The sequence below is a fragment of the Leucopleurus acutus genome (assembly GCF_964270905.1).
Source record: "Leucopleurus acutus genome assembly, chromosome: X".
In the NCBI taxonomy this organism is placed as follows: domain Eukaryota; kingdom Metazoa; phylum Chordata; class Mammalia; order Artiodactyla; family Delphinidae; genus Leucopleurus; species Leucopleurus acutus.
The window spans coordinates 36,185,425-36,257,513 of NC_139148.1; the positions used below are offsets into that span (position 1 = coordinate 36,185,425).

General features: G+C 43.5%; 1 protein-coding gene across 1 annotated transcript; it reads left to right on the top strand.

Moving 5' to 3' along the window:
* Window positions 1-18,340: 18,340 nt before the first annotated feature.
* NYX (nyctalopin) lies at window positions 18,341-36,691 on the top strand (the record flags this gene model as incomplete). The annotated part of the gene is made up of 2 exons (XM_082865088.1): window positions 18,341-18,407; window positions 35,280-36,691. 2 exons carry the CDS (start codon window positions 18,341-18,343, stop codon window positions 36,689-36,691), a joined length of 1,479 nt encoding a protein of 492 aa, XP_082721214.1.
* Window positions 36,692-72,089: the final 35,398 nt, after the last annotated feature.

The window sequence follows — 72,089 nt, forward strand, 5'->3', positions numbered from 1 at the left end:
CCTGGGTCTCTGAGCGACTATGATGAACATGAATATCTTATCTACCCAGCTTAGACAGGTAGCAGGAGGGGGAAATAAACATTTCAACCACTGAGACTGTGAATACTTTTCATTACTTCAGCATATTCCAGCCCATCATGACTAATACAATCTCCATGATAATTAAGTGAAAAAAACCCAAGTGCCAAAAGAGTGATCTCATTCATTTATATTCGTGAGTGTTTAGATGCTTAAGAAATTTCTGAAAGGAGAAATTTAATAGGGCTTACAAAAAAGAGGCAGAAATGAGAAAGGCAATTTCTGCTTTTCACATTATAACCTGTACTGTTGTGTTTAAAAAAATAAAAACATGGTAAGTTTAAATTTAAAACTAGCTAATGTTTCCACAAAAAGATTCCTACAAGAATGTTCATGGCTGCCTTATTCATAGTAGCCCCAAACTTGAAATGGCCCAGATGTCCACGGAGGATGGATAAACAATTGCAGTATAGTCATGCAATGGAATACTTACTATCCTGTAGTGGAAATGAATGAACTACACTTAAGGTCATAAGACAGATACTCATACAGATAAGACCTTGAGCAAAAGAAGCTACACACAGAAGAACAGGTACAGTTGATTCCATTTATGTATAGAAACTGGCAAAACGAATTTATGGTGGTGGAAGTTAGGAGAGTGGCTATCCAGCAAGGTGCTTGAGTTTTGTCTGGGGATGGGCTGGGGGAGGGGCGGGCTTCTGGGGTAAGGGCTGCACAGCTGTGCTGTTTGTGGAAATTCATGAAACTCTATCTTATCATAGGCGTACTTTTCCATATCCAGGCTGTACTTCAATTAAAAAGTGCAAAATCACATCTACTTGATATAAAGAATAAACAAACAGAAAGAAGGCAGCGCTGGGCCAGGACGGTGCTGGCCAGCGGTGCCCTGTTGGCAGCCGTTCCAGGTGGTGTGCAAGGCCGGGCACGTTCATGCACTGCAGCCCTGAGAGGCTAGGTCCCTGGTGTGAGCCCCCGAATAAATCCCGAGCAGGCTGCACCTCCCCTCTCATGCGTGACCTCGGTACCAGCCGCTTAGCAGGGCATTAAAAAACCCTCTATGGACATCTGCTGGAGCCTCCGTGGTGAGCAGGGCTTTCCAGCGGGGACAGTGCGTCCTTGGCAACCCGGGCAGGAGCCTCATTCTGTTGCAGGAAAGATGCAGAAACACAGGCTCAGACAGGAGCTGCTGGCCTCTTGGCAGCGATGCTTAATTAGCTTCCTGCAGGAGACTTTGTTTTTAGCATCAAAAAAATTATCTAGTTGAAGCAATTTTACTGAACAAGGAATCAAATGAAAAACAATCTTATTGTTTAATCCATTCCTATATAGTGTAGTACAGGGGTCCTGCCTATTTAAAACTACTTTCATAATAATACTAAGGCAGTGTTTGCATTTGTCACTGTCATTCTCTCCCTCATGTACTGTAGTGTTTTATGTTTGCTAACACAAAAGATTGAGGGGAGAAGCACTTGGAGAATCCAGCTGTCTTCTTTAAGCATAAAAGCTGAGAGATTTGCAAACATGTAAAACAATGCCACTCTTCTGGCTAATTTATTTTTTGTTTTGGCAAATATAGTTATTTTTCATAAAAGAATATGATTTATGTTCATATGTAATGGGTTTCTTATTCTTATTTTAAATTAATTAATGAATACATATTTTAAAATTTTCTGTTTTAATTCCTAATACAGTAAATATTGATAGATGTAACCCACACAAACAACAACTCTTTGAGGTCTTCAGTAAATTTTAAGAGTGTAGAGGGGTCCTGAGACCAAAACATTTGTGAACTGCTGCTAGCTCTATAGTTTTTTCAAAAACTACTTTTTCTTTTTTTTTTTTAACATCTTTATTGGAGTATAATTGCTTTACAATGGTGTGTTAGTTTCTGCTTTATAACAAAGTGAATCAGCTATACATACACATATATCCCCATATTTCTTCCCTTTTGCGTCTCCCTCCCTTCCACCCTCCCTATCCCACCCCTCTAGGTGGTCACAACGCACCGAGCTGATCTCCCTGTGCTTCTTTTGAAATAACTTTAGATTTACAGAAAAGTTGTAAAGCTGGTACCGAGTTCCTATGCACCCCTCACCAAGCTTGCCCTAATGTTAGCATCTTACATAATGTACATGGTACGTTAGCCAGAATGAAGGAACCAACACTGGTACATTACTATTAACTAAACTACAGACTTTGCTTGGATTTCCCCAGTTTTTCCACTAATGTTATTTTGTTGTTCCAGGATTCAATCTGAGATAGTACATTTAGTGCATGTAGTTTTTCCTAATTTTTAAAATTTCAGTAATGGTCTTTTTATACTTTTAAAATGTATGCATTATGGTGAATGCATAATATACACCCAGCTCTGTACTTACAATAGGTTATGAAAAGCTCATAAATCGTAAGTGCAGAGCTGGATGAATATTCACAAACAGCATCCAGAACGAGAAACAGAATGTGACCATAGCTTCAGAACCCCCTTTCATGCCCTATTTCAGACACTACCTCCCCAAAGATAACCACCATCCTGATTGCTAACAGCGTAGAAGAGTTTTGCCTGGTTTTGTACTTTATGTAAATGGAATCATACAACGTGTGCTCTTTGGGTCTGGTGTTGTTTTTGCTCAACAGTCTGTTTGTGAGATTCATTCATTTGTCACGTGTACTGGCGGTTCATTCCTGTTGCTATAGAGCCAACTTTTTCTGTGCTGGACCAGAGAGTAAAGATTTTAAGTTTGTGAGCCATATAGTTTCTGTTGCAACTACTATAGTTTCTGATGCTGGTGAAAAGAGCCTTAGACAGAATGTAAACAAATGAGTGCGACTGTGTCCCAGTAAAACTTTCAAAAACAGGCAGCAAGCTGGATTTGGCCTGCAGGTTATAGGTTGCAGACCACTATATATAGTATCCCATTGTGTGAATATCCACAATTTACGGATCCATTCTATTGCTGAGGTGTGTTCTAGTAGTTTTTCGTTTGGGGCTATTAGGAATGGTGCTGCTCTGAACATTCTAGTACATGAATTTCTCTTGGGTATACACCCAGGAGCGGAATAGATACTGCCTAATGGTTTTCCAATTTGATGGTACCAATTTACACTCCCAGCAACAGTGTATGAGAGTTCACTTATTCTGTATCCTTACCAACACTTGGTATTGTCTTTTGAGCCATTCTGGTAGATGTGAAGTGGTATCACATTATGGTTTTCATTTGTAATTTCCTGGTAATTAATGAAGTTGAGCAACTTTACATGGGCTTTTGGGAAGTGTGTATTCAAGTCTTTCATTCCTTTACACTTACCATCAATGCATGCTTGCTATTTTAATTGCTTTTTCCACTTTAGATTATTTTATATGAACATTTTCATGTTTTTACATGGTCCACATATGTCATTAAAATTTTGCATAGTTGTCACCCATACTGCTGTATATCGTGTTGTTTTCATAATTCACTATTATCAATAGCCTGAATGCTTTTTGTTCAATATCGGTTTTGAGTGTGTGTGTGTGGCGGAGGGTTCTTTGGGTTATACTTCCCAGAATAAGATTACTGTGTCAAGAGTTTGAATAATTTTATAGTTCTTGTTATATGTAATAATTGTATATTTTGTATTATGTTTTCATTGCTTAAAAATATTCTCTTACAGAGTTGCATTAATCGACTCTTTTAATTAAAAGGTACAGAAATTGAACTAGAAACAGTTTAAGCCTCATAGGGAATTTCTTGGGAGGAGGGGGAAAGGGGAGTTGTTATTTAATGGGTACAGAATTTCAGCTTGGGATGATGGAAAAGTTCTGGAGAAGGATAGTGCTGATGGTTGTACAACAATGTGAGTATACTTAACGCCACTCCTCTTAAAAAGGTTTAAAATGTTAAATTTTATGTTCTATATATTTTACCACAATTTTTTTTAAAAAGAGGGGGAGCAACTGGACGTGCTTCTGGCACGGCTGGATCCAGGGATCAAAGTAATATCATTAGGATTCTGGCCCTCTCACTCCCATATCTTCCTTCTTTTCTTTGTGTAGGTTTCAGTCTCAGGTAGACTCTCTCCACAAGGCAACTGAGATGGTCACGAGCGTCACAAGGTTTATGTTCTCCTTAACCCTCAGAATCTTGGAGAATTTACCATGACTCTCTCTCCCCCAGTGTTCATATCAGACTTTGAAAAGGGCTCTTGATTCACCCGTGTGGATCACATGCCCATTAGGACAATCACTATCTTCAGAAGAATGAGTTACTCTGGCCACTTGGGTCACCTCCTCCTCACAGAATCAGGGGTTGACAGTTCCACCAAAGTCATGCAGAGTTGGGGAGGGGAAGCTCCCCAGAGAAAGAGACGACCTCTGTTAGCAGAAGGGAGAATTGGGGCAGGACAAAAACAACAGATGTCCCCTACATATGTTCTGGATTTCCTGTGTAACTCAAGCACTTCCAAAGAGAGCATTTAAATGTGTCACATAGCATTCCTATGTGATCGGCATTTTGTTTTTGTTATTTTTAAAAATTTTAATGCCTTGTGGTTTGACTATTTGGTGGACCGTATTTCTGCCTTTCTGCAAATACCAAACCTAGTAAGTTGAATAAACTCGTTAATGTGCGCTAAATCAATGAAAGAATGAGTCTTTGTGGTCCAATATAGAATCATAGTTTTTCGTATGTTTGTTTGCGAATGGTATGATTTAAGTACATTTGAGAAAAGACCATATGAACCTGTCCCATCTTTAGTTTCCCCACATGTCTGTTAAACTCATATTGTTTATGGAATTGTCTTCTAGCATGGATTACAGAGGCCCTGGAACGTAGTGAACACCCCACCAAGATTTTTACTGAATGAATTATTCAATCATATAGTATTTTCCAATATATTCTTTGTCTATTACTTCCTGAAATGGAATGTTGAGGGTTCCAATTAAAATAATATTTGTTTTTTATTTCTTCTTGCCTTTTTGTCCTTTTTTGTCCATTTTCTTTCCCTGACTTTGTTGCAATGGTTTCTGTAACACATACCTTCGTTATTTTTCAATTTTCATAATTTAATGTACATTTGGCCATTATGTAATGACCTTACTTATTGTACTGCCTTTTGCTATTACATCTGCTTTATCTGCTACCAAAACAGTAATCCCAGCTTTTCTTCTGTTCACATAAGAATATCCTCTTACACCGGGGCTCTGTTGATTTTTTTTTGGTTTGTGTGTCTCCTGTAAGCAACAAATTGTTAGATTTTGCTCTTTTAACAGTCAATGAACTGCCTTTTTTTTTTAACTGCCTTTTTTAAGAGCAGAGTTCAGCTTCTTTACATTTAATGCTTTAATTGGTGAAATTTTACCATATCCCATTTCCTTTTAAATTTATTTAAATTTTCATTTGTTCTCTCCCTTTCGATTTATGGATTTTATGTGAGGTTCTTTCAACTTTTTGTTTCCTTTTGAATTCTATTAGAAGGTAACCTTAACTAATCTGTTTTTCTAAAGTTTTTGATTTATCAGGCTTTTACACAACTGTTTACTTCTAGTATTTACTTCTATTATTAACCTGGGATGCTTTGAATTCTCATGTAGGAATGTTAAAAGTCTAGTCTTAAAAACTTTATTCTCAGGCTTCCCTGTTGGCTCAGTGGTTAAGAATGTGCCTGCTAATGCAGGGGGCACGGGGTTCGAGCCCTGATCTGGGAAGATCCCACATGCCACGGAGCAACTAAGCCTGTGCGCCACAACTACTGAGCCTGCGCTCTAGAGCCTGTGCTCTGCAACAAGAGAAGCCACCGCAATGAGAAGCCCGCGCACCGCAATGAAGAGTAGCCCCCGCTCGCCCGCAACTAGAGAAAGCCTGCGTGCAGCAACGAACACCTAAAGCAGCAAAAAAATAAATATAAATAAATAAATTTAAAAAAACCTTTATTCTCTGCCCTCCTACCCTCAACCATCTATGGTTGTGAGATATTCTTATTAAAATTCAGGGAATTCCTTGGCGGTCCAGTGGTGAGGACTCTGTGCTTTCACTGCCGAGGACTCGGGTTCAATCCCTGGTTGGGGAACTAAGATCCCGCAAGCCGAGTGTCGTGGCAAAAAAAAAAAGAAAAAAAAGAAATCACTCTGTACCAATTATTTCCCAAAATATTTACAGATTTGGGACTTCCCTGGCGGTCCAGTGGTTAAGAGTCTGCACTTCCACTTGCAGAGGGCACGGGTTTGATCCCTGGTCAGGGAACTAAGATCCCGTATGCACAGTGTGGCAAAAAAAGAGAGAAAAAAAAGAAAAAAATGTAAGATTTATTTTACTTTTTCTCGTCAAACTTGTCCTTTGGTGATATTAGAATGTACTAATTTATATATATATATATACACACATATATATGTATATACATATATAACTGAATCACTGTACACCTCTCTTTCTCTCTCTATATGTGTGTGTGTGTGTGTGTGTGTGTGTACTTTGCTGTACACCTGAAACTAACACAACATTGTAAATCAACTATACTTCAATTAAAAAATAATTTGTAGCAGTTAAAGAAAATGTACTAATCTCTCATTTGCTTCTTGCTGATTGCAGACCTCCATCGTCTCTAAATTTTATTTTTGTGTTAAACCAGATCCTCAAAGAGCTATGTACCTGTGCCCCATCTTGTAGGCATTTGTAGCATGATGTTTATGGAAATGTGCTTTGACATATGTTGAAGACTGTAATGAGAAGTAGCCCTATTTAACTATTTATTGTGGAGATGGTTTTGAAAGCTTGTTTTGTTTGTTTGTTTGTTTAGATATCTCAATGCCTATATGTGTGTGTGTACCTATGTATATATGTGAGCCTGAGGAGAATATTTTCCTTAGTAACAGTGGCATTGTGTAAATTCATCGTATTCTATCTGTGATGGGGCTGTTGGCAGTTGTGTTAAATTTGAAAGTCAGCTCTAAAAACAGTATGTAACCTTATATCATGAATTTTAGGCATTAACCTTAGCTTCATCTTATTTTTTCCTTCCTGTCCAATTTCTTCACTTTGGTTAGAAAAAATTGGGGGAGAAAAATTCTTATTATAGAGACAATTTATTTTATTTTATATTTTGTGTTGTATGCTACTAGAATCCCTTTTGGAACGAGATAAGTTTCAAAGAAAAACAAATAATAATATTCTTATTTGTACGTTCCAAGTCTGCTCAATGGATATTTCCCAAAAGATTGGCTGAGCACCTCCAAATTTGTGGCTCATCAACTGTGGACACACACCCATTAGAATTATGTGAGGCCGTAGCTTTGCTTGATAATCCACTTAAGTGAAGAATACTCTTCAATCTTTATGATAATCTTTAGTGTGGAGTTCTGTTGTCTCCACAAAGATCTTACATCCAAGGAAACCACAAGAGATCTCATTTCTGATATGATATTCACAAAATGACCTTAGAGATGGCCTTGGGGATTTATATGATGAAGGATTTTCATGTCCAATTTAACATTCAACTTAATGTTTGAAAAATAACAATGCCTTTCTGCACTTTCACCCACTTTGGTGGCTCAAGTTAACTAGAGATTCCCATGAGACCATCTTTACTAGAAATCCAATCCTTGTAGTTGAGTCTCTGCCAATAGTATTGGGTCAATTACACATTTTGCTTCCTTGTTATGGATAAAGATGTAGTAGGAGAAATATTTATTAGTTTAAGAGTGGGGGGTAGCACTGTTTGTTGCTTATCATGTAGCCAATCCACCATCTACATTGCTAACAGAAGCCTGATTTTGTTTGGGCAACCATGTGCTTAGCTTCAGGGGACAAGGAGTCTTGAGTTTAGCTTATCATAGCCCTCTTGTTCCCCATCTCAAGAGACTTCCTTTCCTGTCTTCCTCTGCAGTTAAGAGTAGCCATGTGACCCATCAAGGCCAATAAGGTTGGAGGAGAAGTCTGCTGGGGGCTTTCTGGAAAAAACTTACTCTTGGTTAGAAACAGAGATGGGGAGAAGGTGGTGGTTTCCCTAGGTACACCTCCCTGCTTGCTTCCTTTGAATGTGTGTGAAGTTAATGTCTGGAGCTGTGGCTGCCATCTTGCAACAAGTCTGAAGGTGAGAAGCCAACATGCAATGGTGGGGGGAATGGAAGGTAGGAAAGCACCAGGTCTTTGGTGGTGTTACCTGCCGAACCAACCCTGAGCCCACCTACCTCAGATCTCTAATTAAGTAAACAATAAATGTCTTTAGGTTGTAAGATAGTGGTTCTCAAAGTGTATTCTGGGGATCCCTGAGACCCTTTAAGAGGTCCCACGAGAACAAAATTTATAATAGTGTAACTGAGCAGGACCCTATAAGGCCTTCCTGGGACAGGACCACCCCTCCCCCATGTCCTCCACCTGTCTCTTGTTTGTAGAAAACCTTTAGCCTCCTAGGCCTTCCCTGAGTTCCAAAGAATATATTTAATATATTTAATCAGAGAAGTGAGAAAATGCAGAAACAAAGGAAAACAGTCAAACAAGACAAAATAATAGTTTGGCCATTAAACAAAGTCAGGACCTTTAGTTCCTCCTCAAGGGCTATAGATAATCTTCGGAGCCAAATCCTTTGAGCTGTTTTGCAGACACTGAAGCCCCCACCAGGTGGAAGAAGTTAACTGTCTGCTGCCCACAGGCACGCAGACCCCAGACCAGCTGGAACCAGAAGGTTGATGTTGACTCCTGATTACCTCACCCCCAACCAATCAGAAGAATGTCCACCAGCTGATCACATACCACACAACCCCCACCCCTCCCTCACCCTGTCTTTAAAAACCTTCCCCTGAAAGCCATCAGGAGTTCGGGCCTTTTGAGCATTAGGTGCGTGGACTCCTTGCTTGGGGCCCTGCAGTACACGCTGCACTTCCCTTCACCACGACCCAGTGTCAGTAGATTGGCTTTACTGCGCCGGTGAGGCGAGCCGGACCCAAGTTTGGTTCAGTAACAACAGTATTAAGATGTTATTAGTCCTTTTCACCCTCATACTCTCATGAGCATACAGTGGGGTTTTCCAGAGGCTCCATGTTGTTTAATATCACAACAGATTGAAGGCAGAAGCTGCTAGAAAATCCAGCTGTCTTCTATTAAGTCAGACATGAAAGATTTGCAAAAATGTAACACAGTGTCATTCTCACTCATTTTTTTGTTTTGTTTTGGAGAATAGTTATTTTTCATAAAAATGTATTATTTATGTTGACATGCAATGGGCTTATTACTGTTATTTTTAAATGAACACAACTTTATTTTTTTTGGCCACACCATGTGGGATCTTAGTTCCCTGACCAGGGCTGTCCCCTGCATTGGGAGCGTGGGAGTCTTAACCACTGGACCGCCAGGGAAGTCCAAATGAATACAGATTTTAAAAGTTTCTCGGTTAACTGGGAAATACAGTATTAACTTCTAATACAGTAAATATTGATAGATATAACCCATATAAACAAAGGCTTTTGGGGATCCTCAATAATTTTGAATGAAGCGTGTAAAGGAGTCCTGAAAGCCAAAAAAGTTTGAGAGCTTCTGACCAAAGGCGTTATTAGGTGGATTTTTCTGTTAACTGCTGCAGAAATTGTACATTTCTGAAAAGCATTCCTGAATGACTTGGAACAGAATTCTTCTTGGGTGAGAACTGTCTTTGTTTAGAAAAGCAAACTAATGGGCCATTGTGGTTTTAGAAAGATAGCAGGGCTGGGGCCACCTGGGAATGAGACAGAGAGGAAGCCAGACTGCTCAGCATAAGAAAAGAATGAGAATCTGGGGTGAGTTTGCTCCGGAGAGGAACAAAGGAGAGGGAAAGTGTCCTCGGTGGGGAAAGGGGAGTGGAGTGAGGGGTAGATGAATGGCTGAGGCTACCTACAATATGTCTTAAACTCTCCAAGTCCTCTGCTGAAGTCTGCTACACGTTCACGACAGCCTTGGTGAGTGGCGTTTTGGGGAGATCAAGGACAAGGGGCTTTATTACATGTTAGGGTTGACAGGGAGTGGAGAGAAAACAAGAGGTGAAGTGTGGGTGATAGAATTCTGAGCAAACCCCGGAAATCAGAACCGGAAGTCACTAGGTAAAATGTACCCTTCACCACCCCACTATCCCATGATTCCCTGTAGATATTGGAAAAGGACACAGGGTTTCCCATCACAGGGGAGTTTGAGAACAGTATATTAGAATTTCAAAGAGCTGCATCACTGTAGCTGGTGTCTGCATTAGCAAAGCGCTTGTCAGCTGTTTCCCAGAGGGTTTGGCATTTAACAGCTGAAAAGCTGCCCTCATCCCTTTCTAGGTGCCAGGAGACAGGACTCTTGTAACTCCTCCCCTCCTGGTGAAGACTTAAAAAGCAGGTACAGGTCTCTGGAGATCTTTTTGGATGTAGTCAAGTTGATTTTTCCAAACATGCAATCTCAGCATTCGATTTTATTACTGCTGCCCTCTGGGTTTTGGCAGGCTTACCTAAAAGTTGGCTACTTTTAAATGTTCATTTACTCTGTTTACAAAGAAAAAGGTTTCTCTTGCCAGCATGCTTTCGCTCAGATTTGGGGACTCTGTACTTATTTAATATGTTTTAAAAGTCTAATGAGGAGTTAGTGAGCATTTGGAAACTTTGCAGCTTTCAAGATGAAAGCAGCCATCTGTGGTTATGACATCATCTCTGTTAATTACCCCTTTGCAAAAATCTGCCTGAATGGAGAAGAGGTGGGTGTGTCTATGTGGGTATTTAACGTGATGATTAAAATATATTAATGATAGTTTTCACTTCTCAAGCACCCTACATCTTAGGATATTCTTTAAAAGTGCTTCCACAGGCTTTAATTAGCCCTTATAACTCTACTAGGAAGAAGTAAAACAGCTCCATTTTACAAAAGAGGAAAGTGAAACACAAAGAAGGGTCCTGTTTGGAGGTAGAATAAAGCTGCCTCCTCACAGCTCGGCACTGAGCTCAATCTTTCTCCTCTGCTTGACCAAGAACTGACATTCACAAGCTTTAAATGAGAAGCACAAATTGGTTCCCATCTTGACACACTAGACACCTGAGCCAAAACAGAACATTTTAGGGTTCATGAGAAATCATTACTTATTATAAGCCACTTCCTAAAGTTATCTAAACAAACAAAAAACAAGAAAACCAAAACAAATCAAAGGGACTATACAGCTCAGAAGTTCTGATTCTCAGTTTCCTCTGTAGTTTAACCATTTTGAGTTCTGGGTTATGTATGAAAATGTTCTAGATCAGAAAAGGAAAGCACGATTGCCAATTATTCCACTTTTTATAGGTTGTTTTCATTTTCAATGAAGGAAATATAGGAAAGTTGATAGGAATGCATGGAAGGAAATGCAGAGAAAAATATAAAATTTTCTTCCCACCAAATATATTTAGCTATGTATCTGAAAGGGGCCAAATGAGGAGCATACTTTTAAAAAGCTATTATGAAAAAATTTCAAACACACAAAAGTAGCGGCACCCCCATGTATTTATTCATCACCCAGTTTCCACATTTATCAACTTTCTGCTATTTTTGTTTCAATTCTCCCTGCCCCTTGTTTTGTGGGAGTATTTCAAAGCAAATCCCAGATATCATATTTCACCATAATTACTTCTGTATTTTTCCTAATGCATAGAATTTAAAAAATAGAACCATAATACCATTATCACACCCAACAGAAAACCAATTCTTTAATATTATCTAATAATCAATCTGTATTTAGTTTCTACTGATGGTTTCAAAATTGTCTGAAAATTGCATTGAATACTATCTCTTTTTTTTTTGGCCGTGCCACGTGGCTTAGCAGGATCTCAGTTCCCCCACTAGGGATTGAACCCAGGCCAAGGCAGTGAAAGACCGGAATCCTAACCATTAAGGCACCAGGGAACTCCCAGTGACTCCCTCTTTAGTCTCTTTTACTTAACAGGTCTTCCTTCTTCCCCTTCGTCCCCCATTCCATTCATTTGTTGGGAAAACTGGATCATTTGCTCTGTAGAACTTTCCACAGTGTGTATTTAGCTTATTGTATCTTTGGAGTCTTTTAACATATTTCTCCATCCTTCACATTTCTTTAAATGGTAGCTAGATCTGGAGGCTTGATTAGCTTCAGGTTCTTTTTTTTTTTTTTCCCTGCCCCAAACACTTCAATGGTAGTGCTCTGTGCTTTCTATTATGTCAGATCAAGAGGTACCTAATGTCTGGTTGTGCCACCTGGGGGGTATGTTTAAGAACAATCCGTAGGATGCATGCTTTCATTGCAATACAGTGATTTCCTCATTCTATCACTTCTGCATTTATTATGTGTGATTCTTTTATAAAGAAAAACTTTCCCTTATCAACTAGTGTATTTGGTTACCCTGAAATACAACCCATAAAGGAAAGGCAAGATAAATGCTTGATTCTTTCCCTTTAGTTATCACCTTTCAGAATAACACCCTAGTAACCTCAAAAGTCTACTGAGGAGTTTTTCAAATATCATTATAAACTCATGCATTTAACAAATATATTTATTTCATTTTACAGTCAATATTCTTATTGGTCCATCTTTGGCCAGTGGAACCACTCAACGTTCCTTCTACTCAAATATCTTTGATGGCTTATCTTCTGAAATAATAAGACGTTCCAGGATCACGTTGTACTTTGCCTGCCCCAGACCTGGAAACAGACTTTTCTTCAAGGAGCTCTGGTTCCTTTTACTTGGAAATGAAGACACCTACTTTTGATGCAATGTAAAGAGCGATGATTTCAAAAGAGACTCCAAGGAGGTGTACCTTTGGGCAATGGGCAGCGTTTGTTGAGTGATACGCCAGGAAGGGACCCTGAGCCAGCTCTTCATTTACAGATGAGCAAACAGAGTTATCAGCCACAATCGGAGCTACGTGGCCGGGTCAGGAGGGCAAGGCTCTGGGACACCTTCCCCAGGGTGTGACCTTTGACAAGTCAGGCCCTCGCCCTGGCATCCCTTCCAGCCGGATATTCTGCGGCTCCAGGTACGTGACTAACGTTTCAGGCACAGATGCACCCTGGGACTTTCCCGGGCCTCCGTCCCGCCCCGCCGAGCTGGTGAGAGTGGCCCGCGAAGGAGGGGACGGGCGGGGGTTGAGGGCTGGGAGCCGCCCTGGCCCGGCTCCGGAGCCTCAGCGCCCTCTGGCGGCCGCGCCTGGTGGGGTGGGGCTTGGCGGGGGTGGGGCTTAGCGCCCAGCGGCTCCGCCTCTTCGCCCCCGGAGGGGTTGGGGCTGGGCCGGCGGATGCGGGCAGGAGCTGTAGAGGCTTCACAAGGACGTGACCTCAAGGGGAAAGAAACCACTGTGTCACGAGTAGTTGCTAACCGGGGTTAGCGAGCTGAACTAGTTCTCCGAAGCCCGGGGAGGGAGGGATGGAAGGAGGGGCTGGGCCGAAATGTCCAGACCGCTGACTCGCTGCCTACTCGCCCCTCCATTAGCGCTGTGGTGCGTCCTGCGCCCCGGGGAGGATGCAAGGGGGTGCGAGCCCGCACCCCGACTGTGTCTGGGCCTGCAGTTGGGGCGACGTCACTTCACGGGGAGTCCGCGGAATGAAGGCACAGTTTTCTCTGCCCCTCCCTTCCCCTCCCCCCAATTCCAGAAATGAGGCCCCTGAGCAGATCTAACTAGACCGTCGGAGCTGGTTTTCTATTGGAAGGTTGGAAGTGAACGGAAGTAGGATGGTTTGCTCATAGAGAACAAAGGAGTTAGATGCTGTAGCCACAGAATGGGTTCAGCCAAGGTAGTTTAGGGGTGCCTGGCAAGAAGGGGAGTGACTCCCCTCCCCTTCCCCCTTTCCGCTTCTCCTACTGCCGGCAGCGGGAGTGGCCACGGGGATGCGGAGAGATTGTGTCCCTGTCTTACTAGGGTCTCGGAATAACCCAGGGACTGGGAGACAGGAGGACTGGGTCCTAGCTTCACTTCCACTCAACTGTCACCCTGGGGAGCTGGTCACTTAACCTTTGTGGGCCTCAGTTTCCTGACTTGAAGAATGATGGTCTGGACTAGATTATGGAATAGTTTCAAGTACTGTAAGGCACGGGAAGTGAGGGTATCTGTCCTGAGACCACCGAGTAAGTCAGAGAAGACCACCGAGTAAGTCAGAGAAGTGGCGCTGGGGGCCAAGGCTGTCATGTGCCCCAGTCCTCCTTCCATAGTCCCCCCCAACCTCTGCCCACCAATTCTCACGTGGGCTTCGTTAGCAAACATTTGTGCACCACTGCCTGAATGCCAAACATAGGCTCAGCCCTGATGTTTGTGGGACCTGGGACAAGAGTACACACAGAGGACCATATACCATATGTCTAAATATTTAAAAGTTATAAATCAAGCCAACAAACTCTTAAGTAAAATGTGTTCTACCCTTCTACCTTGACACATATACCTCCATGAATAACAATCTGGAAGGCCAGGTTCAAGTTTGGAATTCTTGTATTCCCCAGCGTTCTGAGCAGGAATGTGGTGGCACAGAGAGTGGCCCCAGCTCAAGGGCTGTGGCGTGGCTTCCCTCTTCCCTGCCTGCGTCCATCCCACACCACAAGGGCCCTTTCCCACACACGTCCTCAAGTGCAAACAGATGCCCTTTAAGGGGCCACTTCTCCAGTGGGCACAGTGGTGGTACAGTCTACCCTTGGAGGATGGACTAAGAAAAGCGGGTTCAGAATCTGTTGGGCAGGGAGTCCTGAGGTGCGGTGGCCCAATTCCTGGAAATCCCCGCCCCTTCCCCCAAATAGTTGGAATAATCCTCCCACTTATTGGCCTATGAAATTACCCAGCCCATAAAAACTAACCACCCCATATTTCAAGGCTCTCTCACCTTCTGAGATGGCCCACGCTCTATCTGTGGAGCGTGTTACTGTCTAAATAAATCCACTTTTTACCTATCACTTCGTCTCCGAATTCTTTCGGTGACAAAGAAGGAATCTCAAATTCGCCAGGAACAGTCCCAGGTACCCAGAATCCGGTGGACAGCTCCTTGGCACTTTGACTGCTCGTCCTCCATCTCGCCCAGTCTGAGGGTGGTACCTGCCAGGCGTTATGGGGGTGCAGACTTGGACCAAGCACAGCCCTGGACCATCTAGACACTCCAAAGGGCAGGGCTGATGCCTGTGGGCGAGGAGGGAGGATGCCAAGAGGGGCTCATTTCTTAGAGGAGGTAGTACTTGGGCTAAGCCTGCGGGAAGGTTGGGGTTTCAGCAGGTGGAAAAGTGGGGAAAGAAAGGAGCAAAGGCCTTGAGGATCAGCCATCCAGAGTCGGAATGTCTGTGAATTGTGACCATGGTGTAGAAAGGCTGGAGGCAAATCTGTGTCCTCGGAATATCGCCGTACCACGTAGGGTGCAGCCGCCAGCTGTGCAGCCCCTGAGGGGCAGCCTCACCCATCAGAGCAGGATGAGACCCTGCAGCCCATCCCAGGGCAACTCTGCATAGGGCAAGAGTCCCGACACCCCTCCCCGCACCATGCCTCCTTGGTAATCAGCATTTCCTTACCAATTCCAAGTTGGGGAAGCTTAGCTACTCCCCCAGCCGCCCTGATTTGCTGTAAGAGATGAGCCTGGAAAGAAGTTTTCTTTAGGAATTGGTGCGTCGGCCTCATTTTGCCTGCCAGCCAGAGGCTGCTGGAGAAGGAACGACCCCTCATCTCCTCTGGAGCAGCCTCTACCAAGGGCGGGAGTTGGTGGATAAGTGCCCCAGCTCCCTGCCCTGCAGGAGAGAGAATTCTGAGACGTGTGCTCTGTCTCGAAGAGCTTGCCAAGGGATTAGGCTCCACTTGGTCACAGCACCAACTTGTTCGATAACACCATTGATTTCTACCTTCCTCGCTCTCCTGCTGGTGCTTCCGCAATTGCTTCACAAATCAAGTACTTCCATTCGTATCATTGTCCCAGGACCTGCCTCTGGGGGAATCTGAACTAAGCATAAGTACATTTCATGTTGCAGTTGGGTTGGGGCTTCGTCATCAGTAAATAAAAGCGTGGAATGACGCGATCGCTGACTTCCTTCCCAGGCTCTGCTGGAGTTTACCTCATCCTCCTGCCTCGTATCAAATGGAAACAGGGCACTTTGCTTTATTTAACTCGGTGCCAGGCTGAACATGCCCTCGAGCGCTGGCCCCGCGGAATGGTCATGTTTCCCTGTGGTGTGTGTGTACATGTGTGCCAGCAGGAGTCGGGAGCAGAGGAATGCAAAGAATCTGGTTTAGTATCCAAGTCCTTCCTGAGGGTGCCCATCGGAGGCCGCCGAAGTCTGAACCCCTGAACCCGAGGAGGAATTTTGTCTTTTCCTATCATTAGAGGCCCCGTGCTCAGTGCTCAGTCCCTGCTTGCTGCCTCCAAACCAGTGCAGCAGGAATTACAAAGAAACACTAGGGGTCCCTCCCTCCCCGCCCCCCACACTGCTGATGGAAGCTTTTCTAGAAGGCCACCTGCAAAGGCAAAGCCTGGCGTCCTGGGCTGCCTCTATATCACGGGCTCACGTAGCTTACCCCTCCTCCCTTTTCCTGCCCCTCTAATCAGCCACCAGCTACATGGAGACAGAGAGCCAGCACTGGTGCTAACTGCCCCGGCAGCCCCCGAGTGGCTGGGGGCCTGCCGTCTTGCTCTCTGGATAACAGGGTCCAGTCTGAAGTTTCTCCTTGGGGGCATGACAGTCAATTGCACTTCCTGTGACAACCCCTCCCTCCTTGCTTTTTTTCCCCTTGGGAACTAGGTTTTGATGACGAGGCTGCTTGTTCCCCGGTTGCTGTCAGTGTGACTAGCTGGCCCAGTGAATGGGCCCTTCGTCTCTCCCCCGACAGGCTTCTCATTGCTCCTTACTTCCCACTCGGGAGAAATGTCTGATTTCACAGGCAGAGGCGGTCTTCCTGAGGGAGAGCCTTGGTTTAGAGCCCCAGGCCCACTAGCCTGCAGAAGACTGAAGGCAAGGTGGACCCAGTAAGCACAGCCCAGGGTTGTAGGTGCCGACAGGCTGCTCTCACAGCCACGTTTCAGTCTGTGGCCTGCTGCAGAGGCTTCATGGGGCCAAGGTTTGGAATGAAGGCTGCAAGGCTGCCCCCAACACGAGCGGTCACAAGGGGAGAGAGCTGCCTACCGTTCTCACCTGGGCAGGGCGAGCCCACCCCTGGAGACAGGGACTTCATTTGGGGGGCTCCCTTCGCCCACATCTGCACCGCATCCCCAGTATGGCTTCCTTCCCAGCAGAGGTTATGACAAGTTCAGCCGTATTTTGGCTTTCAAGACTCAAATGGAAGAAAACAAAAATTCCCCAGGGCACAGCAGCCTCAGATGCTTAGCTTCACACCCCGAGACCTCTTTGTGGGATGGGACTCCTGGCCCATCAGCACCGGCACACCGAGGCCGTGACAGCCAGGATGTAGCAGGTTGCCATGGATACCTGGGAGTTTGCTCAAGCAGAGCTGAGGGCCAGACCCTACAGCCAGGCCCGGTGGATCTGCTGGGCCCAGAAGAATGTGAGGGCAGCCGAACTGCTGCCACCACCTTGAGCAGACCCCCTTCATCACTCCCCTAAACCAGGGCTTTCCACTTTAGGGAGCATAGGAGTCTTGTTAAAATGCAGACGCTGATTCCAGGGGTCTCGGGTTGGGGTAGGGGTGCTGAGACATCCCCATTCCCAACCAGCTCCCAGATGCTGCTGCTGGTCTGAGGCCACACTCTGAGTCCTGATGCGTTTGAGAAGTCTCAGCCAGCTTCTGAAAATGGCCCACGGACCTGCTGCCTTACGGGGTGGCAAGCATGGCCTTGACCCCAAAGCCGGGACTCTAAGCCTCGTGATAGTGAAAAGCCATCTCCAGTCTGTTTTTGGATCATCCGCCTTCAACCACTCCACAGAGAAAGGAAAGCAGCAGCCTGCATTTCGGGAAAACATCATCATTTTAAGCTGTTCTGTCCCTTCCCCACCTCTCCGAGTGATATGACATGTCCTTGTTGAAAATGCAGATAATGCTATTTGGCAGGAAGCCAATTTCTGGCTGCAAATTGCTTGGGGCTGGGGTCAGGGCAGGAGGCGGGGTCTGCGGAAGGTTTAAGGAGAGAAAGGGGCCAGGCAGATGGAGAAGCTGAGGCCTGGGAATAAAGCTGATTGGTGTGTCAGCAAAATCTGTCACTGGCTTTGGTGATTCGAAAGGCAGACACGTTCTCTCATCTCTGTTAATCCTCATCTGATACAGGATTTTCCTGCCATTAAATCTGGAGAAAGAAAAATAGGCACACTCAAACCTGCATAAGCAACTATTTCTCCTCTGCCCCGGCTCACCATCCTCCCTGCCCCCACTTTCCTTCTCTGTCGAATCATTTTTAGCATCTGTGGCTGCTTGACTTGGGAGATGGATGGGCTGGGGGAGCCGAAGGGCACCTTGGAGGAGGAGCGCTATCAGGCAGAGCCCCAGGATGGTAAGCAACATTTGGGGACTATTCACTAATGCTTCTCTGCAGAGGTTTCCTCTCTGTCCATTTCCTTGCTGGGTTGTCAGTGAGTCCGTGTGAGTTGCTGCTGACGAAGGGTTTCCAAACACATCCAAGCTGTCAGTTTGGGGGGAGCATCTGATTGGCTGTTGTCACTGGTTTTTCTTAACCCAGCACCAAGGTGATGGGGAGAAATGCATGCAGAGAAGAAGGGGGAAAGGCAGGGCATTCAGGAGGAAGTGGAGGTATAGAGAGGGGCCTGAGTGACCTGGTTGTCAAGGGACCCCTCCTGGGCACCCGGTGACCTGTGCTCTCTCCCCTTAGGTAGGGATTCCACAGCTGGGTGGTTTTAAGCCACCAGGTGCGTGAAAAGCTGCGGGATGCTGTTCCTGCTGCTGCATGGTGAGTTCCAAGGCCCCCTCCTTCCGTCCCCTAGCAGACACCTGCCAGTGGGTGTGGGGGTTGGGAAGTCAGTAGAAGATGCTAGAACATGCGTGGAAACCACAGGGCTTCTACCCAAGAAGTGTGGGCTTCAGGTGGCTTTCATGAAAGCTGTACCTGGACACCAATACTTCTGATTAGGTTTCACTGAATGTGCGATCATGGGGGAGGGTACAGAGAGTTAAAGAAAACAGCAGGTCGGGGCGGCGGGGTGGTGTTTTGTTTTTTTTGTTTGTTTTAAAAACAAAACTCCCGAGCCAAATGTATGAAATAAACTCTTGGTGGTTTTCTTATTCTAATTTCAGATATGAATTCATTGATGTAATTACCAAAAACTATAGTGGTTTTCTAATCACATTATTTTAAGCTCAAGAGATACGGGAACATATGTATATGTATAACTGATTCACTTTGTTATAAAGCAGAAACTAACACACCATTGTAAAGCAATTATACTCCAATAAAGATGTAAAAAAAATCCCTTAAAGAAATCATCTTCCTAAAGGAGGAAGACGACATGAAAAATATCATGTTGGAATTATGTAACTATGGACGTTTAGGAATTTTTTCCAAGTTTTTTGGTCCTATTGTTATATGGGTTTTCATATAACAAGAAGACTCATCCCCAATTTTTTTCCACACCTCTACAGCTCCAGGTGTTCCAACCCAACAGAGATAGCCCAAGGAAAAATCCCTTGTTAAGTTCTGCAGTAAGCAATTTACACAGAGTCTGTTCTTCTGACCCTCAGGTGAATGTATAATTATTTGAGGTTATAACGACCCACATAATAGACCTCTCTATGCCATGCTGGCAGAGAAAATGTTACCAGATAAGTCTAAGAATGGTAGTAATAGAATTTTCTTATTCTTTAATTCCACCTTTTCAAAAAGTAGAACTTGCTGTATTCAAGGAATCAACAGGTACACACTGTACCTTCAGTACACTCTAGGGATATCATGAGAGAGATAATTGCATATCCTTTGTCCTTGAGAAACTTACATTCTTTAATGGCCGACTCAATAAGTAAATGAGAAAAAAAAAATTGGAACAAGGCTCAGGGAACAGTATGGATAAATAGGACATGACTTCCTAGCTGCAGGAGTCTCCGAAGGATAGAGGTTGACATTTATATAATTACAAACAGTCAGCTCCTTGCCATTTCTCCTACCTAGAAAGGATATGAAGTTTGATTGACTCATTGGGACAGAATGTTTGCTTCGAAGAGCCAACATTATTTTAATTCTGTACCCAAAGCTCTCCCGTTCCTCACAGAAAGCAGACAGTATTCATAGCCTGCATGCTGCCAAACAGGAACTGTCCCTGCTGCAGAGACCCGAAATACAGACAGGCTTCTTGTGACAAATTGGAGAGCTGAGCGGTGACATCATTTGCTAACAATAGATGCACTTAAAATTAATGACCATCTCCACATCCCCTGGCGCTTTCATTTAAAATGCACTCAGCAGCACAGACAATATTACTCTGACTACAAGTCACAAGGATTGCAGACAACGTGTTCCCGAGAAGCAGGCAGGGATAGGACTCTGCCACCCCAGCTAGAGAAAAATGACTGAATCAGCCTGACAAAACAAGATCATGGTGGAATCAGAGGTGGCTCGTAGCAGGGTAAATCTAGGGCAAAACTGAAACAGAAATTCTCCACAGGAGAGTCTCCTGGAAATGCCTCTCCTCTCCCCCCTCCCCCATGGCAACCCCTTCAGGGTCTTCCTGCTGTCCACAATATCCCACTTCCTTGTCTTGCTTTACAGGGGTCTTCACCCTCGGCTTGCTCTAAACCATGAGTCTTTAATGAGGGCCAGGGTTTGGGGCTTATTTGCCTCCTGTCTCTAGAGTCTTACTGTAAGTTCTTTTTTTTTTTTTTTTACTGTAAGTTCTTAATAAGGGTTTGCTTGTTGAATGGGTGAAGCTGTCCAGATTAGAACCATGACAATACTTGATAAAGGTCTTGCATTAAAAAAAAAATATATATATATATAAAACTCTTCAAATCCAATCATAAGACAACCCAATTTTTAAAAATTGGCAAACATTTTTGAATAGCTGTTTCATCAAGGAAGATATGCAAAATGCTAATAAGCATATGAAAAGATGCTTCACATCAGTAGTCATTGGAGGAATGCAAATCCAAAGCACAATGAGATGCCACCTCACACCCACTAGGATGGCTAGTCAAAAAGACCATAGCAGTTGTTGGTGAGGATGTGAAGCGACTGGGACTCCCCAGCTGGTGGGAATGCAAAACGGCACGGCCCCCGTGGAGAACTGTTTAGCAGTTTCTTGGGTCGTTCAACATATATTTACCATATGAGCCAGCAATCCCACTCCTAGATAAATGGGAAATGAAAACACATGTCCACAAAAAGACTTGCGCCCAAGTCCTTAGTCACTATAGGTGACTTTAGTCACTTTAGTCAGCTTTAGTCACAATAGGTGAAAACTGGAAGCAATCCAAATGTCCATCAGCAGGTGACTGAATACGCAAATGGCGGTACAGCCATACGACGGAACACTGCTCAGCAATAATAAGGAATCAGCTGATCTTCGGAGCAACATTGATGAATCTCACAAACACAATGTTGACTGAAAAAACCATTTTATTTCATTTACATGAAGTTCTAGGACAGGCAAGACTATACTTCGGAAACTGTATCCTGGAGCAGAGGATGGGGAGGGGACTGCTGTCAAAGGGGCCTGAGAGGGCCTCCCTGGTGGCGCAGTGGTTGAGAGTCCGCCTGCTGATTCAGGGGACGTGGGTTCGTGCCCCGGTCCGGGAAGATCCCACATGCCGCGGAGCGGCTGGGCCCGTGAGCCATGGCCGCTGAGCCTGCGCGTCCGGAGCCTGTGCTGCGCAACGGGAGAGGCCACAACAGTGAGAGGCCCACGTACCGCAAAAAAAAAAAAAGGTGCCTGAGGAAACTTTCTGGGTAGTAGGAATATTCTAAATTGTGATTGGGGTGGGGGTTATGTGGGTGTATATGTTTGTTATACTTTCTGAACTACGTACACTTAAAATGGATATGTTTTATCGTAAGTAAATGATACCTGAATCAACTTGACTTAAAAGAAAAAAAGGAAGGTTGTAGGGAGAGAGCAGCTGCACCCCAAAGAGAACAAATCCCTCGTTATTGAGAGTCAGGCACTGTGGAGAGCTGGGCAGTCATTACGTCATCAACGTCATTACATAGATAAGTAGCCCCTTCCTTTTGATTGCCAAGTAGTTTTCCCTTGCCTGGGTGTACTGGTTTGTTTATCCATTACTCTGTTGTTGAGCACTTAAGTTGTTTCCAGTTTGGAGCAGTTGTATTTAGACCTGGAGGACTTTCTGGGGCCTAGTGTTCTCCTCCTCAGATGGGACAGCTCTCCACCTCGAGATCCACAGGGCCTGCGAGGCCGTCAGCAGACCACCCCTCTGAAGACCAACTGATTTCTCCACCCGCCCCCACCATGATTCACGTTGGCCAGCAAAGCTGCAGTGTGAATCCATGAGCCTTTCTTTTCTGTCACAGAAGATACCTGCATGATGTGAGAAGCAAGTTCTGGGATCACTGTGAGATGAGAGGCCATGGAATGGTCTCCCTCACTGCATTTCTGCTTCCCTTAGCCCATTTGGTTCTGAAAATCCAGCACTGGGGCTTGGTCTGAGGAGTAATTGGGATAGCATTTACCGAGGGTGGGAGGGGAATGACTTGTAGAGCCAAAGTGGCTGAAGAGATTTTGCTGAAATCAGAAAATGGACCACATTTTCCCTTGCTCTTTTGGCTTCGTGAGGCACAAGTTCTTTGAAAACAATGAGGATGAAGAAACACTTCAAACTCAGCCTGTGGTTGGAAACTCCATGAGTAACTCTTTTCCTAGCAAACCTCAAGGGGCAAAAGCATATACTGGAAACGCTGTGGACCTACGGAGAAATCCCTCAGCTGGTCTGCATTAAGACATCATTCCAAAAAAAATATAATTAAAAAAAAGACATCATGGTGCGGGCATCCGAGCCCGGCCATCGCCGCCTGCCTCCCTGCAGCTCGGGGGCTGGCCAGTATACTGGACCAGAATACAAAGGCAGGGACCCATTTCTGGTATTTGCCCCAATTCAGGGACACCTTGTACCTTTTCTGTTGTTGTTTGAAGTAAAATTCACATAACAAAAGATTAACAATTGACCAGTTTAAAGCGCACAATTCGGTGGCATTTAGTACATTCACAGTGTTGTGCAACTATCCCCTCTACCTCGTTCCAAGACATTTTCACATCCCAAAAGGAAACCCGGTACCGATTAAGCAGTCACTACTCTATTCTTTCCGTCAGCCCCAGGCAACCACTAATCCACTTTCTTTCTCCATGATTTGCCTATTCTGGGTACATCATATAAGTGGAATCACATGTGGCCTTGTGTGTCTGGCTGCTTTCCCCTAGCATAATGTTTTTGAGGTTCAGCCACGTTGTAGCATGTGTCAGTACTTCATTCCTTTTTACGGCAGATTAATATTCCACCGTGTAGCTAGACCATGTTTTGTTTATCCATTTACCTGTTGTTGAACATCTGTTGCTTCCATCTTTGGGCTATTGTGAATAGTGCCTTATGGACGCTTGCGTACAAGTATTTGTTAGAATACCCACTTTCACCTAGGAGTGGAATTGCTGGGGCATGCAATAACTATGTTACACCCTGTAGTGTTTGATACCACACAGACGAATCCCATCTTTGTAAAGTTGGTCCACCTAGACCCCTGTTTTTTTGGGGGGGATTGGATTTTCTTTATTTCTTTTATTTTTGGCTGTGTTGGGTCTTCATTGCTGCGCACAGGCTTTCTCTAGTTGTGGTGAGCGGGGGCTACTCTTTGTTGTGGTGCACAGGCTTCTCATTGCAGTGGCTTCTCTTGTTGTGGAGCACGGGCTCTAGGCACGTGGGCCTCAGTAGTTGTGGCACAGGGGCTCAGTAGCTGTGGCTCATGGGCTCTAGAGTTCAGGCTCAGTAGTTGTGGCCCATGGGCTTAAGTTGCTCTGAATCATGTGGGATCTTCCGGGAGCAGGGCTTGAACCTGTGTCCCCTGCGTTGGCAGGCGGATTCTTAACCACTGCACCACCAGGGAAGCCCGACCCTTGGTTTCTGACTTGGGCTATATATTGGAATTCCCTGTGGAACTTTTTAGAGTACGGATGCCTGCTTCCACACCTGAAGATTCTGATGTAATCTGTCTGGTGAGTTGTGAGTTGGTTAAAAGCTCCTTAGGTGATTCTAATGTGCAGCCCAGGTAGAGAACCATTCTAGATTCTTCCTTTGTAGTTTACTTGTAGTAATAACTTCAGTATTCTGACACTTGGTATTTTGCTTTCCACTCTGGGGCAGATATTCACATGGTCCTTGAAGTACTGGTCCCTTGGTGAGATTTAATCTTGTGACAACAGTGGCTCATGGAATCTGCTGTTAGCTTGGCCCAATGCTTTCACAGCTGTTTCAAGTATTACAAGTCATTTGTTCCTCATAATTGTCCACCTATTACAGATGAGGAAACTGAGAAACAAAAGAAAAAAAAAACAAAAAAAAAAGCAGTATGAGAGAGCAGGGGGGAAAAGGCAGTGTCATCAGAGTTTACGAGAGATATGTGAGAGGCCGCACCCTCAGGAGGAGTGTTTCCAGACCAGATGCTCTGGAATGCCCCACATGTGAATCCTGGAGCTATGACAGAGGCAGGCTGAGCTGAGGCCCATCCTGCTGAATTTCTCGTCTTCCCCTCCCTACCTCAGGCTGGGAATAAAAGCACTGAAGCCTTTTCAGATTTCCACATGGAGCCTTCCCAAAAATTCTGATGGGAGAAAATAAATTGCTAAGGAACTGCCAATGAGTTTGACTTCCTCTTCTCACAACCTGGGATCTTTATTTTAATTGGTAAATGTTTTTTTGGCCAAGGGATTCCCACGGAACTCAGCTCTGGACAGCCAAGGAGATTTGTCTTTGGAATGATCCCTTCTGATTCCAGGAGAGGCCGCTTTTCATTTGAATTTGGAAAAATTGGGGATGGCCTAAACAATTTTTGATTCCATTTTCTATATTTCCTGCCAATGAATGGCAAAGAGCTTCCTTTTGGTTGAGGGGGTGCTGCCTGGTCTCGAATTTGAGTCGTTTTCTCTTTCAAGGTGAGGCGTTCATGAGGTTCTCAGGGAAAGGGGGAGGGGCCAGAAGGAGGAGATGGTACCCAAGGGATTACGGGAACCTGTCTTACTTAGAAGGTTGCTCAGGAATCTCACTGCAAAGCCATAGAACCCGCTCCAGGTCACTGAAGACGAGAAAGGGTTTATTCAGGGGTGCTAGGTGTTCCCAGGCTTCCTGGTTGGAGGTCCACTGCCTGGAGCAATGCCTAAATCAGGTAGTGGGGCAGTTCCAGCAAAGACCCCATGGCCACCACCACTGGCGGACACACCTGACCGTTCACAGGCATCCTGCTGGGTGCTGGGTGCCTGAAATTCCACCATGGGAGCCTGGAAGCCAGATGCCCTCTGCCACCATCCTGGCCAGAAAATGGTTTCTGCCTGACGCCTACTTCGGACAGGCAAAGCTAGGTCACGTGCCTGGGCCCTAACTGCAAGGGAAGTTGAGAAAAGAGAGTTTCTGGCTTCTGTGTTGAGGAGGCAGGACTTACAATGTAGGAAATTCCCTAAATGTATGAACACTACTTAAAAGGAGCTGGGTAGCCGGAAAAGGCATCAAATGTCCACTACAAGCAGAGGTGGTTTGGTTGCAAGGAACAGAAATCCACTGGTCTGCCCAGATGTTTTGAGTGGGTTTCTGAAATGGAAGCAGGGAAATGTCACAGAAATAGCTATAGCAGGGCCTTATGGGAACTAAAGGGAGCTTTCCACTGTCCCTTATCTCCTTTTCTGTGATTCTCATGGCCAATCTACTCCTCTCTCTGCACACCAGTTTCCTTACCTTGCCTTTGGCTCCCACTCCCTGATGACTTTGACCTGTACATGGCTTTGGTACAAACCCCAGCCCCAATGCTATATAGCAGTTGGTGCTCACATGATCTCGCTGCCTGTTCCATGTTCACAGGGAAGGAATGAATCTGATTGGCTCTGCTTAGGTCAAAGGTTCACCTGGGCTTCTCTGGTGGCGCAGTGGTTGAGAGTCTGCCTGCCGATGCAGGGGACACGGGTTCGTGCCCCGGTCCGGGAAGATCCCACATGCCGCGGAGCGGCTGGGCCCGTGAGCTATGGCCGCTGGGCCTGCGCGTCCGGAGCCTGCGCTCCGCAACGGGAGAGGCCACAACAGTGAGAGGCCCGCGTACCGCAAAAAAAACCCAAAAATGTTCACCTGCAGTCCAAACAGCTGTGGCTTGGAGGAGGCTGCAGAGAAATATGGGGTTTTGAGTGGGGTATTTTTTCTTAGACGTGGTGCTTGGCAACAGCTGCTGTCCAACTGTGGAAAATGAGAGCCAGAAGGGCCCTCCAAGGTCAGGAAGTACAGGCTCTTCAGTTCACAGTTAAAGAAACAGAAGCTCAGAAAGGCTAGGGTTGGGGGTGGGGGATAGTACAGTACAGTGGAAAGACAGAAATCAAAGGTTGATGGTGTTTAACCACCCTGAACCTGAGTTTCCTCTTTTTGTGAGTAGAAGAGAAGAATACTTACATTGCAGGGTTGTCATTAAACGGAATAATATATAGAGCAAGCTTTGGCCCGAGCAAATACTTATTAAAAGTTGGTTGTTATAAGAGCAAAAGAAACCCATAAACTGTGGTTAATTTGAATAGCATTAGACATGCTTATATCACCTGGACAACATATGGTACCATACTTCCCAAACTCTGCCCTGTGCATATTTGCTGTCTTTGGGGGTGGACTACGTCTGCAGGCCATGTTCTGTTGAGCTCCCAGAGCCACTTCCAGCAGCTCTGTTCTGGGACTGCATGTACATGTAATCGTATAGTATGTACTCATGTGTCAGCTCTCTTTTGCTCACTGTAATGTTTCTGTTGTGTCAATAGTTTGTTCCTTTTTATTGCTGAGTGGTATTCTACTGTATGGCTATATTGTAATTTATTTCTCTGCTGTTGAGTAATTTCCTGTTTTGGTCTATTCTGAATAAGCCACAGTGAACTTTCTTGTACAGTCTTCATGTGGACATTTTTTTTTCATTTCTCTTGGGTAAATACCTAGGAATGGAATTGCTGAATCATAGTCATATGTTTAGCTTTAATAGATACTGTCAAAGTTTCCCGAAGTTACTGAACTATTTTCCACTCACATCAACAATGTAAGAGAATCCCGTTGTTCTATATCCTCACCAGTATGTAGGGTTGTCAGCCATTCTAGTGAGTGTGTAGGGAAATCTCACTGTAGTTTTAATTTGCACTTCCCAAATGGCTAATTATGTAAAGCACCTTCTCTTGTGCTTAATGGCTACTTAATATATTCTTTTGTAAAGTGTTCAGGTCTTCTACTCATTTTTATTTAGTTTGTCTTTTCATTATTCTTCATTTGTAGGAGTAGTTTTTATATTCTGTATACAAGTCATACACACATACAGGCACACACACAAATGGTATCTTTTTTAAAAAATAGCTTTATTGAGATATAATTGGCATATAACAAATTAAACATATTTAAAGTGTTCCCTCATGAAACCATCAGCACAATTGAGGTAATGAACATATCCCACATCCATCACCCCCAAAGTTCATGCCCCTTTATAATCCTTCCCTTCTGCCCCTCCCTTCCCCCCCCCATCCATCCCCAGGCAACCACTGATCTTTCTGTTACTATAGACTAATTTGCAGTTTCTAGAATTTTTTGTAAATGGAATCATACAGTATGTGCTCTTTTTTGTCTGGCTTCTTTCACTCAGCAGAATTATCTTGAGAGTCATCCATGTTATAAGTATCAATAATCCATTCCTTTTTATCACTGAGTAGTATTCCATTGTATGCATATATCATAATTTGTTTACCCATTCAACTCTTTTTTTAAAAAAATATATCTTAGAAGTCTTTCCATGTTATACAAATAGATCCATCTCCTTTTTATTTATTTATTTATACATTTATTTATTTATTTATTTTTGGCTGCGTTGGGTCTTCGTTGGTGTGCGCGGGCTTTCTCTAGTTGCGGTGAGCAGGGGCTACTCTTCGTTGCGGTGCGCGGGCTTCTCATTGCGGTGGCTTCTCTTGTTGTGGAGCACGGGCTCTAGGCGTTCGGGTTTCAGTAGTTGTGGCTCACGGGCTCTAGAGTGCAGGCTCAGTAGTTGTGGCTCACGGGCTTAGTTGCTCCGCGGCATGTGGGATCTTCCCGGACCACGGATCGAACCGTGTCTCCTGCATTGGCAGGCAGATTGTTAACCACTGTGCCACCAGGGAAGTCCCCTCATTGAACTCTTGATGGGTGTCGGTGTTATTTCCAGTTTTGGGTTATTATGAATAAAGCTGCTGTGAACATTCATGCCCAAGCCTTTTGTATGGACGTGTGCTTTTATTTCCCTACAAGTAGAATGGGTCAATCATAAGGCAGGTGTATGATTAACTTTTAAAGAAACTGCCACATTGTTTCCAACATGGTCGCACCATTTGACATTCCTACCAGCAGTGTAAGAGAGTTCCAGTTATTCTATATGCTCTCCAACACTTGGTGTGGTCAGTCTTTCTAATTTTAGTCATTCTAATAGGTGACTATTTTAATTTGCATTTCCCTAACAACTAATAATGTTGACCATCTTTTCATGTGTTTATTTGTCTCCTGTATATCTTTTTTGGTAAAGTGTTTCTTCTAATATTTTGCCCATTTATTAATTGGGTGATTTATTTATAGTTTATTATTAATAATATTATCAAATAAGTTTATTTATAAAATTATATTTATTTGAATATTATTATTTAATAAATTAGTTATAATTTGTTGCCTGTTTTCTTATTATTGAGTTTTGAGAGTTCTTTATACATTTTGAATACAAGTCATTTATGAGATATATACAGAGAAAATATACAGATATTTTCTCACAGTCTGTGGCTTGTTTTTTCATTCTCTCAAGTGTCTTTCAAAGATGAGAACTTTAAAATTTTGATGAATCTAATTTATTACTTTTTTCCTTTATGGTAATGCTTTTTTTTCCCTAAGAAATCTTTGCCTACTGCTAGGTCACAAAGATATTCTCCTGTGTTATCTTCAAGAAGCTTTATAGTTTTAGCTTTTACATTTAGGTCTTTGGTCCATCTAAAATGAGTTTTTGTGTATGCTGTGAGGTAGGGGTTGAGATTCTTTTTTATTTTCTAGGGATTGCAATATGCATCTTTAATTTATCATGGTCTACTTTTTTTCCCCCATGGAAAAACCCTCTTGTGTATTTGATTAAACAAAAATAAAATAAGCTACATAGGAACAATTTTAAAGTCCAAAGAGACACCAACTTTGTTTGAAGGCTGCAGTAGCTGATGCAGCATCTCCTTGCTACCTTTCCCAGCCTTCTCTGTGGACTACAGCCATACATTCAGAAGCTTGTTAGCTAACACAGGAGTTTTTGAACACTTTCCCATTGGTTCTTCACCTGCTCATTGTCTGTCATGCCTGAGGCCTGCAGTATATCATTTAAGATTTAAAAGTAAAAATCCGGGGTGGGGGGAACCCACCCCAAACAAAAACCCACCTTAAAGGTTTGGGGAAAAGCCTTTGCTTCCCCATTCTCCACTTAATTGACAAGATCCACACCACCGCTGCAATGCCCATTCTTAAAAGCATCAAGAGGCAGTCAGCACCCAGATGGGCTTGCGGCATGGTTTCTGTGGCCCACGCAGTTATGCTGGTGGTGCACATCCCTTACATCAAGTCTGTATCGTGGTCTACTTTGCATTAGTCTTATACAGTTTCATGTGTAACACGAGATCCTTATGAGTACAATTTAGTTTACCCTTCTTCTCATTCTTTATGCTATTGTCATATTTTTCATTTACATATGTTATAAATTCCACAACACATTGTTATTTTTGCTTTCAACAGTCACTTGTCTGTTAAGTAATTAAGGTCTTTTATATTTAGTGGCATATTTGCCATTTCCATTGCTCTTCATTCCTTCCTGTAGATCTGACTTTCATCTAGTGTCATTTTCCTTCAAGCTAAACAATGTCTTCATCTCTTGTTGTGCAGAAGATCTGATGGAGATGCATTTTCTCAGATTTTGTTAACCTGAAAGCATCTCTATTGTACTTCATTTCTGAAGATATTTCCATTGGATATAGAATTCTGGGTTGCCAGATTTTGCTTTTGTTTCAGCAGCTTATAAGACAATTCTATTGTCTTATGCCCTCCACTGTTTCTGATACGCAATCAGTCATCACTTTTTTTTTTTTTTTTTTTTTGCGGTACGCGGGCCTCTCACTGTTGTGGCCTCTCCCGTTGCGGAGCACAGGCTCCGGACGCGCTGGCTCAGCGGCCATGGCTCGCGGGCCCAGCCGCTCCGCGGCATGTGGGATCTTCCCGGACCGGGGCACGAACCCGTGTCCCCTGCATCGGCAGGCGGACTCTCAACCACTGCGCCACCAGGGAAGCCCCAGTCATCACTTTTTAATTGACGTTTACTATGTAATGTGTCTTTTTTCTTTGGATGCCTTAAAGAATTTTCTTTCTACTTTAGTTTTCAGCAGTTTGACTGTGATGTGCCTAGATAATACGTGTGTGTGCGCGCATGTGTGATATTAGTTGGGGTTTGCTGAGCTTTGTGTTTTTAATCAAATTTTGGAAATTGTCTTCAATTATTTTTTTGCCATATTCTCTTTTCTCCTCTGGGGCTCCAAATACATGCATGTTAGTCTAATTGGTTGATATTGTCCCATAGGTTATTGAAGCTCTGATCATATTTTTTCCAATCTTTTTTCTCCCTGAGCTTCATTTTGGGTAATTTCTATTGACTTCTTTCAAATTCGTGAATATTTATTCCGTTGTGTCTAGTCTGCTGTTTTTCTTATTCAATGATTTTTTAAAAAAATTTCAGATATGGTATTATTTCAGTACTAAGATTTCTACTTTGTTCATATTCACAGTTTCCATACCTTTTTTTAATTGACCCATACTTCTAAAATTCACATTCCCCATGTCCTCATGCATTATATCCATCTTTTCCTATAAATTCCTAAACATAATTATAATAAATCCTTGTTTTGTAATTCTAACATCTGGGCTGTCACTGTGTCTACTCCTGTTAACTATTTGTTTTCCTCTTGAGCAATGTCGTGTTTTGCTTCTTCTTCACATATTTACTATTATTTGATTGTATAGCAGATATTGTGGTTGTAGAAACTCTAGATCCTCTTATCTTCCTTTGAAGAGTGTTGAATTTCCTTCTGGCCTTCAGCTAAACTACTGGCAGATCCCCTTGATACAGGGGAAGCTTGGTTTCAGTCTTTGTTAGGGAAGGCCTAGTTCCGTTTTACCCTTTGCCCTGGGAAATGGTCTTTATTCCTGAGGTGTGGCCCTCCGGGGTTTCAATGGAAAGGTCGAGGTATTTTATAAGAGCTTCTAACTAGGTGGACTTTGAACTCTTAATCTGCTTTCCATTACTGGGAAATTGCTGAAATCTCTGTTTAGTTCTTTTGGAGTTCTGTTCTTGGCTTCTTGGACTCACTCCATATACATGCACTTTAGGACTCAAACAAGGATCTAAGCAGAGCTTGTGTGCAAATTTTGTGGCTCCCTCTTTCCTATGGTTTCCCTCCTCAATTTCCAGCCACTGTTGCTGCTATACACGCTGACCTCTAATTTCTCAGCCCAGTAAGACTCTTGCTTTCTGCTTGAGCTCTACTGCCCATGTGCAGTGTGGACTTGAAAATGCCCTGAGAGGAAAAGCCAGTTAAATGTGCCTCTCACTTAGTTTGCTTCTTTTCATTTAAGGGTCGTATCTACTCTGGTGGCCTGTTTAGGTTTCTCTCCAGTGCCTTCAAGTGATTTTTTTAAAAATTTAAGTACAGTTGATTTACAGTGTTGTGTTCAAATGATTTTTAAAAAATATCTTTCCAGAGTTGACACTAGCAATCAGCAGAAATGTTAGTCTGATCAAGCTACTCTACCATTATTGCAAGCAGAACTCACCCAAATATGTTATTATTCTTTAATTTAATTAATTAATTAATTGGCGGCGCCTCATAGCATGGGGGATTCACCGACCAGGGATTGAACTCGCGCCCCCTGCAGTGGAAGTGCAGAGTCTTAATCACTGGACCATCAGGGAAGTCCCTATGTTATTATTATTTTTTTAATTTTGTTTTGGGGACTTTCCTGGTGGCGCAGTGGTTAAGAATCCGCCTGCCAATGCAGGGGTCACGGGTTCGAGCCCTGGTCCGGGAAGATCCCACGTGCTGCGGAGCAACTAAGCCGGTGTGCCATAACTACTGAGCCTCTGCTCTAGAGCCTGCGTGCCACAACTACTGAAGCCCGCGCGCCTAGAGCCCGTGCTCCGCAATGAGAAGCCACCGCAATGAGAAGCCCGTGCACAGCAACAAAGACCCAACACAGGCATAAATAAATAAAAATAAATAAAAATTTTGCTTTGGTGCCCTGTTTTTCTGGCTCACTAGGCATATACTTAGTCTTCATATTGGGTAAACCAATACTGGAGTTTGGTTGTCTGTTCTGAGAATTTACTTGATTTAATTTAAATTTCACTAAATAGTCCAGTAAATTAGTTATTGTTCCTAATGGCTATCAAAGTTTCAGAGGCTGAAAATAGGTCTCTAATAGTGACATCTTGAGTGTTTAAAGTTAAAAAAAACCCCACTTTAATCTATTTTGTGAAATAGGTAATACATTCACATGGCTCAAAATGTACAAGGTAAAAAGATATACAATAAAAAGCTTCACCCCCACCCCTCTTGCATGTATTAAAAAAAAAACAAACTGGCAGCCGAAGAGCCCAAACTTTGATCTCTTGCGTTATGCAAGCAAATTGGTTGTATCCTGTCTGTCATAATCCCATGAATTCCTTAACAAAGTTTAAAAATAAATGACATCCCCCAGCAGGGATTGTTACAGAGGAAGACTTCAATTCTATTTAATTCTGCAAATACTTACTGAGCCATACAGTGTGCCTGGAACAATATTAGCTATTGTGGAGCAGAAACATGAGTCATATGGTTGAGAGTGCACTTCCCTTAATTAGAAAGGAGAAGAGAGTAGAATGAAGGACTATTTGTAAGGAAATCTGATGCCTCTGCTTGACCCAGTTGGAAGAGTTAATAGAATAAGGTTCTGCCTCTGTCCAGCTGATGCCTGGAGTTAAGGTTACATTCTTGGCCCTGTCTCTCTAACAGGGTGTCTGTCTGTCCCGCCCAGCAGCTGCCCCGTTTACAGCCATGCCCAGCACAGGGTCCAAGAACCTTGCTGGAAGCTTGGTGTCTAGTTCACAGTTCTTAGGGAGAGGGAAAAGCTAAGTCTCTGGAATATCAGAATTTTGAACTAGCTACAGTTTACAACTGAAGGGTTCCTCAAAGGGCTGAGTGTTCTCCAGCCAAGTCTGAAAGGGCTGAATCCCCTTCCTAGAAACTGAGAAAAACATGAGTGTCCATAACAGATGTACTGAAAAGACATTGGAAGCTGAGCAAACCTACAGAGGCAGCAGCGAGCACGTCTATTGATACACACTCCTTGTGTGGCCACACCTTCAGGTTCCCACCAGGGCTTGGATAGGCAAGGCAGCATAACGTGCATACAGTGGGAGGGACTGCACGGTAGCCAGGGTGTTTGCCGGAATTTGGGAGTACTGTCGAGGACAGGTAGAAATTATAAATAGCAGTGGTCAGGTTTTACATCTGGGTACCTTTGCTCCTCTGCAGGAATTTCAGATGGAGCACATTCCACCTGCCAGCTGCTCCTGGCCAGAAAATAAAACTTGTGCCTCTTCCATCCTGCCTTTTCCAATGGAACTGAAGATGGGGCTTGGGATTTCTGGCTACCATACAGAAGCAGGCCATGCCATTCTGCTTTCCTGCAGGTGGCAAGCCACCTGGAGGGCTTTGGAAGGCTTTATCTGATCCTCCATTCAAATGCTCAGAACAAAATTAATTTATAAGCACCAGTCCTTCCCCTGAGGATGGAAAAAAGGCTCTAGAGAGTGAAGACTGGTGAATGGAATTAACCACACAGTGTCCACAAGTAATTTCTGAGATGTGTAAGAAGGTCATCGATAGTTTATTTAGTATGCTGTCCTTATGGCTTATAGTGACTGTTAAAGAAAAAAAAAAGATTGATAGGCTTTACTTTCATTCCCAACCTGTTTCCTAATTCTTCTTTCTTAATGAGGCTTAATTTGCTCAGTGGGGGTTTTCAAAAATTGAATTATTATTTTTTTTAAAAATTCATTTAATTAATTTATTTTTGGCTGTGCTGGGCCTTCGTTGCTGCGCACGGGCTTTCTCTAGTTGTGATGAGCGGGGCCTACTCTTTGTTGCGATGCGCAGGCTTCTCATTGCGGTGGCTTCTCTTGTTGCAGAGCACGGGGTCTAGGGTGCGTGGGCTTCAGCAGTTGTGGCACACAGGCTCAGTAGTTGTGGCTTGCAGGCTCAGTAGTTGTGGCGCACAGGCTTAGTTGCTGCACAGCATGTGGGATCTTCCCGGACCAGGGCTCGTACCCGTGTCTCTTGCATTGGCAGGTGGATTCTTAACCACTGCACCACCAGGGAAGCCCTCAAAAATTGAATTCTTACGGTGGGAGGGAATAGAGCAGCACCAATAGAAATATAATGCAAGCCACACATGTTTAAATTCTCTAAGCAGCCCAATAAAAAAGGTGAAAAGAAACTATCGACATTGATTTTAATATTTTCGCTAACCCAATATATCTAAAATATCGTTTCAACATGTAAGCAATATAAAAATTATTGATGAGACAGTTTACCTTTTTTTGATACTAAGTCTTTGGGATCTGGTGTGTATTTTACACTGCGAGCACACCTCAGTTCAGGCTACTCACATTTCAAATGCTCAACAGCCCCATGTGCATGGGGGCTAGGTACTAGGCAGCACAAGGCTAGAGCGTAGGCCACAGTGATGCCCTCCAGGTCCCTCTATGCATGCAGACAACAGGCCCTCTAGGTCGCGGTCTAGGAGAGCACAAGCCATGATACAGGTGGTGGGAAGCGGGATTTAGGATTGGGTCAGGTACCTGGATTCCAGCTGAGTTTTGCTGATGAACAGAACTTGAGAGCAAAGGCGAAGGGCGTGATGGGTGGGGAAACCTGAGTAAGGTCTGGGAGGCGGAATGAGGCCCTTTGGAAGACAGGGCTCTGCGGGACGTTTGAGAACTTGGTGGATGGCCGCATCCTGCCATGCTTACGGGTAGGATTGGACCTGGGGCGATCCTGTGGCTGACAGTTGTTCCTTTTTTGTCTTTTCTCCTCCCTCCCCTCTCCCCCGTCCCCGCCCCCGCCAGCGGTGGTCCTCGGCCTGCCCAGCGCCCGGGCCGCTGAGGACGCCTGCGCGAGCGCCTGCCCGGCCGCCTGCGTCTGCAGCAGCGTGGAGCGCGGCTGCTCGGTGCGCTGCGACCGCGCGGGCCTCTTGCGGGTGCCGGCCGAGTTCCCGTGCGAGGCGGCCTCCATCGACATGGACCGCAATGGCCTGCGCTTCCTGGGCGAGCGGGCCTTTGGCACGCTGCCGTCGCTGCGCCGCCTGTCGCTGCGCCACAACAACCTGTCCTTCATCACGCCTGGCGCCTTCAAGGGCCTGCCGCGTCTGGCCGAGCTGCGCCTGGCGCACAACGGCGATCTGCGCTACCTGCATGCGCGCACCTTCGCCGCACTCGGCCGCCTGCGGCGCCTTGACCTGGCCGCCTGCCGCCTCTTCAGCGTGCCCGAGCGCCTCCTGGCCGAGCTGCCCGCCCTGCGCGAGCTCGCCGCCTTCGACAACCTGTTCCGCCGCGTGCCCGGCGCTCTGCGCGGCCTAGCCAACTTGACGCATGCGTACCTGGAGCGCAGCCGCATCGAGGCCGTGGCCTCCAGCTCGCTGCTGGGTCTGCGCCGCCTGCGGTCGCTCAGCCTACAGGCCAACCGCGTCCGCGCCGTGCACGGCGGTGCCTTCCGCGACTGCAGCGCCCTGGAGCATCTGCTGCTCAACGACAACCTGCTGGCTGCGCTGCCGGCCGACGCCTTCCTCGGCCTCCGCCGCCTGCGCACGCTCAACCTGGGCGGCAACGCGCTGGGCCGCGTGGCGCACGCCTGGTTCGCCGAGCTGGCTGAGCTCGAGCTGCTCTACTTGGACCGCAACCGCATCGCCTTCGTGGAAGAGGGCGCCTTCCAGAACCTCTCGGGCCTCCTGGCCCTGCATCTCAACGGCAACCATCTCACCGTGCTCGCCTGGGCAGCCTTCCAGCCCGGCTTCTTCCTGGGCCGCCTCTTCCTCTTCCGCAACCCATGGCGCTGCGACTGTCGCCTGGAGTGGCTGCGGGACTGGATGGAGAGCTTTGGGCGCGCCGCCGACGTGCCGTGTGCCTCCCCGGGCTCCGTGGCCGGCCTGGACCTCCGCCAGGTGGCCTTTGGGCGTTCCGCCGACGGCCTCTGTGTGGACCCCGAGGAGCTGAACTTCACCGCGTCCAGTCCAGGTCCGTCTCCAGAGCCAGCAGCCACCACAGTGAGCAGGTTCAGCAGCCTCCTCTCCAAGCTGCTGGCCCCGAGGGCCCCGGTGGCAGAGGCGGCCAATACCACTGAGGGGCCGGTCAACGCCTCGCTGTCTGACAGCCTTCCCTCCCGGGGGGTGGGCAGCTCGGGCCACAAGACACCGTTTCTCCTGGGCTCTGGTCTTCTGCTCAGCATGGCCCAGCACGTGGTGTTTGTCCTCCAGATGGACTGACTGTGCCACCCTGGGGTGGCCCAGATTGCCTTGCCAGGCAAGGGAGTTTAGTTAACTGGGCTTGATGGTGGTTGGTGTGGGGAGAGGGGAACAGGATGGGGGCGGGGGTGAAAATTACAGCAGAGGGTGGAAGGAACAGTTTGCCTCCAGAGATGGCCCTGGGAAGAGGAGGACCCTGGGAAATGCCATGTGTGGGAGGGGGAAGATTATGGATTTCTGCTCCTGTCACATGGGCATAATTGGAAAAGAAGCAAGAAGGAACATGTGCCTTCTGGTGAGAAGACTAGGAATTGGAAGTTTCTAGGGCTACAGGGCTCCACTCCCATCCCTTCCTCCCATCTTCCAGGAAACTGGGCCTGCATGCCTGAATTAGAGTTAATCCATTGGCTAAGTACTAAAAACCGTGCCAATTCTCCTGGTGGGGCAACCATTAAGCCCAATCCCTGGAGCTTCCCTGGTGGTGCAGTGGTTATGAATCTGCTTGCCAATGCAGGGGACACGGGTTCGAGCCCTGGTCCGGGAAGATCCCACATGCTGTGGAGCAACTAAGCCTGTGTGCCACAATTACTGAGCCTGTGCTCTAGAGCCCGTGAGCCACAACTGCTGAGCCCGCGTGCCACAACTACTGAAGCCCGTGTGCCTAGAGCCCGTGCTCGGCAACCAGAGAAGCCACCCACCGCAATGAGAAGCCCACGCACCGCAACTAAGAGTAGCCCCTGCTCGCTGCAACTAGAGAAAGCCCGCATGCTGCAACGAAGACCCAATGCAGGCAAAAATAAATTAAAAAAAAAAGTCCAATCCCTTTGTTTTCTACTACAACCCTCCTCCCCCTCCCCCAGGAGCCTGGGGACACTAGGGTCCAGGAAGATGGGTAGGACAGGAGAGAAGGGTGATGGGAAAGGGACTTAGACCTAAGGTGGTGGCAGTGATTCGTGCGGTCTGAGATGTGTTAGGGGGTGTTTAAAACAAAGAATCATTTCATTTACTCCACAGTTGTTCCCAGGGGTGGCCTTAGCCGCAAAGGAACTTTAGGGCAGGGTAGGGAAAAAAAGAGGAGGGGGCATTGTCTGTGGATAAATACATTTCTAAAAATACTACGGTTAAAAACAAAAAAAGATTAAAAAGGTTTCTCTTCTGCAGGACTTTTCAAGAGTCTTTCATATGCAGACATGCATTGTGACTCTCCCGAGGAGGCCACAAAATCCTCTTTCCTGTTTTGTGGGAAGAGTGTCCAAAAGACACAGAGATGCTGTTAGTGGGGCAGGGAGTCTCCAGCTTGGTGATCCCATTAGGTGTGGGAATTATTCTGGGCTGCACACTTTGGGGCTGACTAATGGGCCAAGAGGAAAGGAGGGAGCCAGTAGCTGGGAAGGGGGGCTGAGCGATTTCTCAGGATGGGAGGTGGCCAACTGTAAGCCCCCAAGCCTGAATGCCAGAGTAGAGGCTGTGTGTCTGCTACATAACATGCTCAAGCCGACTTCCACACACATGTAACAATGACTGCCTTTGTCAACATCCTGGCAATTCCTAATCTTAATGTCCTCTCTCTGTATTTGAAGGGGTGTGTTTTCAAAGACCACATGGATTCAGGGTGTGCTGAGCTGTCAGTTCTTCAAGGCCATAGTGCTTCTTCTGTGTCTCTAGGTAATACAAACTATTAGAAATGTTGCAGAAAGCACCACTGAGTGCAGGAGTGTTCAAATGGATTGTGACCATTAGTGGTCATCAACTCAATTTAATGGGTCACAACCAGCATTTTAAAAAACAGGATAGACTCTGATGCCCAGATCTAAGAGGTAGATTGCTGTGTATAGAAGGAAGTTAATCTCCTGTCTTCTGCAGCACACAAGCTGCTATTTTTATCTTCAACATAACACACTCTGGTATCAGTATTGGGAAAATATTTGGCTGATGTAGATATGATCTGAGTGGTAATATCCTTTATTTGGTATTGCCCAGAGCAGAGCATATCACAATAATAAGTAAGGTGGGGACTTCCCTGGTGGCGCAGTGGTTAAGAATCTGCCTGCCAATGCAGGGGACACGGGTTCAATCCCTGGTCCAGGAAGATCCCACATGCCGTGGAGCAACTAAGCCCGTGAGCCACAACTACTGAAGCCCGCACGCCTGGAGCCTGTGCTCTGCAACAAGAGAAGCCACCGCAATGAGAAGCCCACGCTCCGCAATGAAGAGTAGCCCCTGCTCACCGCAACTAGAGAAAGCCTGTGCGCAGCAATGAAGACCCAACGCAGCCAAAAAAAATCAAGTAAGTAATGTGCATGTTACCACATTTTGTTCAAATTTCACAACTGTGTATAGCAAGCCTGCAGCAAACAAACTTCTCAAATATTAGCAACAGTTTAGAGAAGGATTAAGGAAGAACAGGAGTCTCTGAGCAGAAGGAAAGGAACAGAAAGAGCAGAGAAGAAATGTTTGGCATCAGCCAATATTTTCTAAACCGGTAATTAGTTGTCTGAGATTGGGAGGTGGGGCGGGAGCTCAGGCAGGGGATGGGAAATATATCAAGAAACACTTTAGCCATAAAAAAAATCTTAACTCCTGAGTCATGGAAATATTAAAGGAATTTACCAATCAAAAAAAAAAAACAGGATAGAAAAGTCACAGAGCATCACATGTAATATTGTACGTATTGTTTTGTGGAACTTTTAATCTGTATGCGTTTGTTCAGATTATATATGTGTGTGTGTGTGTGTGTCTGGATTGCTGCATATTTATACTTTATTGTGGCTTATCGTTAAAAAAGTTTGAAAGTCACTAATCTGGAACATGCATGGTTCTTTTTTTTTTTTTGCGGTACGCGGGCCTCTCACTGCTGTGGCCTCTCCCTCTGCGGAGCACAGGCTCCGGACGCGCAGGCTCAGCGGCCATGGCTCACGGGCCCAGCCGCTCCGTGGCATGTGGGATCTTCCCGGACCGGGGCACGAACCCACGTCCCCTGCATCGGCAGGCGGACTCTCAACCACTGCGCCACCAGGGAAGCCCCTGAGCACCTTTTCATATGTACTATATTTGCTTTCTCTCTCTCTCCATATTGTTATCATTTCTCACGAACAGTTTGAGTTAGTTGTAAACATCATGACCCTTTACCCCTACATACCTAAGTGTGTATTTCCTAAGAGCAAGGACTTTCTCTTATCCATGATGCCATTATTACAATCAGGATCTTTATCATCAGTAGAATACTATTATTTAAAATATACTCTATACTGAAATTTCAACAGTTGTCAAAATGATTTTTTAGGCAGTCCTTGTTTTTCCTGTGGGTGGAAAATGAGGTTCCTAGTTCGTGGCTTGTACTCATTTGATCACAGTAATCAAAATTCTTAATTCGTTGGTTGATTTTAATGTTTCAAAATGAATTCGTTCTCTGAATGTCTTACTTTTCAAATGTGAGAACAAGATGAGGTCAGAAATGTTGTTTGCTCAAACTGTACGTTGTGGCCATGGTAACTGAGTGAGGCTCGTGAGAACCCTGGAGGCGAGATCTCTGCATTGGGTAACAGGGGAGTCCACAGCAGACCTGCAGCCTGTGTTACTGAGGAACAAGGTGCCACCTTGGGAGGAATGCCCTTCCTTTCATTTGGAGTGGGTTCCCGAGAGTCAGCTGCAAAATGCTGCTCCAGGTCTGCCTGGGTAGTTAGATGGTGAGCTTTTTACCGAACATTTGTTTGGCTTAAAGTTTCTGAACAAGTATCAACGCTGAAGTAGCCTCCGGGGAGACAGATTTTTATAGAGCTACCCAGCCCAGTAGAATTCTGGGAACGTGAGAGTTACTTTCCAAACAGATCCGGAGTTGCCTGGAATGAGTTCCCAGTCAATTGTGGCCATTATGAGCTCTCATGAGAGAAAGGGGAGTGGAGAGTTCCCAGTTTTGAGTTCACTAAGTTTCTCACCCCATCATTGGCTGTTTAGTACCTTGGGAAATGTTAAGGTACTATGAATTCTGCTAAGCAAATCTTTGTACCCGTCAGGATGGACCACATTATGCTGTGGTAACAAACAACCGCCGAACTTCAGTGGCTGACTGAGGGTTATTTCTTGCTCATGCTACATGTCCAACATGGACTTATTAGGGGGGCCCTGTGCATTGTAGCCACTCAGGGACCAAGACTGAAGAAGGATCTGCCATTTGAGGACATTGTTATCCAAACATGGGCTCTAGGGTTTGCTGCAACAGAGAAAGAAAGCTTGGGAGAATCATCACTCTTAAATGCTTCCACCCAGATGTGACACATGTTGCTTCTCATATTTTACTGGCCAAAAATGTCACACAGGGACTCCCCTGGTGGTCCAGTGGCTAGGACTCCATGTTCCCAATACAGGGGGCCCAGGTTCAATCCCTGGTCAGGGAACTAGATCCCACATGCTGCAACTAAGAGTTCGCACGCCACAACTAAAGATCCCGCATGCAACGAAGATCCTGCACACCTCAACTAAGACCCGGTGCAGCCGAATATATAAATAAATATTTTAAAAAATGTCACATGGCCACACTTCACCAAGGCAGGGAAGTATGGTCTCCCCATGTGCCCAGGAGGAGGGGGAGAACTGGGAATATTGGTGAACACTGGCAATGTTCCAAAGCACTAGAGGCTCCAGGCGGGTCACCTGATAGAACAAAGCCTGGACTGCTCAGAACTGTAAGAAGACATAGAGGCTTGCGGGGGCAATCTGGTGAGCGAGCCACTAGCCCCAGCCTTTCTCTCCTCCCAGCATCCCAACTAGGCTTTGAAGACAGTATTTGCTTTAGCCAATAGGAATGCTGTGGCCTCACTGTATTGGTTCTTTCAGGAAAGGGGAGAGAAAATGTAGAGACAAAAGGTTCATATTTTCCCCTTTGTTTTCCATGCAAAGACTCAACTTGCAGTTTTAAAATCCCCGGAAGCTTGATCTTTGGAAAATTCCCTCTCAGAAAGCTCCCTGGCTGTTGTGAAGAGGTCTCCCTGTGGTGGTTTCACAAGGATGGTCAACAGCCCTCCGGTCTACCCACCTTTGTCAGGCCACCACAGTGTTACATTCTGGAGGACACCGTCTGCTGGGCCCAGCTGTCCTGGGCTGTTGCTTCCCTCTGCCATCTTTACCTCAATCTCAAGGGAGGGGACCCTACTCTCTTCTCTGATCCTCTGGCCCTAGGACAGCTTATGCCCTCCCGCTAAGTCCCTCACAGCACAGAAGATCGCAGCAGCTGAGAAGTGAAGGATACCTGATGTGACTGTGCCCTCAAGGGCCCCTGCGTCTTAACTCCCTCCCCGACCCGCACGCTGGAAACGCCCAGGCCTCCCTGTTTCGGAGACCAAACTCCCGGGGAGCTTTTTTCTTGTCTCCCAGGGTGGGGTCCATCAGAACCGAAGGGGCCAGTCAAGTCCGATCCTCAGCCTGTGTGCCTGCTTGCTGGCCGGTCCCTTCCTCCCCCCAGCTCCATGGGGTCAGAAAACTGCTGCTCAGAGCTCCGAATGAACAAATAGTTCTGGACACACCAGTTAGCCTCAAGTTGCACAAAGTAAAGTAACATTTCTCTCAAAGAGCACCAGCATCTGGGAGACTGGGAGACACAGCTCAGAAAAAAATACAGCAATCTCCCTCCTTTTAAAGTGTTACATGTATGGGGACTTCCCTGGTGGTCCAGTGGGAAAGAATCCGCCTTCCAATGCAGGGGACGTGGGTTCAATCCCTGGTCGGGGTACTAAGATCCCATGTGCTGTGGGGCAACTAAGCCCGCGCATCACCAGTACTGAGCTCACGCGCCTCAACTAGAGAGAGAAAAACCCGCACTCCACAACTAGAGAGAAGCCCGCACGCCGCAACGAAAGATCCCACGTGCCTCAATGAAGATCCCGCGTGCCGCAACTAAGACCCGACACAGCCAAATAAATATTTTTTTAAAAAAAGTTTTACATGTATGACCAAAGTTTCTTTAATCTTGTAAGATACTCCCTTTTTCTGTTATCAAACAGGACTCTTCACTTCCCCCGCTGAGACTGTGTTCAGGTTTCCCCCAAGAGCGAGGAGTAGGTCCTGCCTTTCTGTTTGCACTGGGCCCCATGTCTTCACAGAGTAGAGGACTCTTTCCTAGAGGCCCACCCAAGTCTCCACCCCAGGGAGCAGAAACTGCTTGTGACAGTAAGTAAGTGTTCTGGGTTCCAGAGGTCCGAGAGTCTCATCTCCATCCTGTTCATTGTGTTGGCTGGGATGTGTCTCTGCACCTACTGGTTCTCCTGGGTGATGTATGTGGGGCTTTTGCGGCCAGTGTGGTCAAGAAAGGCCAAAGGGGACAGGAGTCAGGCCAGGGGAGGTGGTATTTTCATGTTTTAAACATCAGGAACAACTAGATCTCTGCTCCCTGCCCTCTACACACACATGCACTCACAGGGGCTGAGCTCATTGGAGGAGTCATGAGCGACCCCTCGTCTTAGAGCTCTTTGGCATCTGTCTATCTGTGGCCTGGGGTGCAAAGCTGGAGTGAAACATGGCCCCTCCATGGTGAGCCTGGCCAACTTCAGTTGCTGAATCAATGTTGCTTATATTCCTTCTATTTGTGTTCCAGGCACAGAAAATTCAGAAGCACTTAGACAGACATTTGCACTTTTTAAGGGAGTTCCCTTGAAATGTGGCTGACTTTTGCTACTGTGCTCCTGAGAGGAGAAAAAGAGTTTTTGTTCACAGCCAGACTGAGTGAAACGCCAGCTTACAGGGAGGCCCGTGGAGGGCACACTGCTGTGGTTCCCAGTGGCCTAGCAGGAGTTCTGTCTGCCCTACCTGACGCATGGCTGAGGCCCACTTGTGGCTCACTCATGATCCATTAGTGGGTCATGGCATTGGTAGTGGCAACCAGCATTAAAAAATAATAGTGACAAAGTAGATGGGGAAACTTCAGCACGCATCACAGATAGTAAGAAAAGTATTATTTCATTAAACTTTGCTTCAGTTATATGTGTGTATGTGTATACTGGAACCCAGTATAAAAATGTATCTCTCATTGGGGGTCACAGTCGTAAATATCTGAAAGCCAGTATCATAGATCACTTTGATTCCTTAGTTGTTTTCAAAGAGCATGGGGTTGAAAGTAAAGTGCAGGACTCTGTTTTGTTGATTAATTTTCTCCCAGCCAATTTATTTTCTTACATCACCACTAAAAAGTGGACTAGCCTTATTTATTCCCTGTTTAAAGACCTCGTTAGATCAAAAGAAGCGAGACTGAGCATTTTGAAGAGCACCTGGGCAATTAGGAGTTAGAATCGAGGTGCTCTTTGATGGACCTGAAGAGTCAGGGTGAAGTGGTACGTGCAAACCAGGTGGCTAATGGGTGTGGGGCTCCTGCAGTGAGGTTCTGTAGAGGCCTGCAGAGCACTAATGGCTGTTCATTTAATAAATTAATAACTAGTAACGAGAATGTCTTTGAAGGACCCTCTTGGTGTCTCGCAGTGATATCTATTATTAAAGCATCCAGTAAGATGAAAAAAAAAATCCTCCAGGGTAAATGATTGAGATTGTGAACATTTAGGAAAATCCTGCTATGTCACCTCAATGCCCTGTTCCTAATATTCTATATAACTGCGTTTATAAGATGTTTCTAATTCTACTCCAAAATGCTTGTTGCTGTGGAATTCAAATGGGTACCATTATTGAATATTATGTGTCAGAGTCAGTACCTAATCGTCTAATTCTCCCATTCAGGCATTGTTATCTCCATTTTACAGATGTAGAAACTGAGGTTTGGATAATTAAGTGACTTACCAAAGTTCCAGAGCTAGTAAATGGCAAAACTGGGATTTGAGTCCAGATCTCTAAGCTCCAGACCCAGAGTAAACTTCCCTGCCTCTAGATCGTGATGTGACATTTTTCACCTCTGGAAACTTTTCTCTTCTGGAGATAATAGTTGAAGTTCAGAGGAAATGACTTGAAAAAAAGATACCAAGAGAATTGTACACCATGACCAAGTGGGACCCAGAAATATACCCACACAATTAGGCTCAGCTCATTTTTGACAAAAGTACAAAAGCATTTCAATGGAGGAAGGATAGCCTTAACAGGTATGTAAGGCTGGTTGAACATTTGAAAATCAGTGTAATCTAACATATCAACGAACTAAAGAAAAAAAAATCATATAATCATGCTAGTTGGTACAGAAAAAGCATTTGGCAAAATCTAATGCCCATTCATGATCAAAACACTCAGCACGTTAGAAACAGAGGGGAATGATCCGAACTTGATAAAGAAGCGTTTAGAAGAAATCTACAGCTAATATCATGCTTACTGGTGAAGGACAATGCTTTCCCATAAAATCAGCAATAAGGTGAGGATATCCACTCTCACCACTTCTATTCAACGTAGTACTGGAAATTCTAGCTAGAACAATAAGTTAAGAAAAAGAAATAAAAGACATACATATTTGAGAGGAAGAAATAAAATTGCCCTTATTTGCAAATGACATGATTTTCTACATAGGAAATTCCAAATAATATACCCCAAATTCCTAGAACTAATAAGCATATTCAGCAAGATCACAGGAAACAAGATCAATACACAAAAATCAATCATATTACTTTTTTTTTTTTTTTTCTGGCTGCGTCGCACGACATGTGGGATCTTAGTTCCCCAACCAGGGATTGAACCTGTGCCCGCTGCACTGGAAGCGCGGACCGCCAGGGAAGTCCCCATATTTCTATATATTAACAATGAACACGTGGAAATAGAAATTTAAAAAACAATGCCATTTACAATCACTCCAAAGAAAAATGCTTACATATACATTTAACAAAACATGTACAGCATCTGTGTGAAATGCTGATGAAAGAAACCAAAGACCTAAACAAGACTCACTGTGTTCATGGATTGGAAGACAACATTTAAAGATGTCAGTTCTTCCCAAATTGATCTACGGGAGTTGCTGGAGAGGAAAAGTTTCCCTCTACCCTACAAGGTTCTTCTGGCTGGTCTAAGAATTAAATTGACATGAGACAGATTAATAGGAGAAAATCAAACAAACGTTTGACAAACATGTACACGTGGGAGAGACCCAGGAGAACTGAATAACTCACCAAAATGGCCAAAGCCCTCACCTTAAATACCATCTTCAGCTAAAGACAAAAGAGGATGTTGAGGCTGAGGTGGGGGGTATCAGGTATGGGAGGAAAGCAGGAAAAGCAGAGTAAACAAAGGTAATGTTGTTATGCAGATTAAAGTCCTTACCTTCTCCACTGATAAGAGTTTCTAGAGGTAAGGTCATCCCCCTCTTCCTGGTACTGTGTGGAGACACCCTTATAAAAGAGATTTCCCTTATACATGTAAATGTCTCTTACAGAAAGGTAACTTCGACTTGGATTTCAGGGTGCCTCCCATGTCTGCTGTTTCTTAAAAAATAACCAACCTAAAATAATCTTTATGTCAAAGAGACACATTTTGGGGCGGCACATTTTGCCCTCCTACAGAGTAATGTGATCTCTATCACAGGCTCAGCAAAGTCGTTTGTAGACATAAGACAAGCATCTTTAAAATTTATACAGAAAGGGGGCTTCCCTGGTGGCACAGTGGTTGGGAGTCCGCCTGCTGATGCAGGGGACACAGGTTCGTGCCCCGGTCCGGGAGAATCCCCCATGCCGCGGAGCGGCTGGGCCCCTGAGCCATGGCCGCTGAGCCTGCGCGTCCGAAGCCTGTGCTCCGCAATGGGAGAGGCCACAACAGTGAGAGGCCCTAGTACCGCAAAAAAAAAATTTATACAGAAAGGCAGAGGCCGTAGAATAGTTAAGCCAATCTTGACAAAGAAGGGTAAAGTGGGAGGAATCACTGTATGTGAAGACTTAAGTCTTACTCTGTAGCTACAGTAATCAAGAGAGTGTGGTATTGTCAGAGACAAGAGCATAGAAACATAGATCAATGAACAGAACAGAGAACCCAGAAATATACCCACACAATTAGGCTCAGCTCATTTTTGACAAAAGTGCAAAAGCATTTCAATGGAGGAAGGATAGCCTTAACAAATGGTGCTGGAGCAATTGAACACCCACACGCAAAAAAATGAACCTAGACTTAAAGCCCACACCTTATACAAAAATTAACTCAAAATGAATCTTGGAATGAAATGTAAAATATAAAATTATAAAACTTTTAGGAAAAAAGTCCTTGGGATTTACGACTAGGTTAAGTTCTTAGACTTGACATTGTCAGGGAGGAAGAAAGTCAAAAGAGGATATTGGGGATAGTGGTTTGGGACTTCAAGGGCAGTGGAGGGGGGCAGGCAATTCACAGGAGATGGAAAAGCACTGTTTGGTAAATAAATGTTTGCTGGGCTATGCAGACCGTGGGACACAGGAATTTTAACAGACTTTGCTAGATTCCCCGTCTTCTCACCTAGTTCATACTGTAATTATCTATGGTGATAGCTCCCTTCCTGGAACAGGTCCTCTATCTAAATCCTTTTAGGCAGTTAGGGGGATGGTCAAAGTTTCTTCCTGAGTCTTTGGGGGCCTTAAATAATCAGCCTACATCAATCCTCATGCCAAAGAGACACAATTCAGGGTGCTGTATTTTTTTTTAACATCTTTATTGGAGTATAATTGCTTTACAATGGTGTGTTAGTTTCTGCTGTATAACAAAGTGAATCAGCTATATGTATACATATATCCCCATATCTCCTCCCTCTTGCGCCTCCCTCCCACCCTCCCTATCCCGCCCCTCTAGGTGGTCACAAAGCACCGAGCTGATCTCCCTGTGCTATGCAGCTGCTTCCCACTAGCTATCTTTTTTTTTTTCATTCTAAATTATTTTATTCCAGATGATCAATCAATCTTCCATTTACTCATTTTTAGGGAAATAAATAAGAGCCTTGATTTTTTTCGTTTGTTTGCATTTTGTTGTTTGGAAATATTTTACCTTGCTTAATTTTCAAGGCAATTAAGAGCATATTAATGAGTCATAATGGTCCAAATTGTAATATTATAGAATAGTTCTGCAAATGATGCTTTTTTCATAATGGGTTTTGTTCTATCAGGACTTGTAGAAAGGGAAATAACAATAACAACAACAGAAAGAGTGTCAAGGTTGAGTTCCTTTGTTTTCCTAGAAATGCCTGAATTCTGTAATTGAAATTGTTATTGGTATTGATTTCATTGTATATATAATTACATGTTATATACATATTATATAGTATAATGTTATATATGTTATAGTGTATATAATGAATATGTTATATTATTTTGCTGTAATTAATGATAATATTCAACAAGTGTTTAAAATTTGAATTTCCAACAAATATTTACAGGATAGCCATAAGCTAACTTTTGCTAAAAATCTCCTTCCAAGTCTGTAGGGCTGTCTTTTCTTCTGCCCTCTTAAATACTACAGGTAATGACTGGTTGAGAACAGCATAAATTTATATCATTTCTTTTAAGGAATAGTAAATTATCCAAAAATGGGAATGAAATAATGCTTACAAATTATTTGTATCCCATATATAAAGATAGAACACAACATAGAACACAAAATCAAAATTTATATCATGCCAAACATAAAGATTCTAAAAGAATTTTGTTGACGTACAGAAGTAATTCATTTGTTAACAGAAGTCATATTTTTTTTATTCAAACAGAAAGTCACAAAAATTATAATCATCCTCATCAGTTCACTCAGTCCCATTAACTATTTTTATCTTGATCTTTTTTTGGCACTTTTATGAATTCATCAGTTTTCCATTAGCGTTCTGAAAATGCTTATTCATTCAGTCCAGCAGTATAGTCAGTTATCAGAAACCTGTGCTTGTCAGAGTTTTTTCCATGAATTCCTTGAAGATGAAACGCTTTTACAGGAACATTTTTGCAAAACCAACAGAGTACACCCAGAACTGTCTGTAAATAACAAAAGACTTAAAAATGACCATGGTTAAAGATTTCAAAGTTCATAATAATGCAATTGACAAGGAACTTTAGTTATTTCTGAGATATACATTTTAAAATAATAACTAGAATTATGACTTATAACATTATACCAGAACATATAAGATTTTTAGGAATTTCATGTAATGTCTGAAACATTTATATTAACATATTTCCATACAAATAACCCAAAGAAAGTTTAGTATTAGTTTTATTTTTGTTTTTTAAAATTTTTTAATTTAATTTTATTTATTTTTTTATACAGCAGGTTCTTATTAGTCATCAATTTTATACACATCAGTGTATACATGTCAATCCCAATAGCCCAATTCATCACACCACCATCCCCACCCCCCCGCGGCTTTCCCTCCTTGGTGCCCATACGTTTGTTCTCTACATCTATGTCTCAGATTCTGCCCTGCAAACTGGTTCGTCTGTACCATTTTTCTAGGTTCCATATACATGCGTTAATATACGATATTTGTTTTTCTCTTTCTGACTTCACTCGGTATGACAGTCTCTAGATCCATCCACGTCTCAACAAATGACCCAATTTCGTTCCTTTTTATGGCTGAGTAATATTCTATTGTATATATGGACCACAACTTCTTTATCCATTCATCTGTCGATGGGTATTTAGGTTGCTTCCATGACCTGGCTATTGTAAATAGTGCTGCAATGAACATTGGGGTGCAAGCGTCTTTTTGATTTATGGTTTTCTCTGGGTATATGCCCAGTAGTGGGATTGCTGGATCATATGGTAATTTTATTTTTAGTTTTTTAAGGAACCTCCATACTGTTCTCCATAGTGGCTGTATCCATTTACGTTCCCACCAACAGTGCAAGAGGGTTGCCTTTTCTCCACACCCTCTCCAGCATTTGTTGTTTGTAGATTTTCTGATGATGCCCATTCTACCTGGTGTGAGGTGATACCTCATGGTAGTTTTGATTTGCATTTCTCTAATAATTAGTGATGTTGAGCAGCTTTTCATGTGCTTCTTGGCCATCTGTATGTCTTTGGAGAAATGTCTATTTAGGTCTGCCCATTTTTGGATTGGGTTGTTTGTTTCTTTAATATTGAGCTGCATGAGCTATTTATATATTTTGGAGATTAATCCTTTGTCCGTTGATTTGTTTGCAAATATTTTCTCCCATTCTGAGGGTTGTCTTTTGGTCTTGTTTATGGTTTCCTTTGCTGTGCAAAAGCTTTGAAGTTTCATTAGGTCCCATTTGTTTATTTTTGTTTTTATTTCCATTACTCTAGGAGGTGGATCCAAAAAGATCTTGCTGTGATTTGTGTCAAAGAGTGTTCTTCCTATGTTTTCCTCTAAGAGTTTGATAGTGTCCAGTCTTACATTTAGGTCTCGAATCCATTTTGAGTTTATCTTTGTGTATGGTGTTAGGGAGTGTTCTAATTTCATTCTTTTACATGTAGCTGTCCAGTTTTCCCAGCACCACTTATTGAAGAGACTGTCTTTTCTCCATTGTATATCCTTGCCTCCTTTGTCATAGATTAGTTGACCATAGGTGCATGGGTTTATCTCTTGGCTTTCTATCTTGTTCCATTGATCCATGTTTCTGTTTTTGTGCCAGTACCATATTGTCTTGATTACTGTAGCTTTATAGTATAGTCTGAAGTCAGGGAGTCTGATTCCTCCCGCTCTTGTTTTTTTCCCTCAAGACTGCTTTGGCTATTTGGGGTCTTTTGTGTCTCCATACATATTTTAAGATTTTTTGTTCTAGTTCCATAAAAAATGCCATTGGTAATTTGATAGGGATTGCATTGAATCTGTAGAAGAATCTGCATTGCTTTGGGTAGTATAGTCATTTTCACAATATTGATTCTTCCAATCCAAGAACATGGTATATCTCTCCATCTGTTGGTATCATCTTTAATTTCTTTCATCAGTGTCTTATAGTTTTCTGCATAAAGGTCTTTTGTCTCCCTAGGTAGGTTTATTCCTAGGTGTTTTATTCTTTTTGTTGCAATGGTAAATGGGAGTGTTTCCATAATTTCTCTTTCAGATTTTTCATCATTAGTATATAGGAATGCCAGAGATTTCTGTGCATTAATTTTGTATCCTGCAACTTTACCAAATTCATTGATTAGCTCTAGTAGTTTTCTGGTGGCATTTTCAGGATTCTCTATGCATAGTATCATGTCATCTGCAAACAGTGACAGTTTTACTTCTTCTTTTCTAATTTGTATTCCTTTTATTTCTTTTTCTTCTCTGATTGCTGTGGCTAGGACTTCCAAAACCATGTTAAATAATAGTGGTGCGAGTGGACATCCTTGTCTTGTTTCTGATCTTAGAAGAAATGCTTTCAGTTTTTCACCATTGAGAATGATGTTTGCTGTGGGTTTGTCATTTATGGCCTTTATTATGTTGAGGTAGGTTCCCTCTATGCCCCCTTTCTGGAGAGTTTTTATCATAAATGGGTGTTGAATTTTGTCAAAAGCTTTTTCTGCATCTATTGAGATCATCATATGGTTTTTCTTCTTCAATTTGTTAATATGGTGTATCACATTAATTGATTTGCATATATTGAGGAATCCTTGCATCCCTGGGATAAATCCCACTTGATCATGGTGTATGATCCTTTTAATGTGTTGTTGGATTCTGTTTGGTAGTATTTTGTTGAGGATTTTTGCATCTATATTCATCAGTGATATTGGTCTGTAATTTTCTTTTTTTGTAGTATCTTTGTCTGGTTTTGGTATTAGGGTGACTGTGGCCTCATAGAATGAGTTTGGGAGTGTTCCTTCCTCTGCAATTTTTCGGAAGAGTTGGAGAAGGATGGGTGTTAGCTCTTCTCTAAATGTTTGATAGAATTCACCTGTGAAGCCATCTGGTCCTGGACTTTTGTTTGTTGGAAGATTTTTAATCACAGTTTCAATTTCATTACTTGTGATTGGTCTGTTCATATTTTCTGTTTCTTCCTGCTTCAGTCTTGGAAGGTTATACCTTTCTAAGAATTTGTCCATTTCTTCCACGTTGTCCATTTTATTGGCATAGAGTTGCTTGTAGTAGTCTCTTAGGATGCTTTGTATTTCTGCGGTGTCTGTTGTAACTTCTCCTTTTTCATTTCTAATTTTATTGATTTGAGTCCTCTCCCTGTTTTTCTTGATGAGTCTGGCTAATGGTTTATCCATTTTGTTTCTCTTCTCAAATAACCAGCTTTTAGTTTTATTGATCTTTGCTATTGATTTCTTTGTTTCTATTTCATTTATTTCTGCTCTGGTCTTTATGATTTCTTTCCTTCTTCTCACTTTGGGTTTTGTTTTTCTTCTTTCTCTAGTTCCTTTAGGTGTAAGGTAAGATAGTTTATTTGAGATTTTTCTTGTTTCTTGAGGTAGGCTTCTATAGCTATAAACTTCCCTCTTAGAACTGCTTTTGCTGCATCCCATAGGTTTTGGATCGTCGTGTTTTCATTGTCATTTGTCTCTAGGTATTTTTTTTATTTCCTCTTTGATTTCTTCAGTGATCTCTTGGTTATTTAGTAACGTATTGTTAAGCCTCCATGTGTTTGTGTTTTTTACATTTTTTTCCCTGTAATTCATTTCTAATCTCATAGCGTTGTGGTCAGAAAAGACACTTGATATGATTTCACTTTTCTTAAAAATACTGAGGCTTGATTTGTGACCCAAGATGTGATCTATCCTGGAGAACGTTCCGTGCGCACTTGAGAAGAAAGTGTAATCTGCTGCTTTTGGATGGAATGTCCTATAAATATCAATTAAATCTATCTGGTCTATTGTGTCATTTAAAGCTTCTGTTTCCTTACTTATTTTCATTTTGGATGATCTGTCCGTTGGTGTAAGTGAGGTGTTAAAGTCCCCCACTACTATTGTGTTACTGTTGATTTCCTCTTTTATATCTGTTAGCAGTTGCCTTATGTATTGAGGTGCTCCTATGTTGGGTACATATATATTTATAATTATATCTTCTTCTTAGATTGATCCCTTGATCATTATGTAGTGTCCTTCTTTGTCTCTTATAACATTCTTTATTTTAAAGTCTATTTTATCTGATATGAGTATTGCTACTCCAGCTTTCTTTTGATTTCCATTTGCATGGAATATCTTTTTCTATCCCCTCACTTTCAGTCTGTATGTGTCCCTAGATCTGAAGTGGGTCTCTTGTAGATAGCATATATATGGGTCTTGTATTTATATCCATTCAGCCAGCCTTTGTCTTTTGGTTGGAGCATTTAATCCATTCACGTTTAAGGTAATTATCCATATGTACGTTCCTATGACCATTTTCTTAATTGTTTTGGGTTTGTTTTTGTAGGTCCTTTTCTTGTCTTGTGTTTCCCATTTAGAGAAGTTCCTTTAGCATTTGTTGTAGAGCTGGTTTGGTGGTGCTGAATTCTGTTAGCTTTTGCTTGTCTGCAAAGCTTTTGATTTCTCCATCGAATCTGAATGAGATCCTTGCTGGGTAGAGTAATCTTGGTTGTAGGTTCTTCCTTTTCATCACTGTAAATCTATCATGCCACTCCCTTCTGGCTTGTAGAGTTTCTGCTGAGAAATCAGCTGTTAACCTTATGGGAGTTCCCTTGTATGTTATTTCTCATTTTTCCCTTGCTGCTTTCAATAATTTTTCTTTGTCTTCAATTTTTGTCAATTTGATTACTATGTGTCTCGGCGTGTTTCTCCTTGGGTTTATCCTGTATGGGACTCTCTGTGCTTCCTGGACTTGGGTGGCTATTTCCTTTCCCATGTTAGGGAAGTTTTTGACTCTAATCTCTTCAAATATTTTCTCTGGTCCTTTCTCTCTCTCTTCTCCTTCTGGGACCCCTATAATGCGAACATTGTTGCATTTAATGTTGTCCCAGAGGTCTCTTAGGCTGTGTTCATTTCTTTTCATTCTTTTTTCTTTATTCTGTTCTGCAGCAGTGAATTCCACCATTCTGTCTTCCAGGTCACTTATCCGTTCTTCTGCCTCAGTTATTCTGCTACTGATTCCTTCTAGTGTAGTTTTCATTTCAGTTATTGTATTGTTCATCTCTGTTTGTTTGTTCATTAATTCTTCTAGGTCTTTGTTAAACATTTCTTGCATCTTCTCCATCTTTGCCTCCATTCTTTTTCTGAGGTCCTGGATCATCTTCACTATCATTATTCTGAATTCTTTTTCTGGAAGGAAGGTTGCCTATCTCCACTTCATTTAGTTGTTTTTCTGGGATTTTATCTTGTTCCTTCATCTGGTACATAGCCCTCTGCCTTTTCATCTTGTCTATCTTTCTGTGAATGTGGTTTTTGTTCACAGGCTGCAGGATTGTAGTTCTTCTTGCTTCTGCTGTCTGCCCTCTGGTGGGTGAGGCTATCTAAGAGGCTTGTGCAAGCTTCCTGATGGGAGGGACTGGTGGTAGGTAGAGCTGACTGTTGCTCTGGTGGGCAGAGCTCAGTAAAACTTTAATCTGCTTGACTGCTGATGGGTGGGGCTGGGTTCCTTGTTTGGCCTGAGGCAACCCAACACTGGAGCCTACCTGGGCTCTTCGGTGGGGCTAATGACAGACTCTGGGAGGGCTCACGCCAAGGATTACTCTCCAGAACTTCTGCTTCCAGTGTCCTTGTCCCCACGGTGAGCCACAGCCACCCCCCCGCCTCTGCAGGAGATCCTCCAACACTAGCAGGTAGGTCTGGTTCAGTCTCCCCTGGGGTCAGTGCTCCTTCCCCTGGGTCCCAATGCGCACATTTTGTGTTTGCCCTCCAAGAGTGGTGTCTGTGTTTCCCACAGTCCTGTTGAAGTCCTGCAATCAAATCCCACTAGCCTTCAAAGTCTGATTCTCTAGGGATTCCTCCTCCTGTTGCCGGACCCCCAGGTTGGGAAGCCTGGGGTGGGGCTGAGAACGTTCACTCCAGTGGGTGCACTTCTGTGGTATAAGTGTTCTCCAGTCTGTGAGTCACCCACCCAGCAGTTATGGGATTTGATTTTACTGTGATTGCGCCCCTCCTACCATCTCACTGTGGCTTCTCCTTTGTCTTTGGACATGGGGTATTTTTTTTGGTGAGTTCCAGTGTCTTCCTGTCAATGATTGTCCAGCAGCTAGTTGTGATTTTGGTGTTCTCACAGGAGGGAGTGTAAACATGTCCTTCTACTCTGCCATCTTGGTTCCTCCTATCTGTCTGTTTTACATCTGGTAGTGTATATATGTCCCTGCCACTCTCTCACTTCATCCCAGCTTACCCTTCCCCCTCCTTGTGTCCTCAAGTCCATTCTCTACATCTGTGTCTTTATTCCTGTCCTGCCTAGGTTCTTCAGAACCTTTTTTTTTTTTTTAGATTCCATATGTATGTGTTAGCATATGTTATTTGTTTTTCTCTTTCTGACTTACTTCACTCGGTATGACAGACTCTAGGTCCATCCACCTCACTACAAATAACTCAATTTCATTTCTTTTTATGGCTGAGTAATATTCCATTGTGTATATGTGCCACATCATCTTTATCCATTCATCTGTCGATGGACACTTAGGTCGCTTCCATGTCCTGGCTATTGTAAATAGAGCTGCAGTGAACATTGTGGTACATGACTTTTTTAATTATGGTTTTCTCAGGGTATATGCCCAGTAGTGAGATTGCTGGGTTGTATGTTAGTTCTATTTTTAGTTTTTTAAGGAACCTCCATACTGTTCTCCATAGTGGCTGTATCAATTTACATTCCTACCAACTGTGCAAGAGGGTTCCCTTTTCTCCACACCCTCTACAGCATTTATTATTCGTAGAGTTTTTGAGGATGCCCATTCTGACTGGTGTGAGGTGTTAGAGTGATGTATTTGGTCTGCCACAACATGGTTGCATTTTTTGGCTTGCCTTGGCTCCCACTAGTAATTTTCTTTGCTGACTTTTGTTGCTTTCTGTAGTTTAAAATACGTTCATCAGCAAAACAGAACACTGTCCACTATGCAGAACATCATCAAAAACTCCCCCCGACCGGGGCTTTGAAATGTCTCTCTGTGAAGCTGAGAAGTGGCATTGCGTGTTTCCCTGGCACGCGTTTTGGTCTTGTAAACTACTAGCATCCTCTGGTCCAGAGCTGGTTTCCAGATGGATGAACCCACCACAGACCTTCACTAATTTCAGGTTAGGGCCGACCAAGAACGACTTGTGCTTTCTGGTTTCCCTGGTACATGGCTGACATCACAGGGCTGACTCATTGTGATTAATACAGTGACTGCAGGCACAGTCTCCTGGAAAGACAAAGCCAGCATCACTTGTCTCACTTCACCACCAAGTGCCTAAGTTTCCATTTCCTCATTAGGAAAAGGCTTTTTACCTCAAAGAGCTATTGTGAGGATTGGAGAGTAGAAATAGCTGTGAAGCATTTGTGCCAGCCAAGGAAATGTGAGTCACCATTTGAATCTCAAATAGGATTGGGTTCAGCTGTGAGTAACAGAAACCTCCAAATACCCGTGGCTTAAACAAGGTAGAAATTTATTCCTCTCTCATGATCAAGTCTCAGAGAAGTTGTGGGGGAGGAAAAATAATTTTTTCCTTGTACCCTTCTGAGTTCTTAGCAGAGACTACTGTAATAAAAGATTAACAGAGAAAAGGGACTTCCCTGGTTGTCCAGTGGTTAAGACTCTGTGCTTCCACTGCAGGGGGCGCGGGTTTGATCCCAGGTCAGGGAAGTTCCACTTGCCAGTGAGGTGCAGTCAAACAAACAAAGAAACACACACACACAACAAAAACACAGAGGAAAAAAAAAACTAGAAGTTTATTAACATATGTATCTCCTGTATACCTGGGAGAGAACCCAGGGGAGAGACCCAGGGAAACTTAGTAACTCCCTGAGGTGGCCTAACAAGTTTCAATACCATCTTCAGCTAAAGACAAAAGAAAGAAGGGTGTGTGTGTTGGGGGGTGACCAGGAAAAGCATGTACCAAAATGTTCATTGCAGCTCTATTTACAATAGCCAGGACATGGAAGCAACCTAAATGTCCATCAACAGAGGAATGGATAAAGAAGATGTGGCACATATATACAATGGAATATTACTCGCCATAAAAAGAAAAGGAATTGGGTCATTTGTAGAGAAGTGGATGGACATAGAGACTGTCATACAGAGTGAAGTAAGTCAAAAAGAGAAAAAACAAATATCATATATTAACACATATGTGGAATCTGAAAAAATTGGTCTAGATGATGTTATTTACAAAGCAGAACTAGAGACACAGACGTAGAGAACAAATGTATGGATACCAAGGGGGAAAGGGGGGAGTGGGATGAATTGGGAGATTGGGATTGACATATATACACTATTGATACAATGTATAAAGTAGATAATAAATGAGAACCTACTGTAAGGCACAGGGAGCTCTACTCAGTGCTCTGTGGTGACCTAAATGGGAAGGAAATCCAAAAAAGAGGGGATATATGTATATGTATAGCTGATTCACTTTGCTGTACAGTAGAAACTGACACAACATTGCAAAGCAACTATACTCCAATAAAAATTAAATGAGCAAAAAATAAAAATACAGTTTCAACCTCTCCCAGGAGTAGACTCTTAAACCAATCAGTTTGGAAGGTCAGCAGTAGTGAGGTAATCTGTCATCGAGCAAAGGAATGTGACCTTGTCACAAACAATCCACTCTTTGCCAGTAACTTCTTTGTCCTACCCTCTTCTGCCTATAAAACTCTTTCATTTTGTACAGCTCCTCAGAGCTCCTTTTTATGTGCTAGATGGGATGTTACCCAATTCATGAATCATTGAATAAAGCCAATAAGATCTCTACAATTGGGAATTCCCTGGTGGTCTAGTGGTTAGGACTCTGCACTTCCACTGCTGGGGACCCAGGTTTAATCCCTGGTTGGGGAACTAAGATCCTGCAAGCTGTGCAGCACGGCCAAAAAAAAAACCCAAACAACAAAAAAAAGATCTTTACAATTTACTTAGTTGAATTTTGTTTTTTTAACATGGCAAAGAGGCATATTTTGGGGTGGCATATTCTGCTACCCTCCAAAGTCTGGAGCATGTGTGGCAGCTCTGCTCCACAGAGCTCTTAAGGACCCAGATTCTGCCTATGTTATTGGTCCTCTGGGAGTGGTTTCTCTTCTCACAGTCATCTCTTGATCCAAGAGGGCTGCCGGAGCACCATCCAACTCTGAGGGGAAATACACTCCTTTGTGCATCTCCTCTACTTAATACTTCACTCCTGGCACTTCTGGTTACCAAATGAGTGGTGATGTTTCCCACACCAAACAATCCCGTGACACCAGCTGGGTGTCCTACAATTTAACTCAATTCTGACACTATCTACCTGGAGATAGAATCCCACAAGTTAAGGACTCAGTCCCACGAGACTGCCCTTCCTCCTGCCCCCACTTCAGATGCCATTCACAAACCCAGGCTGTCACCTGTGCTTCTGACTGACAGGCTATAGATTGGAGGTTCCAATGACCCTCTCCTTGGGTTTGATTAATTTGCTAGAGTGGCTCACAGAACTCAGGAAAACAGTTTACTTATTATAGATCACCGGTTTACTAGAAAGGATATTAAAGAATACAGATGAACAGATACATAGGGCGAGGTCCGGAAGGGTCCTGAGCACAGAAGTTTCTGTCCACATGTAGTTTGGAGTGTGGATGTGGATACATTTTTGTTCACCAACCAGGAAGCTCTGCAAACACTGTCCTTTTGGGTTTTTGTGGAGTCATGATTGATTAAATCCTTGACAACTGGTGATTAATTCAATTTCCAGCTGCTCCCAGGAGGTTGGGGGGTGGCGTGGGGCTGAAATGTCTAACCCTCGGCTCACAAGGTTGGTTCCCCTGGCAACCAGTCCCCATCCCAAGGCTAATCCAGGACCTTGCCCCAAACACCTAATTAACATACCCACGGGTGCTTGAAAGGGGCTTGATAAGAATGGATATAGTAAATAAATCTGTTTGTGCTATACCAGTTTTGCATGTTTTTTAAGCTTTATAGGAATTTAGTGATGAGTTTTAACATTTATGAATGGAATAAATTCTGGGGTAGCCTTGAGTTTACCATATTGAGATTATATTTTAGTAATTTATATGTAGAGCTACTTCTGTGGCAAATAAACTACCAATCATTAATCTTGCCCTATGCTATTTGAACTTTGTATCAACTCAAGAATCTTAAATTTGTGGCAGAGACTGTTCTTATTGAAAAATAGCTACATAAGTAAACTTTATAATTTAAATATTAGTATAAAGGTTAAATCACCATCATTGACTAATAATCATACTTTTAATAGTGTGCTTATAACTATTACTCAGGAATTCTGAGCCAGAAATTCATTTAATAAACTTTCTGAGGACCTACCACATGCCAGGCAGTTTTCCAGAGGTTGAGGTATATCTGAACACAAGGACAAATCATTGCACTCACTGTGACAAGAAACACTCAGCTTTGAAAGCACACAGTGTGCTCATTAACAAAAGCCATAAAAGTAATTGAGCTCTGAATGAAATACTTGTGTATATATGTAAAGAATAACTAGAATTCTAGTGATGCCTGTCCTATTTCTCAAGCCAAATAACAAATATCTGCAATTCACATTTGGAGAAATTCCTATAGTCACTGGGCTAAAACTATGTACATGATCCTCAGAGCAATACTTAGGGGAGCTAGTAACATTATCTCTGTGCTGCAAATAAGAAAATAGGTTTTTGACTACCTAACTTGTTCAAGGACATAGGAAGCAGGAGAGTTGGAGTGGGAACCTACAACTCGTGGAGTCCACTCATGACTGGTCAATCATTCTACAGCACTGCCTCTTCTGAGTGGTATAAAGATCCAGAGTTTAAAGTCTCTAAATGTAATAACTGAGACTTTTCTGAAACTACTCTCTATGCACTGAAATATTAGCTGGCAAGAATCTTTAATTACTGAAAGCTAGCAGTCAATGAAGGAGTTGGACTCACTGATACCCTAGCTCAACATAATAAAGGCCATATATGACAAACCCACAGCCAACATCGTCCTCAATGGTGAAAAACTGAAAGCATTTCCACTAAGATCAGGAGCAAGACAAGGTTGCCCACTCTCACCACTCTTATTCAACATAGTTTTGGAAGTTTTAGCCACAGCAATCAGAGAAGAAAAGGAAATAAAAGGAATCCAAATCAGAAAAGAAGAAGTAAAGCTGTCACTGTTTGCAGATGACATGATACTATACATAGAGAATCCTAAAGATGCTACCAGAAAACTACTAGAGCTAATCAATGAATTTGGTAAAGTAGCAGGATACAAAATTAATGCACAGAAATCTCTGGCATTCCTATACACTAATGCTGGAAAATCTGAAAGTGAAATCAAGAAAACACTCCCATTTACCATTGCAACAAAAAGAATAAAATATCTAGGAATAAACCTACCTAAGAAGACAAAAGACCTGTATGCAGAAAATTATAAGACACTGATGAAAGAAGTTAAAGATGATACAAATAGATGGAGAGATATACCATGTTCTTGGATTGGAAGAATCAATATTGTGAAAATGACTCTACTACCCAAAGCATGAAAATGACTCTACTACCCAAAGCTATCTACAGATTCAATGCAATCCCTATCAAACTACCACTGGCATTTTTCACAGAACTACAACAAAAAATTTCAAAATTTCTATGGAAACACAAAACACCCCGAATAGCCAAAGCAATCTTGAGAACGAAAAACGGAGCTGGAAGAATCAGGCTCCCTGACTTCAGACTATACTACAAAGCTACAGTCATCAAGACAGTAAGGTACTGGCACAAAAACAGAAAGACAGATCAATGGAACAGGATAGAAAGCCCAGAGATAAACCCAGGCACATATGGTCACCTTATCTTTGATAAAGGTGGCAGGAATGTACAGTGGAGAAGGGACAACCTCTTCAATAAGTGGTGCTGAGAAAACTGGACAGGTACATGTAAAAGTATGACATTAGAACACTCCCTAACACCATACACAAAAATAAGTTCAAAATGGATTAAAGACCTAAATGTAAGGCCAGAAACTATCAAACTCTTAGAGGAAAACATAGGCAGAACACTCTATGACATAAATCACAGCAAGATCCTTTCTGACCCACCTCCTAGAGAAATGGAAATAAAAACAAAAATAAACAAATGGGACCTAATGAAACTTCAAAGTTTTTGCACAGCAAAGGAAACCATAAACAAGACCAAAAGACAACCCTCAGAATGGGAGAAAATATTTGCAAATGAAGCAACTGACAAAGGATTAATCTCCAAAATTTACAGGCAGCTCATGCAGCTCAGTAACAAAAAAACAAACAACCCAATCCAAAAATGGGCAGAAGACCTAAAGAGACATTTCTCCAAAGAAGATATACGGATTGCCAACAAACACATGAAAGAATGCTCAACATCATTAATCATCAGAGAAATGCACATCAAAACTACAATGAGATATCATCTCACACCAGTCAGAATGGCCATCATCAAAAAATCTAGAAACAATAAACGCTGGAGAGGGTGTGGAGAAAAGGGAACACTCTTGCACTGCTGGTGGGAATGTGAATTGGTACAGCCACTATGGAGAACAGTATGGAGGTTCCTTAAAAAGCTACAAATAGAACTACCATATGACCCAGCAATCCCACTACTGGGCATATACCCTGAGAAAACCATAATTCAAAAAGAGTCATGTACCAAAATGTTCATTGCAGCTCTATTTACAATAGCCATGAGATGGAAACAACCTAAGTGTCCATCATTGGATGAATGGATAAAGAAGATGTGCCACATTTATACAATGGAATATTACTCAGCCATAAAAAGAAATGAAATTGAGTTATTTGTAATGAGGTGGATGGACCTAGAGTCTGTCATACAGAGTGAGGTCAGAAAGAGAAAAACAAATACTGTATGCTCACACATATATATGGAATCTAAGAAAAAAAAATGGTCATGAAGAACCTAGGGGTGAGACAGGAATAAAGACACAGACCTACTACAGAATGGACTTGAGTATATGGGGAGGGGGAATGGTAAGCTGTGACAAAGTGAGAGAGTGGCATGGACATATATACATTACCAAACGTAAAATAGATAGCTAGTGGGAAGCAGCCACATGGCACAGGGAGATCAGCTCGGTGTGTTGTGACCACCTAGAGGGGTGGGATAGGGAAGGTGGGAGGGAGGGAGACGCAAGAGGGAAGAGATATGGGAACATATGTATATGTATAACTGATTCACTTTGTTATAAAGCAGAAACTAACACACCATTGTAAAGCAATTATACTCCAATAAAGATGTAAAAAAAAAAGAATGGATAAAGAAGATGTGGCACATATATACAATGGAATATTACTCAGCCATAAAAAGAAACGAAATTGAGTTATTTGTAGTGAGGTAGATGGACCTAGAGTCTGTCATACAGAGTGAAGTAAGTCAGAAAGAGAAAAACAAATACCGTATGCTAACACATATATATGGAATCTAAAAAAAAAAAAAAAAAGGTCATGAAGAACCTAGGGGCAAGACGGGAACAAAGACACAGACCTACTAGAGAATGGACTTGAGGACACACGGAGGGGGAAGGGTAAGCTGTGACAAAGTGAGAGAGTGGCATGGACATATATACACTACCAAATGTAAAATAGATAGCTAGTGGGAAGCAGCCGCATAGCACAGGGAGATTAGCTTGTTTAGATGTTTAAAAAAAAAAGAAGGTATGGTACATATATACAGTGGAATATTACTCAGCCATAAAAAGAAATGAAATTGAGTTATTTGTATTGAGGTGGATGGACCTAGAGTCTGTCATAGAGAGTGAAGTAAGTCAGAAAGAGAAAGACAAATACCGTATGCTAACACATATATATGGAATCTAAGGAAAAAATAATGACATGAAGAACCTAGGAGTAAGACGGGAATAACGACACAGACCTACTAGAGAATGGACTTGAGGATATGGGGCGGGGGAAGGGTAAGCAGTGACAAAGTGAGAGAGTGGCATGGACATATACACACTACCAAACGTAAAGTCGATAGCTAGTGGGAAGCAGCTGCATGGCACAGGGAGACCAGCTTGGTGCTTTGTGACCACCTAGAGGGGTGGGATAGGGAGGGTGGGAGGGAGGGAGACGCAAGAGGGAAGAGATATGGGAACATATGTATATGTATAACTGATTCACTTTGTTATAAAGCAGAAACTAACACACCATTGTAAAGCAATTATACTCCAATAAAGATGTTAAAAAAAAAAAGAGTGACAAAAGTCACTTTCATGGCTTTTATCACTTAGGAAATCCCAAGGCTGTAGGAGCTCCATGCTAGAAACAAGACGAAGACCAAGTACGTTATTATAAACCACAGTATCATGCCAACAAATCCACATTCTAGCCAGAAGCAGGGAGAGAGGAAGAGGGTGAGGGAAAACACATCTTCTATCAAGAATGTTCTCTGGCGGTTGCACAAACCCCTCTGCTCCCATCCCATTAGCCAGACCTTAGTCCCATGACCAAACCAAAATGCTGGGAAGGAGGCTGGGAAATGTCATTTTTCTCCCACTTGGTTATGTACCCAGCTAAACAATGAGGGTTCTATTACTACAGAAAAAGGGAAACTATATAAAAAGGGAGATTGCCACAACTTGGTTGGCACCCTAGGAAACTAGAGGCCTGTTATGTAACTTTCCCCAGTCACCTGTGGGAAGGATGTCAACAGACTTTTGACCAAGGCAACCAAAATATACGCAAGGGTACTTTCACATCCAAACTGTTCCAGGGTCACATCTGGACTAAAAGTCAGAGCCCCCTCCCCCCATCCCCACCCCTGAGAGAACTCACCCGACTTCCCAACTTTGTAAACTATTGTACGATCAGGCCACCCAAGATGGCTGTTCTCTTGCTCTCTGTATATCCCCAGCCCAACCAGTGCTTGCTTCACCTACACCTACTCACATGACTGACCTTCCTACATATTGGCCCCAGGCTCCAGCTAGTGGTTTGTTTGTTCTAGCCTTTAGATCAGAACATCTCCACCAGGATAGCTTATCGGAGGGGTGGTGAGGGGCGTGCCCCTCTGCTGGTTTCCGTGGTAACCGATGAGCCCACCTGACATCAATTCCCCCTATATAACTAGCAACCTCCCCCCCGCCCCCGGATTGAAGACTGCCGCCATGTTCTGCTGGTGGGAGGTTGCTCCAGGTCCTTGCTTCAGACCTGTAAGATTCCCCATCCGTTAAACTGTTGCCTGAGAGGAAATGTCGCGTCCTGGGACCCCCCAAGTGAGGGTGCTTCGCTCCGCGCAGGAAAGAATTCAAGGGCAAGCCGAAGAAAAGAAAATGTGAGTTTATTTAGAGGGATACACACTTCATAGGCAGAATGCAGACCGCCTCAGAAAGTGAGAGCGGCCCTGGGTATGGGGTCGTTGGTTTTTATGGGCTGAATAATTTCGTATGCTAACGAGCAGGAGGAATATTCTTGCTGTTTCAGAGAAGAGTGGGGACTTCGCAGGAATTGGGCCACTGCCCACTTTTTGGTCTTTTACCGTTGTCTTGGAACTGTTATAGTGTAAGGGGGAGTGATTTTGAGTATTACAATGAAGGCATAATGAGCTAAAAGGTCAATCACCGGACTCTTCTCAAAGTCTCCTTGGTTTCAGCTGGTTCTCGCTGGTCGTTATCGAATCCCAACAGCTGCGCCCCTTCTTCATTTATCTAGCGGTTGTGTCTTGTCCGTTTCCCTCCTATCTCATTCCTCCTTAGATTTTTTTTTTTTTTTTTTTTGCAGTACACGGGCCTCTCACTGTTGTGGCCTCTCCCGTCGTGGAGCACAGGCTCCGGACGCGCAGGCCCAGCGGCCATGGCTCACGGGCCCAGCCGCTCCACGGCATGTGGGATCCTCCCGGACCGGGGCACGAACCCATATCCCCTGCATCGGCAGGCGGACTCTCAACCACCGCGCCACCAGGGAAGCCCTCTCCTTAGATTTTACTCCCATAGTTTTATGGGAAGCAGAAGGGTGATGGTCCTTCTGGAGCTGCTTCAGGGCTGGGTAGGGGCATCAACCCTGCCTGTCAGGGAGTAGAAATCTCTGGATGCCTGGTCTAGGGATCTCAGGGGCAGGACAGCTTGTTTTAAGTCGGAAGGCAGTATGGGCAGGAATCCTCGCATAGCCATCATTTTGATGTGGAACTGTTGTAACCTGGAAAACACGAACTCTACCAAGTGGTTAAAGAGGCAGGATCCAAAGAGGAGGAGAAGTATGGCCATGACTGGGCCCAGGAGGGGCAGGAACCGAGTAAGGCTAGGGAGGGTGCTCTTAATGGAGGACCAGATGGTATTAGGGTCTGACCTCTGGTTGTAGGGTGTAACCATGATGCTAGTTCATAAATCTTTTTTTTTTAAAGGGATCAATTATAACAAATGCATCTCAATATTTTAAGTATGTATGTTATTGGTCTAGTATTACCCATAATATGATATGAATCAGGGTTTTATTTTATTTTATTTTTTTTGCGGTATGTGGGCCTCCCACTGTTGCGGCCTCTCCCGCTGCAGAGCACAGGTTCCGGACGCGCAGGCTCCGGACGCGCAGGCCCAGCGGCCGCGGCCCACGGGCCCAGCTGCTCCGCGGCACGCGGGATCCTCCCGGACCGGGGCACGAACCCGCGCCCCCTGCACCGGCAGGCGAACTCCCAACCACTGCGCCACCAGGGAAGCCCCATAAATCTTTTTGATGTCCATCTTGATCTGGCCAGAACTGTTGACATAGGTACAGCAGGTTTTGTTTATGACTGCACAAACACCACCCTGCTCGGGCAGCAGGTAATCCAAGGCCTATCGATTGCCCGTAACCACGTTGGCCAGTGAGTCTAAAGAAGTTGAAATTCTATTTAGGACATTTCCAGTGGTCAGGGCTAGGCTCTCTAAACTGTTGGTTAGATTTTCTAGGGTTATCTCATGGTAGGCAAAGCCTCCCCATGGAGCCGCCAATCCCCCTGCCAGTCCTATTCCTGCCAATATTAATCTAATGGCCCTCCTGGGATGGTTTTGAGTGTTATTATGTATTGTTACTGTGAATGGGACCCAGGGTCCTAATGTACAGGCTCCCTTGTGCCACACTTTATCAACATAAGGATAAGCATTTACATAGGGGCCAAATTTTCCCTGGGGTGCACTTGTCTTTGGGCCCTCATTATGGGGAGTGCTACATATCCAGACATATTCTGAAGGTGCAATAAGAGATCTGGGAACAGAAGAATTTAGCAAGGAAGCAGCTATCCGGCTCCATGGAAGGGGCAAGTTATGAACACAATGCGGGGACAAGGGCCCATTAGTATATTCAAAATAGTTAAGTCTGGGAGTATTCCATGCCCTCGGCTTAGATGAGATGGTGAAGTAAGAGGGTTTTACCCACTGCTTCCACAGAGCCCGACAATTTTTAGTCCATTCCATCCCTATCCTGTAGGCACGTGGGCTTCATTATAAGCAGACAGAGTGGAGGCGTTCGTGGGAATGCAGTTTGGTTTCGGGTTCCAAAACACTGTGGTGATATTACCATCCGGTGGCCAGGGATTTTTCCAAAGAGGCTCACCATAGCCAAGAGAACCATTAGAGGTGTAGTGGCATCAGAAGCATGACTGGTTTTCTGGATAACAAAACTAGCCATGATTAACGGAAAAGTGATGTCACCTTTTAAAAAAGAGTTAAACTTAGGCAAAGTATCGAGCCTGAAGCGGGTATTGTCCATTACACTCATATCTTGGGGTGGGCGGTGGGTTTCCATGTGTTTAAATTGATAATACTCTTGTTGTATGTACCATTTGTACCTGTAGCGATTGTTGTAAGCCAGGGTATTTATGGCAGACCCAACATTTAACTAGTTTTTCTCCTTGGGCGACTATTTTTTGTTTTTTTTACATCTTTATTGGGGTATAATTGCTTTACAATGGTGTGTTAGTTCTGCTTTATAACAAAGTGAATCAGTTATACATATACATATGTTCCCATTTCTCTTCCCTCTTGCGTCTCCCTCCCTCCCACCCTCCCTATCCCACCCCTCCAGGCGGTCACAAACCACCGAGCTGATATCACTCCCTGTGCTATGCGGCTGCTTCCCACTAGATAACTACCTTACGTTTGTTAGTGTGTACATGTCCATGACTCTCTCTCGCCCTGTCACAGCTCACCCTTCCCCCTCCCCATATCCTCAAGTCTGTTCTCCAGTAGGTCTGTGTCTTTATTCCTGTCTTACCCCTAGGTTCTTCATGACATTTTTTTTTCTTCTTAAATTCCATATATATGTGTTAGCATACGGTATTTGTCTTTCTCTTTCTGACTTACTTCACTCTGTATGACAGACTCTAGGTCTATCCACCTCATTACAAATAGCTCAATTTCGTTTCTTTTTATGGCTGAGTAATAGTCCATTGTATATATGTGTCACATCTTCTTTATCCATTCATCCGATGATGGGCACTCAGGTTGTTTCCATCTCCGGGCTATTGTAAATAGAGCTGCAATGAACATTTTGGTACATGACTCTTTTTGAATTATGGTTTTCTCAGGGTATATGTCGGGCGACTATTTTAGATGTTCACTAAAGCATTATTTTCCCATTCCCCCTTAGCTGTGACCATCGTCAGAAGTCCTACTAGGAGTATCATAGCTTTTGACATCATATTACTATATTTTTATCTGAGACCCAGCAGGGCTAAAGAAGATGTTTACCAGGGGGAGGGGGTTCTGAAAAGTGGCAGAATAAGAGCGTGATAGAAACACAAGGATTACTAGGCCAACCCACCACAGAAACGTGAAGCCACTGATCTGTTCTCTTGAACAGGTATCTGAGCTCTTCCACTGGCTCTCAGGACTAGGTCCCCTCTGGTTCCGGTTGGGACTTATTCTAGGCAGATGTACCCAACTAGTAGCTTGACAGCAGTTGGGGTACTTAATAACACTTGATATGGTCCCTTCCATTTTGGTTGTAGCTGGTCCTCAGGGGACTCTTCCTTCAAGTTTTTAGTAGGACAAAGTGCCCTGACTTGACTAGACCGCCACCTTTTCTTTTGTGGGGATGAGCCATCACTTTGTTTCCGTATTCTTGGAGGGTCCTTTGAATTTGGCTCAAGCTATCAACTGGGGGAACCAATTTGTGGGTTTCCTCATTGATAAGATATCTGAAGTCAAAAAGGGCCTCCCACAGATCATTTCAAATGGGCTAAGTTTTAAAATTCCCTTTAGGATCATCCTGGTCTATAGAAGGGCTACCGTCAGGAGGGAAACCCGGGTTTCTGAAGTCTCTTGGCACAGCTTAGCAAGCGTTCTTTTTAGGACATGATTTGCTTTTTCTACCTTGCCTGAGGATTGGGGCCTCCAGGAAGAGTGATAATACCCAGAGCTGGGGAAGCCTGCTGGGACACCTTGGTGGTGAAGGAAGGTCCATCATCACTCTGTAGGCTTTTTGGCAACCCAAATCTCGGAATTATCTCTTTAAGCAGAAATTTGGTGACACCTTATTGTAGTTTTGATTTGCATTTCTCTAATAACTAGCAATGTTGAGCATCTTTTCATTTGTCTGTTGGCCATCTGTATGTCTTCTTTGGAGAACTGTCCATTTAGATCTTCTGCCCATTTTTGGATTGGGTTGTTTGTTTTTTTCATTTTGAGCTGTATGAGCTGTTTGCATATTTTGGAGATTAATCCCTTATTGGTTGCATTGTTTGCAAATATTTTCTCCCATCTGTAGGTTGCCTGTTTGTTTTGTTTACGGTTTCCTTTGCTGTGAAAAAGCTTTTAAGTTTAATTAGGTCCCATTTGTTTATTTTTAGTTTTTTTTCCATTTCTCTAGGATGTGGGTCAAAAAAGATCTTGCTGTGGTTTTTGTCAAAGAGTGTTCTGCCTATGTTTTCCTCTAGGAGTTTTATAGTATCTTGTCTTACATTTAGGTCTTTAACCCATTTTTAGTTTATTTTTGTGTGTGGTGTTAGAGAATGTTCTAGTTTCATTTTTTTACATGTAGCTTTTACATTGTCTAGTTTTCCCAGCACCACTTATTGAAGAGACTGTCGTTTCTCCATTGTATATTCTTGCCTCTTTTATCATAGATTAATTGACCATAGGTGCTTGGATTTATTTTGGGGCTTTCTATCCTATTCCGTTGATCTGTATGTCTGTTTTTGTGCCAGTACCATACTCTCTTGATTACTGTGGCTTTGTAGTACCGTCTGAAGACCAGGAGCCTGATTCCTCCAGCTCTGTTTTTCTTTCTCAGGATTGCTTTGGCTATTTGAGGTCTTTTGTGTTTCCATACAAATCTAAAAATTTTTTGTTCTAGTTCTGTGAAAAATGCCATTGGTAATTTCATAGGGATTGCATTGAATCTGTAGATTACCTTGGATAGTATAGTCATTTTGACAATATTGATTCTTCCAATCCAAGAACACAGTGTATCTTTCCATTTGTTTGTGTCATCTTTGATTTCTTTCATCAGTGTCTTATAGTTTTTAAAGTACAGGTTTTTCTCTCCTTAGGTAGGTTTTTTTTTTTTAACTTTATTTATTTATTTATTTTTAACTTTGGCTGCGTTGGGTCTTCGTTGCTGCGTGCAGGCTTTCTCTAGTTGCAGAGAGCGGGGGCTCCTCTTGTTGTGGAGCACAGGCTCTAGGTGCACGCGGGCTTTATTCGTGGCATGTGGGCGCAGTGGCTGTGAGCTCGTGGGCTGCAGAGCGCAGGCTCCATAGCTGTGGCACCTGGGCTTAGCTGCTCCGCAGCATGTGGGATCTTCCCGGACCAGGGCTTGAACCCATGTCCCCTGCATTGGCAGGCGGATTCTTAACCACTGTGCCACCAGGGAAGTCCCTCCTTAGGTAGGTTTTTTCCTGGGTATTTTATGCTTTTTATGAGATGGTAAATGGGATTGTTTCTTGAATTTCTCTTTCCGATCTTTTGTTGTTAGTGTATAGAAATGCAACAGATTTCTGTGTATTAATTTTGTATCCTGTGACTTTACTGAATTCATTGATGAGCTCTAGTAGTTTTCTGGTAGTGTCTTTAGGATTTTCTATGTATAGTATGTCATCTGCCAACAATGACAGTTTAACTTCTTCTTTTCCAATTTGGATTCCTTTTCTTTTATTTCTTTTTCTTCTTTGATTGCCACGGCTAGGACTTCCAAAACTATGTTGAATAAAAGTGGCGAGAGTAGACATCTTTGTCTTGTTCCTGATCTTAGAGGAAATGCTTTCAGCTTTTCACCATTGAGTATGATGTTAGCTGTGTGTTTGTCGTAATGGCTTTTATTATGTTGAGGTATGTTCCCTCTATGCCCATTTTCTGGAGTTTTCTTTTTTATCATAAGTGGATGTTGAATTTTATCAAAAACTTTTTCTGCATCTTTTGAGATGATCATATGGTTTTTATTCTTCAATTTGTTAAACGTGGTGTATCACACTGATTGAGTTGCAGATACTGAAAAATCCTTGCATCCCTGGGATAAATCCCACTTGATCATGGTGTATGATCCTTTTAATGTGTTGTTGGATTCAGTTTGGTAGTATTTTGTTGAGGATTTCTTCATCTATGTTCATCAGTGATATTGGCCTGTAATTTTCTTTTGTTGTGGTATCTTTGTCTGGTTTTGGTATCAGGGTGATGGTGGCCTTGTAGAATGAGTTTGGAAGTGTTCCTTCCTCTGCAATTTTATGGAATAGTTTCAGAATAGGTATTAACTCTTCTCTAAATGTTTGCTAGAATTCACCTGTGAAGCCATCTGGTCCTGGACTTTTGTTTGTTGGGAGTTTTTAAATCACAGATTCAAATTTCAGTACTTGTAATTGGTCTGTTCACATTTTCTATTTCTTCCTGGTTCAGTCTTGGGAGATTGTACCTTTCTAAGAATTTGCCCATTTCTTCTAGGTTGTCCATTTTATTGGCATGTAGTTGCTTGTAGTAATCTCTCATGATCCTTTGTATTTCTGTGGTGTTGGTTGTAAATTTTTCATATCTAATTTTATTGATTTGGGCCTTCTCCCCCTTTTTTAAAATAAATTTATTTATTTTATTTATTTATTTTTGGCTGCATTGGGTCTTCACTGCTGCACATGGGCTTTCTCTAGTTGTGGTGAGTAGGGGCTACTCTTTGCTGCGATGCACAGGCTTCTCATTGTGGTGGCTTCTCTTGTTGCAGAGCACGGGCTCTAGGCACCTGGGCTTCAGTAGTTGTGGTGCGTGGACTCAGTAGTTGTGGCTCACAGGCTCTAGAGCGCAGGCTCAGTAGTTGTGGAGCACAGGCTTAGTTGCTCTATGGCACGTGGGATCTTCCCAGACCAGGGCTTGAACCCATGTCCCCTGCATTGGCAGGCAGATTAACCACTGTGCCACCAGGGCAGTGCCCCCTCTCCCTTTTTTATGTGATGAGGCTGGCTAAAGGTTTATCAGTTTTGTTTATCTTTTAGAAGAACCAGCTTTTAGTTTCATTGAGCTTTTCTATTGTTTTATGAGTCTCTATTTCATTTACTTCTGCTCTGATCTTTATGATTTCTTTCCTTCTACTAACTTTGGGTTTTGTTTGTTCTTTCTCCAGTTGCTTTAGTTGTAAGGTTAGGTTGTTTATTTGAGATTTTTCTTGTTTCCTGAGGTTAGCTTGTATCACTCTAAACTTCCTTCTTTTTTTAAAAATTATTTATTTGGCTGCACCAGGGTCTTAGTTGCAGTATGCGGGATCTTTTAGTTGCAGGATCTTTTAGTTGTGGCATGCGGACTCTTAGTTGTGGCACGTGGGATCTAGTTCCCTGACCAGGGATCAAACCCGGGCCCACTGCATTGGGAGCATGGAGTCTTAACCACTGGATCATCAGGGCAGTCCCAAACTTCCCTCTTAGAACTGCTTTTGCTGTGTCCCATAGGTTTTGGATCATTGTGTTTTCATTTGTCTCTAGGTATTTTTTGATTTCTTCAGTGATCCATTGGTTGTTCAGTAGCATATTGTTTAGCCTCCATGTGTTTGTGTTTTTTGCAGTTTTTTCCTTGTAGTTGATTTCTAATCTCATAGCATTGTGGTCAGAAAAGATGCTTTATATGATTTCAGTTTTCTTAAATTTACTGAGGCTTGCTTGATGGCCCAGCATATTATCTGTCCTGGAGAATGTTCCATGTGCACTTGAAAAGAATGTGTATTCTGCTGCTTTTGGATGGAATGCTCTATAAATATCAATTAAGTCGATCTGGTCTAATGTGTCATTTAAGGCCTGTGTTTCCTTATTGATTTTCTGTCTGGATGATCTGTCCATTGATGTAAGTGTGGTGTTAAAATGAGGTATCACCTCACACTGGTCAGAATGGCTATCATCAAAAAGTCTACAAATAATAAATGCTGGAGAGGGTGTGGAGAAAAGGGAACCCTCTTACACTGTTGGTGGGAATGTAAATTGGTACAACCACTATGGAGAACAGTATTGAGCTTCCTTAAACTAAAAATAGAGCTACCATATGATCCTGCAATCACACTCCTGGGCACAAATTTGGAGAAAACCATAATTCGAAAAGACACATGCACCCAAGTGGTCATTGCAGCACTA